The 72,089-nt window shown below is 34.0% G+C and overlaps 1 protein-coding gene and 1 pseudogene across 1 annotated transcript; both read right to left on the minus strand.

Moving 5' to 3' along the window:
* Positions 1-9,368: 9,368 nt before the first annotated feature.
* On the minus strand, positions 9,369-37,787 carry MAP9 (microtubule associated protein 9). Its single transcript, XM_036233341.1, has 14 exons — positions 37,720-37,787; positions 37,496-37,625; positions 36,891-36,975; positions 35,626-35,946; positions 29,912-30,144; positions 26,620-26,713; positions 24,360-24,607; positions 22,717-22,787; positions 21,454-21,622; positions 20,622-20,711; positions 18,851-19,012; positions 18,583-18,728; positions 18,272-18,404; positions 9,369-13,528 (listed from the first exon to the last, which is right to left on the minus strand). The coding sequence occupies exons 1-14, from the start codon at positions 37,785-37,787 to the stop codon at positions 13,406-13,408; spliced, it is 2,073 nt and encodes a 690-aa protein (XP_036089234.1). The 3' UTR covers positions 9,369-13,405.
* LOC118612753 lies at positions 25,079-25,196 on the minus strand (annotated as a pseudogene).
* Positions 37,788-72,089: the final 34,302 nt, after the last annotated feature.

The raw sequence follows: 72,089 nt of genomic DNA on the forward strand, positions 1-72,089 counted from the left end.
TTGATATCTTTATTATTTTTTAAGGTAAGTTTTTATAGCTATAAATTTCCTCCGAAAGTGCTGCTTTTGTTTCATCCTATGAGTTTTGGTATGTTGTGCTTTCATTTTCTTTCTCCTCTATTTTCTAATTTCCCGTGATTTATTCTTTGACCCATTGGTTGTTTACAAGTGTGTTGTTTAATTTCTACAATTTTGTAAAGTTTTCAGTTTTCCTTTTGTTATTAATTTCTAACTTTATCTCTTTTCAGAGATTACTTTGTATGTTGATATTTTTATATCTATTGAGACTTAATGTGTGGCCCAACATATGGTCTATCCTAGAAAATGTCCCACATGCACTTAGGAAGAATGCGTATACTGTTGTTGTGGATAGATTGTTGGGTATATTTATATGTCTAATAGATCTAGTTGGTTAATTGAGGTAAGTCCTCTATTTCTTTACCATCTTCTGTCTGGTCATTCTATCCATTATAGTCCTAGGGCATTGAAGACTCTAGCTACTATCGTAGAACTGTCTATTTCTCCCTTCAATTTTGTCAGATTTCACTTCATATATTTGGATATCCTGTCATTAGATGCATAAGTATTTATAATTGTTATATCTTCTTGTTGTATTGAAACTTTTGTTAATATATAATACCCTTCTTTGTCTCTTATAAACTTTTTCAATTTTAAGTCCATCTTGTCTGATGTTAGCTACACTTGTTCTTTTTTGGTTACAATGTATGATATATCTTTTTAAAAAATCCTTTTACTTTCAAATCGTTTGTGTCTCTGGCTCTCAAATGAGTCTCTTAAAGACAGCATCTAATTGGATCATGTGTTTTTATCCATTCTGTCAATATCTGTCTTTTGATTAGAGCTTAATCCATTTACATTGAAAGTAATTACTGATAAGATGAGACTTCTGTAATTTTGCTGTTTTCTGTTTGACATAACTTTTTTGTCCCTCATTTCCTGAATTATTGTCTTCTTTAGTGTTTAGCTTATTTTTTTGTGTGGTAAAATGTTTAAATTACTTTTTCATTTAATTTTGCATATATTCTATAGCTATTTTATTTGTGATTATCATGGAGATTACACTTAACATCCTGAAGTCGTACTACTCTAATGTGAACTTATACCAGCTTAGTTTCAACAACACACAAACTCTCTACCTTTACAGCTTTGTCCTCACTCATTTTGGTTGTTGACTCCACCAAATTACAACTTTGTACACTGAGTGCATATTATTATTATTATTAATTAATTAATAAAAATATTTATAGCAGCCTTATTTATAATTACCCCAACTGGAAACAACCAGATGTTCATCAATAGTCCAATGGATATATATTCATATAATAGAATACTAAACGGTATCCTACTTCAACAATAAAAAAATCACTAAACTGAACTTTAGTTACACATGTAACAATATAGAGTGAATCTCAACAACATTATGTTGAGTAAAAGAAGCAAGAATGAAGAACTGCATACTATATATTTTCATTTATATGTAATTCTTAAATGTCCCAAACTAACCATGATGATAAAAATTAGATTAGTAATTGCTTGGGAGGTAGAGGGAGAGTATTAGCTTGGAAAAAACACAAGAGAACTCTCTGGGATGGTGAAAATGTTCTGTGTGGGTGTCAAGAGTGTATATACTCCTCAAACTTGTTGGATGAATTTCTTAATATTGAATGTAAATGATACCTCAAAAAGAAATACTTTCTTTAAAGCTCACTAAAAATTACACGTGTAAATTTTACTTGATCTTGTTTATCGGTCAATTTCGAAAAAAAAAAAACATGTGTTTGGATGATAATCACTCATGAATCAAAACATTAAAGAAAGTAAAAGAGTCAAAGTGTGACTTTATAAGTTTGAATTCAAGTTATTCAGTATCTGTTTGACTCGGGTCACACATGTATAAAGCTGAGACACTGCTTTAGCCAAATTCATTCGGATGTCTAGAGAATAAATTAATTGAAAATCTCTAAAACACTTAGCAAATTATTCTTTGTATGTTATGCAGTTTAACTTGACATGTAAAATGAAAAGTCATAATTACTTTCCACAGTTGTTACCTTAATTTATGTTTCACATTATTTTTAGAGCATTAAAACTATGTAGGATTATGTAAAAGTGGGGACAGTTCATTGTTATTTTGCATTATTGATTTTTGGTGATCCAAGAACCCTCTTATAAGTCACCTTAAATTAATACCATAGTGTCTTTTTTATTTTAAATAGGAGACCAACTTATTGAGTTAGATGGCTTGGAGAAGGGGAGGAAAAGTACTTCATGGAGCAGGCAGCAGATTGGCATCAATTACAAGCTTGTGGAATTGTAAAGATATTTAGCCAAGTGCCGTTTCATATAGAACTAAAAGACACTACAATGCTTATCAGGACACTGAGGATATAAAGAAAATCTAGAAAGTGACAGACTGCAAAATGGTAAAGAGGATTAGGTGTCTTGTAAACCATAGAGCACATCAAGATATTGCTCAATTCCTTAAGAATTACATTAGGATAAAGAAATTTCTGAAGCTAACTGCAGAAATTATACAACTAAATATTTAGAAATAAAGATATTTTCATCTACAACAATTCTGAAAATTATTCCGATTTCTAAAAGGCCAAATTAGTTGGCAAGTTTATAAAAAATGGGACATTTTGGAGGGAGGACCTGACAGTCTATTTACAGAGGTGACATCAATACATATTATCAAACCTGTCACTGAATGTGACACCTACGGGTTTATTTTTCTTACAAGAATGTAGGTACAGAAGTAACATTGTTACTTTATTTCGACACCCAATATATCTGGGAATCTCTTGCTATTATTCCTCATGATTGCAATGTGACTGCTGCAGCTCCCGCCATCATCTCTATGTTCAAAGCAGGACAAAAGTAGAAAAACTCACTGGACCTTCCTCCTTCTATCAGAAAAGTCAAAGTTTATCTAAACTTCTCAGCAGACATTAACTCCATTCTCACTGGCTTCTACCAGTGTGTCATTTGGTCACCGCTAGTCATAGGAAGGATAGAAAGTCAGTATTTAACTGGTCATCTTGTTGCCCCAGACATAACTATGGTTTTATTATCAAAGAAGAATTGTAAAATGAATATTGATTAGGTAAGTGACAATGTCTGTAATTTCAGCTAATAATCTCTTTGTTAGTTATAAAAAAATACATTAGCTTCTTTTTCTGATTTATCTTACCAGGAGTTTCTAATATGCAGCTCTCTTATATGACTCATTAATAAACCATATACTTTCACCTAGTGAAAAACATCTGGAAGCTACCTTTATATATTATATTTATGACAGATTTTACTTGTTGTCATGACTCATAGATGATAATAATCATTTATTTGAAGGTTGACATCTTTTTTTTTTTTTGATGTGGAGTAGTTAAAGCTGAGACATTCATCAACTAACAAAAATTTTGGTGTACTATATATGAATCCATAGTATTTATATATTTTATTTTCCTTGCAAATGTTTTCTTCAACATAAAAAAATAATTGCATGTGGATATATTTATTTGATTACACATTAATATATAGTGAATTATAATTATTTAAATGAATTTCCGAATAAACATATTTGCTATTTAGAAATTTTTTTCAGAAGTCTTGCATCTTTTTTTTTGTTTATCTGTAAATAAAATTTCCAATAAACTTTTATGTTGGTTAATATAATACCTTTTTTTTAAAGATTGAGCAAAAATGTGTAACTTAGACCTGAAAGAGCCTTGATAGGCATCAAATATTCATGATATATAGATATTGCATTTTAATTTTATTACTCAAGATATTTTTTCTTATTAGATTGTGCTATTGCCTATAAATGCACATGAAGCATAATTCTTTTTTATTTTTGTTAAAATAATTAGTGTAAATAAGCCATAAATTCTCCATCTTAAAAACAAATAAACCTAGCCTTGACCCCACACCCCCTTCAGCTATAATTCCCCCTCCCACGTCTCTCTGTTCTTGGTTAAAGCAAAGCATCGAAAGAGTGGTTTACACTTCTAATTGAAATTTTTATCTTCTTTCATTGGAAATACTCTCATTAGGTCTTCATCCCACCATTCTGTCGAAATCTTATTTTTAGTTTACACTGACTTCTGTTTTACCAGATAGGCCCATCGTCAGTCTCCTGATTGATCACTTGACCTATCGGAAAAGATTGATGGTATGTGTCATTCTCCTTCTTGAAACACTTCGTTCTGTTGATTCTCCAGTGTTCGCGTTTTGGTAAATGACACTACCATTTATTGTTGCTCAACGCATCCTTGACACTTTTACTTTTCACACATTTATGCAACCCATCAGTAAATCCTGTGGCTTCTCCCTCAAAACACATCTTGAGCTTGATGACATGGCACTTCCTTCAACAGCTATCATTTTTCTTCTGAACAATTGCAATGGCTTCCTGATACTTTACTCTTGCTTCCTCAAGTCTATTGTTCACTCAACTGTCTCAGGAAATTTTCTATAAGATCTTGTGAGGTCACTGCTGTTAATTCTCCAGTTTTATATTATGATTTTTAAAATGAAACAGAAGTCTGTATCGCACCCAATGAGGCCACACAGGTCTAACTACTTTTCTCCAGGTATATACATAGTTGCTCATTCGCTCCTTTAAGGTGTTTGCTTAGTATTATTCTCTTCAGACAGAGCTCTGATAATTCTACCTAACAGCCTCTAACGCTCTATGTTATTACCCTGCTTAAGGTGATGATTGTACCTAGAACTGATGGACATTACATTATATATGTACCTGTTTGCTCATTCTGTGTTACTAGAACATAAACTTCACAAGGGCAGGAACTTTGCCTTATACATTCAGGTATATTCGGTACCTAGACCAACACCTGGCACATCCATTCCAATTATATAAAGTTGTTAACATTGGCAAAATCATTCATGTATCTCATGACACTGCTATTTTGTCTTTCTTTGGATTTTTTAAAAATTAAGCTTGTCTGCTTTACAAGGGATTAAACATCTTCTCTTTCTTCTTTTAACAAAAAAAGAGGTTACTGAAAAATTTGCCATCTCCATCTGTCTCTGTTATCAGTATGGAGAAAATGAGTCAGCTTGAACAGATCTTTGTTATGACCAGAAGACATTCATTCTTGGGTAAGGGTAGAACTGTGCTTTCCAAAATGTTTCATATGCATCAGAAAAAAATGATGTTATTGTTGATGATCGTAAGTGTGTAAGGGTGCTTCAATAGGGTTGGTTAACAAAATTAACTGTATTTTTTCTTACATAAAAATAAATATTTATACACACATGTGGATATATATAAATTAATAGAGAACAAATTAAAGAATAAATAATAAACTTGTATAATATTTCAACATAAAATAAAACTTCAAATTTAAAATAAGTAACTTGAATTTTCCTTTGTGGAGATGGCGTTTTCACCTCAGGTTTTATATTTGAGATGTCCATATGCAATCCTGACCAAGACATTTAAGGATAATCTCATCAAACACCCAATCATTCCTGTAGACAAGACATTTTTAGCATAAATAAATGATAAACTTTTTGATAAGATATTTTTATCTTACAAGTCAGTAATTGTTATTTGTACCAATTTGATTGGTACAAATCAAAACCTTACAATTGGAATTATATTTAAAGAATGGAACAGCCTTGTTTTTCCATTAAGATGAAGGGATTAAGAAGTACACATTGGCAGTCCACGGGGATGTACAGCATAGGGAATATATGTACAGCATAGAGAATATAGTCTATAATATTGAAACAAGTATGTATGATGTCAGGAGAGTACTAAACTTATCGGGGTATTGCTTCGTAAGTTATATAACCTGTCTAATCACTATGCTATACACCTGAAACAAATATAATATTGAATGTCAGCTGTAATTGAGAAAAGAAAAAAAATCATCAAGTTAAAATGGACTTCAAATTACATTGACTATTTTCATATCAAATATAGCATATCAAATAATCTCAGAATGCTGGTTTGCAGAATGGCACCTGCATAGTTAAAATTGTCAGAGCCGTCACCCTGTAACTAGCTTGGATATTACTCAAACTCACACAAACTATGAAAGGCAGTATATACTTGAAGACAGAACCCTCCAGGACACTCCATCTGACATCCAGGGACATCCAACTTCCATTGGTCCTACCTGGGCTGCCCACCATAGTTGTGCTTCTTGAGCACCTAAGAAATAAACTCTAGTAGCTCATGGACCCCTACCCATGAGAAGTAGCCTACTATGCAGGTAGCTACTGAGATAGATTTCATATGGTTGAGCATCTTAAGGTTGAGGCAAAGCAGTGACTTCCATTACCTTTCACTGTGTAGCAATCTGAAGGTTCATAGTAGTATCCCAGCAAGTCTTCTCATGGCAACCTCCTAGAAACTCATATGAAACTGTCTGCAGCTGGAGGTGACTGACCGAGCTTGAGCTCTGCCTAAAGCCTCCCTTGACTGCCCTGACAAGGAGAAACATGTCTGTAGCATTCATGACACATCAGTGTGCTTTGGTTTATTCATGTGCCTGACATATCAGTTTGGAATTTCTAGGAAACAAAACAGAAGGCAATTATTATTACATATAATATCCTTGAGGAGTGAGGGAACAGCAGGGGTGTTATCATGCAGGTACCTCATTAATCAGAAAATTTCAGATTGACTGTTTAATGGCCACCTTGCTGGGAGAGGTTGAAATAGCCATTAAGTCTTGGTTTGCTGGTGTAGGGGCAAATGACTCCATTTGGGGCCTGTTATTTCTTTTTTAACAGGTGTAACTCTGAGTTTTAGGTCTAGTAATGAGTTAAAAGTAGCTACAGAGTGACCGTGCCCTCTACTTACAAGGGCTGAGGCAGTGCTTTGGAGTCTGGCTTCAGCCTCCATACTTGGTATAGCTGAATTTCAGCTTTAGTCAAACAAAATTGTATCTAAGTTTCATCCTTTACACTGAATGAACTAGGAGCACTGGGCTTCCTTCCTCCGTCCGTCCCTCCTTTCCTTCTTTCTTTCCTCTCTCCCTTCCTTCCTTCCTTCTTTCATCAAGAAAGAAAAGAATTCTCTCGATAGGACTCAATCTACTTAATTGTAAATATTAAAATATATGTGAGCCTTTGCAACTTAAAGCAATCACACACAGTTTTTCATTTTTAACATTTTTATTTCTGTTTGGAACTGAAAAAGTAGTGTAATATTTAAAATAAAAATTTAAACTATTTGCAAATTATCATAATACTCGATTTGTAACACCATTTTAATAATATTTATAAAATTATTTACATAATTTCACCAAATAGGGTCCCTATTCATATATATATATACACACACACACACACCATATAAACAGTCATTATAAACACAAATGTACATTTTTATATTTTATTTTTAACTTGCTTTTTTTATCAGCCAAAGAATATTAATTCAGAGCCCACTGATACACTAGAAATATCAAGATTAAGTATAGTTCTTATAAAGCTCTTATTAACTTGTGGAAATACATACATATACTTAACAAAGCTTAGGCCTATAATAGTTATTTAGGGTGAGGAAGCAGTGTAGAAAATAGAGTAACTAAGTTATCCTGGGTATTAGGTGGGTAGGGATCACAGTAGACTTTCCCCAAAGGGACTCCATGAACATCACAGGGTTATTTTAAAAAGTTAAATGGATATCCATACAAAAATATAAGTGAACATTAATTACTCTAGAAAGCAACTGGTTTCAACCTTATCTTTTTCAAACCAATGGATTGTATTATGATGTCTGGTTACTGCAGTTCTACCAAGAATCATGATTTTGTTTTCGAAATTTAAAAAGAACCCTAAAGCTCACCTCAAAAAATTAAGTAGGCAAGACTATCCAAGAAAAGAAATCTGAAAGAAAGAGTTATTAGAAGGTTGAGGTGAACTGTTGCTCTGGTACTCGGCAGTCAGTCTAGGTCTGAGCCCGTCAGCATATGACATTCCCCTGGCAACGTAATTGAATCAACACTGAGTCATCTGGAATGAGCAAGTTGATGAGACAAAAAGAAGAGACATTCTATAATTAGGGGTGAAGTTTTCTCTATATCTCTCTTATAAATGGACAAGTAAGCTCTTTTTGTTTATTTGTTTTGCAGTGCAATTTTTAAAATAACTGAGGTAAAATATACATAAAAAAATTGTCAACTCTACCATTTTTATATGTACAGTTCATAGTGGTAAACACATTCACATTGCTGTGCAACCAATTCCACAACTCTTTACGATGTGCACAACTGAAATTCTATGCCCATCAAATAACTCCCATTCCACATCTTGCAGTTCTGGCAGAATGAAAGATTTCTAGTTTTATTTATGAGATCTCCTTTATTTATCCATAGCACTGATGTGACCTTACAAAGTGATCCATGACATATTTCTTATCTTGCATACACACTGCAGCAAGAAGGTTAACTCTCAGGGTGTAAATCCTCTTGAGTGATTATCTCAAAGCCTATGTTCTGTAACCTGCTGGGTTTTCTGACATTCTAACACTAGACTTAAGAGTTCTGACTACCTCTAAATATTATGATTATTTTATAGATTTAATGAGGTTCATTGTCTCTGATAAAAAGGATAGTGACTACAAGGATGTGGATTGTATTGGTACTCTAGTAAACGTTTGTGAGGAAACAAATTGCCCCAAAATGTTAAATAAAATGTAGTTGCAGCACTGAATATTACTTCGACTGCTACAGCCCTGCATTTAGAAAGGTATAATAGTGTGGAAATATTTTTATTGTATATTGTTGAGGGAAAAAATATGGTTACCAAATAGATAGTTTAAACTTATGTTTTTATTAAAGAACAAAATTACGTGTATCTGAATATACCCATGTATGTGCATGTGTATTTTATTATATATACACACATAAATGTATATACACATATAGGTAGCAGAGAGAGAGAGAGAGAGAGAGAGAGAGAGGGAGAGGGAGAGAGAGAAACAGACGACAGACAGACAGACACAGAAGGACAGGGAGAAAAATAGAAAGAAAATAAAAACTGCATCTACCTTTTTCACTCAGCTTAATTTCAGTGCAGGAGTGAAGGCACTAGAACTGAGTACATAGTATGTCAACTCTGATTGTCTTCGGGAGATGGGAATGTGGGTGATATCTACTCTTTGCATTTTCTAATTATTTGACAATTATATGATTACATCACTTTGTAATCTGTGTAGTGTTTTAATTGAAAAAGTTTTATATTCAAATTTTCAGTCATTTCTAATAAAGGGTAGATCAACATAATATAATTATTTCAATTTTAGCCCACAAATAAAACTCATATCACATTTCCTAACATTATAAAATGAAATTTGAGCACACTCACTAATATCACCTAATAAAATAAAGCTTGAATGGTTTATTTTATTTAACATTATATGAAAACGTGCTACTAAAAAGCAGATACTACATACATTTTCTCAAGTAATTCTTAAAACAACATCCTAAATTCAACACCATTTTAGTTCACCCAATGGTTAATATACCATTACATGTAACATCTGTGCTTAATCATTAAATCACATTTAATTTTAAAGTAAAAAGAACTCAGAGAAGTCTCTAGTTAAGCATTTGTATAGCATTTATTATTCTGTCAGTCAATGTAACCAGGAGACAGGAAATTGATAATATCTTCTTTTTGTGTGGAATGGATGCATATGAGTTTAAATACTTATTAATACAGCACTATTGAAATCATATCCAAGATTAAATCAGGAAAATATGGTTTCTGTATAAGTTTACCCTTAGGAACTCTTTTGACTAACATGCAATTTTCTCATTTTTGAAATTTCTTTTTTCTATTGTATCTTAACCCATGACTCATGACTTAAGAAACTTTAGTATTTCCCTACGTTTTAAGTAGTTTATGTGTCCAAACAGCTTTAATCTGGTGGGTAGTTATGAAGAATGTAGTGAAAAAATAAGAAGACATCTGAGAAGGTAAAAATCAACTACGTTAGTAATGATGACAGTTTGAAAAAGTTAGTGTGAAAATTTTATCAGATGACCAAAATCGTGGAATGGTGTGCAGAGTACGACAGGGAAACCTGATACCTGAGTTCTAAGTCCATATTTCTTGTAGTTAGTTGTGTGAGCTTGGGCAAGTCAAAGTCTTCGGGAATTGGTTTCTTCAACTTAGAAGAGAGTTTGGGCCAGGTTTATTAAATTATTAAAATCCCTTCTAGATGAACAGTTATATCACTCTAAGGTACATATACCTGTGGACACCTTACATATCAGCTACTGCTTTAGCAACGGTGAAAAATATCAGTTTTAATACTGTTTGAAACAACAAATGCACTACTGACATTTTCAAAATGTGATGCACTGGAATATTATTATCCCTGAACAGTTATTTTCTTTTATTAAGAAAATTGAAACCTGCTTCTGATCTAAAATGCCATATTGTTACTGTTTATGTAACACCACTAGTTTGTTGATTATTATGGAACTTAAATTCTGCATAAAACATTTTTTTAGTATCAATATTTAAATTTCTAGGGAAATTGGTTTCAGCTTTAAAATATTCATTAAATTCCTATTTACTTTGAAGTGTCAGCATTTCAAGTGATAATACAATTTGTAAAACTGGAAGCTTAATCTGTAATCTATAAACAGGCTTTCAGTGTCCTTAATTTAAATTAAAATTCCCTGATATTATAAATTAATAAAAACTTAATGAGCAAATACCTATATTGATATTTGATACTTTTAAAGAAATATGGGAAATCTATACCCCTTAAATAGGTAAATGTATTTAAGAGATTATTACTGAGCTTGATTCTTCCCTTTGGATCTTAGAAAGTAAATAGTACTGTATTTTCACTTAGCTCGCAAATATCAGCTTTATTTCTCCTACAGAAGAAGAAGTGATTTCATCAGTTAACTGAATCAGCACAGGTTGCTGTAAACAGGAAATAACATGTATTCTTTTATCAGAGTAAAATAAAAATTCCTATTTGAAGGAAATGACTTGGGTCTTAGCAAATATTTTAATTCCCTTTTCATCCTACCTCACAAGCAACGCTAAGAAATTAGTATTTAGATTTTTTTTAGGAGGTCCCTAATACAGGTCACCTCCATATCCTCTTTTGAATGCTATACCCTAGGCTGGCCTGGGAAGCAGAGCTTTCTCGTGCGCTAAAATGGGTAATGTCAAATAACCATTATCAACCTCATTTACGTTAACCTTCTCAGACACATGAAATGGGGATATGTAGGGTCCGAGATGGTAAATAAATGAAAACAGAGAGAATTTATTAAGTTCTTATTATGTGCTATACGTGCTACATTAACTAATTTCATTCAATTCTCACAACTAAACAGTGATAAAGGTAACTTATTAAATGTGGTAAAATAGAAGAAAATGATCAAGAAGTTTAAGTAAATATTTAATGTGACATCTATGACACACATGTTTATGATCTCACAGCCCTAAAAGTATCTGTACTTTTTCCTATTTTCTCTTTTACTTCCCTGGAATTTGCAAATATCTTTTTAGTTCTAAACAGCAAATTCGACACAATAGGCACTTAATGATCTATTGTGCTGGGCATTTTGTTTGGTACTATGGGGAGCAAATGGATGAATGAGAGAGGCCCTCAATCCCATGTTGGTGATACACATTGCTAGTAATAATGTCAGTCCTGAAGTATTCTCCTAGTTCAGGCAGTATAAAAAGGCTTCTAGTTTTATTTATGAAATCTCTTTTATTTATCCATAGCACTGATGTGATCTTACAAAGTAATCCATGACATTTTTTTATCTTGCACAAACAACGCAGCAAAAAGGTTAGTTTGCAGAGCGTAAACCTCCTAAGTGACTATCTCGAAGCCTATGTTCCATAATCTGCTGGGATTTCTAACATTCCGATACTAGATACAAAGCATTTCACTAGTTCCTTAAATATTATAAATTATTTTTTTAATTTATAGATCTAATGAGGTCTACTATCTCTACTAACGAACAGTCATTTCTTAAGGGAAAGATAATCTCTGGATAACAATACATGATTGTAGGATCTGAGAGGTAAAATGTGTTCTCAAGATTAACATAATACAGAGGTCTTGACAGGCCACATGAAAGACCACACAAGAGCATGAAACAAGCATGTGGATTCTGGAGGGAGGTCGCCTTAATCAGCTCCATCTAATCTCAACTCAGTCACATGCTAAATGTGTGGCAAGTTATTTAATTTTTCTGAGCCTCAGTATTTTTATCTGCAAAATGAGGCTAATAACACCTACTCTGAATAGTGTAAAGATGAGAAATAACATCTATAAGGATCCAGAAGAGAGGATACTATAGGTGCTTAATAAGTAGTAACTGTTTATTCTCATCCACCATTGCATTGTGTCATTGGCTAAAGCAGCACTTCAACTCTGAGAGCATATGCTTGGCCAGTTCAAGTATGAGTCCAATTAATACAAGGATATGCAGAGATCTAAATAAATACTCTACGGACATTTTCTACAAATTATCTTCCCATACAGCCCTCTTCCAAATACAAGCTCTAAGGCTCTGAATTAGTTAAGAGGATAAAAATTGCTTTTATCACATTTATGGCTTTAGTCTGGAAAACAATAATAGGGATAATGATCTTAAACTATTGTAAAATTTCCAGGACTAATGCGTAAATATATCACTACCATTAAATGGACATCTTTTGGTATCACTGAAATAATAAAGTCAGATAGAATTTAGAAAGACGAATTTCAGAGGTCTGCTCATTATAAAGTGCCTATGATTGTCATGTAAGTCTGGGATAAAGTACATTCATATTAAAACACAAGGCAAACTTTTTAATTAAAATGCCTCTATGATTGGAGTTCTATTGAATTGCTGCCTCGGTTGACCAAAATTCTAGCTTGCACAGTGCAAATGCAACTGCTTTGAGCTAAAGATCAATTTTAGAAGAAATAATATATGCATACTCTCCAGTAATCATTCATTTAAATACCTGAATCTGGATGCACAATCATTTACAAATTCAATTATTCCTATAATTATTGTACCTGGGTGGTTTCCTTTTTATTTTTGAGAATAAATACACTTAAATAATGTGCACAGCTTAGGGAAAGTGATAATGGATCACCTCACTGTATGATTATCAGGACATGTTGAAGGGTTATGTATTTTAAAGGTAAGAGCAATGTGATGATTAGCTTTTCATCTGAGGCAGTTTACAGTTCAAAAAATGCTTTCAAGTCTTTCACCAATTAAGCTCCAAAGCATCTTTTTCAGTATCAGTAGAAGTGACTAGCATTTAATTAAAATACTCTTCTAACTATAAATAATTGAATAAATAGTCTCAAACCCATGAATAACATTGTTGAGTTAATAACTGAATAATGTAAGAAATAGAATTATCAAAACACTTTTGAGAACGCAGTTCTGCTTGGAGGGCTCCACGGAGGAAGTGCCTCATTTTCAAGAAAGGAATGCGGTTTCTTTTGTTTTCGTTCAATTCTTTCCTGCCTTTCTTTCTTTTCCTAAAGAGAAAATAGAAAACTCCAAATTTATATACATATATAGATAGATGAACAAAATAATCCAATAAGATATTTAAAAGTCATTTCCTAGTTTAATTGGTTATAAAGCAGCACCTGGGGAATATTACAAATTTATAAGTATACTACTAACAGGTATTAATGTACCACTTAATTTTTTAATACTAAAAGTAATATTTAAGAAGAATTATGTAAAACGGAAAAAAAAGGCCTATAATCGCATAACTCCAAGACAATAATTATCAGTAATGATGACTTTGAGAGCAGATTCTCAGAAGTAAATTTACTGGGAACAAAGGTTGAATATGCCACTGCAGCATGGAAGATTCGAAATTTTTCACAAATAATTGAAAGTTGAGCCTCATGTTTCTTTGGTTATTATTGAGCTTGAGCACATTTTCATTTCTTAAGCCCTTTTGTAAATTTTTGGCTCAATAATTTGGCTCAACTAACTGTATGGGTATATGTGCTTTTAATTCTTAGCAATTTGCACAGTTTCATGTGATAAATATTATCTTTGCAGTATTTTGTCAACATTACTTTTAGTCCTTAATTTTTACCAAAAAAAAATGAGATATTTCAGCCATAGACAACAGTTTAAAGAGTAATATAATCAAAAGCTGTGTAGCCACTATCTGCCCTGTGAAGTCAAACACGACCAGCACTTTTGAAGCTCCCTCTGCTGACCCCCCCATCACACTCTCCTGTCTCTCCGCCCCACTGAAGTAATGCTTATCATTGCAGTGCATCTCTTAATACTTCTATTACACATCCATTTATCCTCAGAACCACATAATTTTGTTTTTCAGGTTTCTAGAATTTACACTGAAAGGTATCATGCTATATTTTCTATTGCAACTTGCTATTTAAAATTCATCATCATATTTCTAAGATCCATCTGTATGGAACTGTAGCTCTAGTTTATAGATGTACAGAATTCCAACATATCAACATATTACAATTTATTAATCTATTTTTTTGTTGAAGATATGATGTTCTCATTTTTTATTTGCATGCCAAGACAATGTTGCAAAAAAAAAAAAAATCCCTATTTGATTCCTTGTGCATAGAAGCCAAGATTTTTCTCTCCATGTGTGTGCCTAGGAGTGAAATTTCTGGTTTGTAGGGTATGACTATGTTAGACTTTGTTGGACAATGATGATTTATTCTCCAAAGTGTCTGTAAGAATTCACGCTCCAACTAGCGCCTATGCTGAGTTTTTGTTTTGATATTTAATGATTTTAAATTCAATATCTGTTCATGTTTGTTTTGTTATTTCTTATAGCACTTTTACATTTTAAAAAGCATCTTATTATGAGATTTGATGCATACTGTTTTCTTTCTGTTTTATTGTTTGCCATTTTATATTTAACTTTAAATTCTTTTGGAGTTTCTAGTGCTATAAGGTAATTCTATTAGGTGGTTTATGTCCAAATGTCACACAAATAATCCTAGTTATATTCTTGCATCAATTAAATTGTGTTACTCTATTATATATGTAGCACATCCTTACATTTAATAGGTTCTGAGGTGTCCTGTGTGCAGTTCAGATTGTTTCTCCATTTCTCCAGCATTCTAACACTGTAAAGATTGGTGGTTTCCTGAAAGAGCAGCAGTGTTGGGAAACCCTTGGATAATCCTGCTTCTTTTATCAATACATGTATGGAATGCATAAATATCAGGAGGATACGATAATGCAAAGTTCCATTAGCATACAATTATTCACATACAACAAAAGGAGTGAAGAGAGGTATGAGATTTTTTTCTATCTGACTTAACATCTTGCTGTATGACGTCAGAATGTTTGTACACTCGCTACTCCTGGTAAAGCTAAGAGGAAATCTCCTTTTAGAATCTTAATTGAGAAAAAAAAACCAAAAAACTTTAATTGGATTACTGTCAATAATTTTAGGATTTTAGAGAGGCCGACCCACCAGCTTGGTGGGGAAAAAGCAAAGACCAGGCTGTGTCCACAGAAACTGAATGAATCTCTTTACGTCTGTTTCATTTAGCGTGGGAAGAAAGAGAGAAACTTGAAACGAATTTGGTTTTACGAGCAGGCACTAAAAAGTCAGGACAGGAAATAAGCAATTAATTATCAATCTTAATATCAATTAATGTGGATCAATAATGTTATCTTGAGTGATAGTTTTATAAACCTTGTTTAAAAGTCCTTCTGACTGCTTGTTAGAGGCTGAAACCTTTATTCATTTTCTTATTACAGGTAACTATGAATTAATCTTGGAACCAGCATGAATAAGAGAGTCTTACCTGATCTTTGGCTACAACTTTCCCCTAAAACGATAACTCATCAAGTGCTCACTACTCAAGCTAGGTTGTACATCAATATTTTGAGATGTTACTTTAATGAAAACTGAAGTCATTAAACTTCCATATAGGGGTATTTTTCCATTCTATCTGCAAACAAATTTCAATAAAAAATTGGTAAGATGGGGAGTAAATATATAACATTTTGTCTATGGATGATTTTATAGGTAGCACTATATTTGTAAAGGTTTTATTACATAGCAAAACAAGTTATTTTCACCTTAGATCTTTGATTGATGAGTTTTTGTTTTCCAGAGGACTGATCAGAATGAGAAAATGACTAAGTACTACAATAAAACATAATGTACCTAACTGTGACTTAGTCATCAAGGAAATTCAAAAGTATGTGAAAATAAAACTGAGAACTTAAACATTTACAATTAATTACTCTACGTGATACTAGCAGAGTCAGTCAATATATGTCTCCTTAATATAAGACTTTTAATTATTTTTAGAACAAAGCTTTATTTACGAGTTTAATCAAAGGAAACCATAAAACACTGCCTCCCTCATTTAAACCATTTAAACAATTTCGATCACCTTATTTTATTACTATATTTCTGCCTGGAATTAGCATATTATAGCACTAAGACAACACATAAATACCAATAAATTCTGTTGGTATTTTATTAGGATTACATTAAATTTGTGAATTACTTCAGGGAGAATTGACGTCTTTACATTATTATAAAATTGAGTGTTTTTATTCCAGGGTAGTTTTGATTCATTTTGTCAGGTCTTCATTTGTGTCCCTCAGGAGTGTCCTAAAGTTTCCTTCATTTTAATCTTGTGCATTTCTTAAGTTTATTCCTAAGTATTTCATCTTTTTCCTACCTTTAAACATTCTGCTTTGGGTCCTATGCGACTCTCTAGCTACTTAGTTCTAAAGTTTATGTGAAAAAAGAAACGATAATAGTCAGAAAAAAACCCTGAAAGAAGATCTATGAAAGAAGATTAATTCAAACAGATACTAAGACATATAAAGCCCTGATAATGAATCTGTGGTACTGGGATATGAACAGTAAGACTGACCAGTGAAACAGAAAGTCAAGAAACAGACCTCCATATCTGGGAATGTATCACATAATAAAGGCAGAACCTTAAATCAGATGGGTGTTCAGGAAAAATAAAGTTGGAATCATTTTTCCACCATACATCAGGATAAATTCCAAGTAGATCAAATGTTAAAATGTTAAGATATTAAAATCATAAAGTTATTAGAATTAAAACGGGCACTTTGTTTAACCTCAAGTTATGAAGAAAGTCTTTTCAACTACACCTGAAAATCAGAACCCAGAAGAAAAGATCGGTACATTTGACACCAGAAAATAAAAATCTTTAGGGAACAAAATACTATATACAAAGTCGAGAGACCAACAAAACAATGAAAAAATACTTGTAATTCATAGCAGAAATGACAGGTGAATTTCTCTAATACATAAAAACAGCTTCTAGAGACCAATAAGAAAAAGATCAATAGAAAAATGTGCAAAGTCTATGATTTGATAGTTTTCAGAAAAACATACGGATGATCTGCATAAAAATAAAAAGATGCTCAAGCTCAATTTTGACCAGAGAAATGCAACTACAAAATACCCTGGATGATATTTTTTAAGCAGAAGATTGGCATGAATTCAAAAACAGTTTGATAAGAAACTCCATTGGAAAGAAACTGTTGAATCCTTACCCCTGTGGAGAAATTTTACACTTTTGAAACATAGGTTGTATTAACTACTCATACGAATGTGTCGGCTATGCACATAAAGTATGTAGTCATATGAATGTATTGTTTATTAAAAATTAATAAAATGCATATTTATATTGATATTTTAAGACAGAAATCAGTTATTTGTTTGATATTGATGAAAAGTAACAGTAAACATAAGTACACTACAATAAACAACAACAAAAAGTCCAGATATTTTCATCCCAAACTTCATTTGCTTTCTTTCATTAAAAAACACCTAAATAAGACTTTCTTTTTGAGGTCATCAGAAAAATCAAAGAGAATAAGAAATGGAATAACTTCTTACCATTAAACTCAGCGTTACCGTGTGTCACGACTAAGTTCTACCTAAAATAATCTGGTATACCTTCAGTAGTACACCTGTCAAGTTTCTCTGATTTTAGATATTAGATATTGGGGGGATGCAGGCAGGGAAGACTATTATAATGGAAGTTTTAAGCCTGAGTGCTTTAGAGAATAGTGGAAGTGTTAATAGAAATGAGTAAATCAAAAACATATGATACATGCAGGAGGAGAGAATAAATTTGGCAGGACAGCTTTCAAATAGAAATGGTCAGTAGGCAGGGACAAATAGAACTGAAATTAGGAACAGAAAAGTCACAAAAAAAGTACATTTAAAAAATACAAGTATATTAACAAACAATACCTACCAGCCATTTTTCATATTCATCAATAGCTTGTTTAACTTTATCTTTTTTCTCAGCTCTTTTCAGTTCTTCTTTTCTTCTCTCATTTATTTTTTCTTTTTCCTTTTCTTTGAAAAAAGCTTCTTTTTTTTCATTCCTATGTAAGATAGTATAAAATATTGGAAAGTTATGTATTCATATAATAAAGATTTCCCGGTATACCTTTGCAATAATGAGAATGAGATGCATTAGTGAATTTTGAGTGAATAAATTTTAGAAAAGATTAAAGTGTTCTTAACTTAAAATCTATCAAAATATTTATTATTTTGGATTACCATTTTTCCACAGCAGTCAGGTTATCTTTCCTTTTCTCAGCAACAGTTTCCTCCTCTTTCTGTTTCTTGGCTTTTTCATATTCTTTCTCCTTTCTGTTTTTCTCTTTAAGATATTCCATTTTTTTCTCTTTCCATCTTTCGAAAGCCTAAAAAAGTTTGGAATGATTTTACTTACTGTGAATGTTGTAAAATAAGTAAAAACACAGTTAATCACTAATTTAGATTTCAAATATTTTAAAATAATTAAAATTCCAAAGCTGTTGAATACTTGTTGTGCTTCTTCTTTTCTCGCAGCATTTTCTTCTTCAGTTTTCTTCTTGTTTTTGTCCTCGAGCCTTTTTTTTGCAGCTATTTTCTTTGCTTCCTTTTCTTTCATAGCCTTCCAGGCCTCAAATGATGCTAAGGCTTCTTCTCTCTTAGCAGCTCTTTTCTATTTTCAGAAAAATAATAGACAGTTATATACATATGCACAAATAGCTAGACAAATATAGACAGATACAAATATACACATACGTATTTATTTTAATTCCCTCGATATTCATTATATGTAAAAATTCTGTTTTAAAGCAGATAATTTATTCAGAATAGTTAGACAATTTATGAAAAATATATTCTGAAGTATTCACTGCATTTTAGAATGTCATTTTCTAAAAAAAAACATTTATCAGATATTCATCTACTACTATTCTTGAGAAGGAAGCTGACTTTTTTTTTTTGCAAGTGTACTAAACAAACGTCACCAAAATAAACTATAACAGGAGCAGTGGGTACTGTAAAATGTTCATAATAAAATATCTCAGTAAAAGAAAAACATAAAGAAAGTTCTAGGCTTATTAAGTATGTCCGAGTAAGGTAAATTGGCAAAGTCACACAGTAATCTGCTGATCTTTACTTTGAACTGAATTTTGACTATTATCAAAACATAAAGTTCTTACTACGTAAACATATCCCAAATGCTAGAAATGTATGCCAGACTGGAAAATATGTAGGTGAATGTACAGCAAGGATGTCATTATTTTACTTATTTCGATCTAATCTCATAATACCCTGTGTTTGCCTTAAAATGGTTTAACATTAAATGATATAAAGCCTCACTGTGGAGCTAACACCATTCAGAAGTAAAAGTATTATGTACCTCACTGAGCTGTGAAGATCAAGTGAGATGTGTCTGGCCCTGACCACAGCAGTACAGTGCTGCAAACGAGGTGACAGGCCAACAGACATGTCCCTTGAAGGGCTGCTCCATAAAGTACTGTGCATTTGGGACATATGTTTCTTTCTAAATTTATCTTAGTATTAAACACTACAATGAAGAAGTATTTTTTTTCAGGGCTTTATTTTAGAAGGTGGGAAAGAACTGAACGTGTTGTAAGTTATCAGGCAGGAGTCAGGGTCCATCTTCAGTGGATGGGAAGGAAGCTTGTCAAGAGCTTAGGTATGGATTGGTCATATAGACACATATTAAGTTCAAGGTAGAAAAGAGGAAAACTGAAGGTTAATGTTTGATAATCTTTTATATTCTTGGCTAAATTGTGAGATTGAAGCCAATTTTTAAAATTAAATTTATTGGGGCAACACTGGGTAATAAAATTATATTGGTTTCAAGTGTAAAATTCAGTAATACTTCATATATATGATGCATTGTGTGTTCACCACCCAAAGTCAAATTTCCGTCTCTGAAGTGTCTTTCAATAGATGACCGGATGAAGAAGATGTGGTACATAGAAACAACAATGCCAGTTTGAAAGAGTGAAGTAGGCAGGTGATCGCGAGCAATAGTAAGTTCATAATCAGTAGTACCAGAACTATTTCACACATGTGAAAAATAAAAATCTCTGTGTATCTGTTTTCATATAAAATGGTTATAGTTTATCAAACTAAAAATGTATACAGTACCAGAGAAATAAAATCAGAAATAATTCCTTTATATATGTTATTTCGCCACTTAAAAAACAGTTGATTTAGAAATGTTACATATTCAGAGATATTTTACTGACTTAAAAATCCGGAATATTTTTAACTTCCATATTTCAGAATACCTGTTCATTTTGGATCCTTAAGTTTTCACTTTCAATCCTTTTAATTCTGTGCTTTTCATGTAAATATATATTTTTCTTTTCTAACCACTCCTGTGAGAACAAGAAAAAAAGCTATATGATATTTAAAGTTTCTCAAAATGAATTTTGAATTCTTACCCAATTCTTAAATGTTTGATTAAAACTTTTAAAAAGCAGACCACAAAGTTTATAAAATCTATATAAGCTTGTATCATTTTTTCTTTTTTTTGGTAGTACTCTAATATATAAATATGAGCATGAATTCAGAAAATTATATGTGTTATCTTTCTTAGTATTAACAACAGACTTCAAAGATTGAATATAATGGCTACATATATTAATATTTTGCTCCAAAATTCACATTTTGCTTCACAATTTTCTGAAGTATATTATTCTGCATAACAGATAAGACAAAAAAAGTGACCTCTTTTGGAATTGTGAAAAAATTAGAAAAGTCTTTTTCTATGTAAGCCTGATTCAAATATAAAATCTCAGGAAAGAAAATATTTAAAACTCTTTTTATTCATAACAATATAAACTTTAAGATAAAAAGTATAAAAACATATATAGACCTTAACAGTATTTTTGTTTTTGCTATATTTTTATAAATTGCAATAGCATATTCTCTTAAAAAAAAAAAACCTGCTATGATCAATTAAGCAAAGCTTGGAAGAAAATAATTTAGTAAAATAAAGGTATTAAATCGTTTCCAGTATTAAATCATCATTTGAAAGAGTTATTTTATTCCTTAATAAACAGGTAATCTTATGTGATTAATTCTTCTAATTTAAAAAAATACATTTTTCCTTTTTACCTGATAAACAGCTGCCCTTATGGTATCTGCTCTGTCAGCTTCTATATTCTGTTTCTGTGAAGGCTTTTGGTCCAATATTTTCAAAGTCCCTAAATAGTGAGAAGAGGTAGTTTTCGATGGAGTTCTCCTTACAGAACCAGAATTCTTTAAAAACTCAGAGGTCATTAATCTGAAAAGATTCAAATGAATCAAGATAAAATATTACAATTGTACTTGGTAGGAGAGAGAGTCATTAGAATTTGCAACTACTATATATTTGAAAACTACATTATAATTAATAAATATAATTACTTTGAAAATGATGCAAAGCTTTTTTTTTTTTTTAATTTACAAAAAGCCCCATTCAACATAATTTAAAATTTATAAGTTTAAGTTACATAGCTTCAAAGTGGTTGCTCTGTTTAGGTATTTTTAATTAGAATGTTTTTAAGAAACATAGACTATATCTCCAATTACATGGAAAAATATTAATAAAGTAGGTTTAAACAGTTTCTTGTATTATTTTGTTACATAAACCATTCTAAATATAAAGTTAGAGCGGTACCCTCTATTTCAGGAGTTGGCAGAAAAAATGTGGCGCATCATTTGTTTTGGTAAATAAAAGTTTACTGCGTCACTTACATCTTAAGTACGGCTGTGTTCTCACCAGGACAACACAACTGAGTAGTTACAACAGACTGGGTGGCCTACGAAGTTTAGCGAATGTACTGATTGGTGACTTACAGAGGCAGCTTGCTGAGCCCTGTTGTAGCTGATTAATGATCATTCAGTTAATGATATTTAAAAGATTCGGAAGGTTTGATTTAGCATTTATGAGTTAATATTCATTATTCTCATTCTCATCAGTGCAAATGGAGCTATATAGATTCTTTTCATTTTAATAAACCAGTTTAGTCCACAGAACCTCAAGGCTATAAGTACAATTTTTCATGTGTTAGACAAAGACACTTAGGAGAGAAGTATAATGCTGGCCTCAGCTTTATTACCACTTTATATCTACTGTCTCGGGAAAAATAGGAGAAAGAAACTCTATCCCAGAAGTATTGTAGGGTATAGAAAATCCTTAATCAATTTCTTTTTTTATAAAGAATATAATGAACTAAGAAGGGTTTCGTCATGAAGAAACTACTCCATTCATCTCATGAGATGGAAATTAAAAGAAAATTGAGTAACACTAAATGCAATTTACTTTACAGAAGTTAACTTGAAACTAGCTTTGTGGAATGTAAACTCATAAATAAGAGCTAATAAGAACTTTATTACCTGCTTGATGCACTGGATGCTCTGTTATTTGTTGATTTTTTATTCTTCATATTTCTATCTTCAGTTGTTTTCTATTAAATAGAAAAAGCCTTAGATAGATTACTCACCATAACTGTCACAGTTAGACTTACAGGGTAAATCAATGCTTTTTAAGCATCTACTATGAGTCAAGTACAGTGGTCACTGTAAAACAGATAAGGACAATATATTTTAGAGAGAACTGACTAATAATAAACACAAACAAATGTGACACATGAAGGAGATAAACTAGGGTCCTGTGACAGAGAGTGACAAGAGTGGAGCTGAGGGGTCACTTTAGTGAGGGTGACCAGAGGAGGCCTCCCGGAAGGCTTGACATCAGAGCTCAAGACAAAGGATGAGTAGAATGGGGCCCCATGAAGTGCCGTGGAAAGAAAGGAACAGTAAGTGAGGAGTCTCAGAGGGAAAGAGCTTGGTGATTCTGAGAAACAGAGGAAGGGGAATGATGCTGAAGGACAGTGAGCAGCAGGGAGAGTGGAGGAATCTGCAGTCAGAGAAGAAACAAGTGAGATCTTTAGGAAGTGGTAAGGAGTTTGCATTTATTCTCATGACTAGAATCCAACAAAGAGATCTTGCAGGGGAATGATTTGATTCAGACAAAAAAGATCACACAGTAGAGAGTAAGAATAAGGCCAAGAAAGGAGTCAGTCAAAAGAAATGTTATGATCTTACTTGCTATTTGAAAATTGCCTGTTCTCCTTTAGAATTACCTCTTTTACACATTTCTAAGTCTGTCTACAAAATTCCAGAGTATCCTTCTTCCTTTTAAGAAATAACTTTTCTACTTTATACAGACAGATGGGTACCAGCATTAAAGTGAGAGCACAGGTGTAAACACATCCCTAACTTGGCATCGATGTTTTTTCCTAAGGAAAGTGGTGAAGGACAGTATACTTAGAACATGGCTTAATAAATTATCTCTATACATTTTAATAAAAAAGCTGATATTCTGTATTAGAAGAATTCTGTTCGAACACAAGTTTTTAGCTAGCACTGTTATCTTTCCCAGTAATAAATACACATAGCCATCAGCTAACTACAATTATAAGAGATAAAGACTAAATATAGGCGAAATAAAGACTAAAAATGCTATGCCATAAATTTTAAAACTATAGAGCTCTGGTGCAATATAGTGTAGGGACAAATAATTCTACATGCTACAAATCTGGTTCTCAAGGTAATAATAATAATGTTTCTGATAATGACTCAGTCCATCTTTTTGACAAGCATGGATTTTAACAAATATTACTTGAAGATTTTCAGTAAAAACTTCAGAAATTGTTCCAGATAGCTGCATTTTTAAAACTTAAAGACCTATAGAAACCTATCAACAACTTATGGGTATTCACTTCTGAGCTATTTAAAAGTATACTATGATCATATATTTTTGATCATTTTTAATAAAACATGGGGTTTTGCTATATTTACTGCAAACCTGCTTTGAAGTTAAAATTCTTTTAAATTACATAAGAACCATTTGACAATATAATACCACTATCAAAAGATGAGTTTTCCACCGGTAATTCAGAAGGTATATAATGTGGAAGACAAAATATTTAAAAGTTTCAAGTTGTAATATAAAAGGTATGATTTTATATAAATACCTTTGCAGACTCAGTTGCACCAGCAGATATTAAGATACTCTGAGATTTCAGTAGTGGTGGGTCATCTGTTAAGTCATCACTCATAATGAGCTCAGCTTTCTCCTTTTCTTCTTCAAGGTTTTCAGTAGCCACTTGACTTTCTTTAGATTTCTCAAGTGCAGTGGTAACAAAGTTTATCAGAAATGAATTCTCTTCATTTTCATTTGATTTCAAGGAATTATGGTTTTCAGTGACTTCTTCATTCTGATCTATTTTGAGACAGAATAACAGAACTAAAACTCCCTTCTAAATTAATAAAGGGGTAACAGATTCATATGCTTTCCACTAAATGAGGGCTATCTATAATCTCTTTTTCTTGAAAAATAAAACATGAAGAAAACTATCATATTTAACTTGAATGAACTTTTTTTCCAAAGTGATCTACAAAAGAGAAAAAGGCTATCAATCTACTAAAGCATTTGACATGCCTGACACTTGGAAAATACATCATATTAGTAAATAGTATGGAATAACTACCTTAAACTAAAGACATACCAAAAGTGCTTGTTGATGTGTAAACCAAGTAAGTGAGGTGGCAATAACTGTTCTCTCCAAATGCCTGTTTCTTTTTTATTCTTTTTTTTTTTTTTTTTTTTTTTTTTTAGGTGAGGCAACCCTTGGTTGATCTCATAGATTGCAAGAACTTTGTCAGCTTCCAAGCCCTTATTTTTTATTTTTTATGCCTACAGCACCTGGTCTTCCTAGGTGGTCTCCCATCCAAGTACTAACCAGGCCCAACCCTGCTTAGCTTCCGAGATCAGATGGGATCGGGCTTGTTCAGGTGGCATGAATGTAGACACCTGTGTTTCTTAACTGGAATAAGAAGCTATATCAGTAGGAAGCACATATCTGTACACTACTACAGTTACTAGCAGTGTTGTTACAAATATGCATAGATGCAGAGAGAACCAAGAATTGGTATAATTTTAGAAGAGTCTATCACACAGAGAATAAAGCCATCTTCTAAACAGTTTTTTCCCCACTAAGATGCAGTGTTGCCGCTGATACCAAAGGAGCACTAAAGGCAGGCCTATTACTTATCCTCTCAGTACTCCAAGTGACAGGTACAAGCTTTGGCATGAGAGACTTCGGTTTTGCTTTTACAGAATTGCTTCTGTTATTCTCATCTAACACATTTTGGAAGAATGCTCAGCTGAAAGAAATCAGTGTTTTCTGTGTTGATTACTAACTTTCAATTCTACTAGGATCCACCTACTGGCCAAACCTTTATCTTCATTGTTAAGGTCTTTACTGCTTTCATTATAGCCATTTTCTCTGGACTTACTTTGAGGTATGCTAGATTTGAAATCACTTTATAATTACAGTTACACATTCACATTTGGAGAGCAATTATGACTCAAAATACCATTAATGGATTCTTTAGAGCTGTTAATCAATGTATTCAGTGAAAAGAATACGGACTTTGGAGCCAAAGATTCAAATTATGGCTCCATCACTGACCTTGGGTATGTTTCCCAATATCTTTGTACTTCAGTTTTCCTCAGCTGTAAAATGACAAAAATTATACTACATAGTAAGCACTTAATAAATGTTAATTACATATCTCAGTCCTAGAAACAGTGATGCCTTTAACTCTCATTAAGCTACATGTCATAGAACTAAGGAAGGAAATAACGTTAATGATTTAGTCCCATTTACTACGTGCTTACTGTGGCACTGTTCTAAGTAATTTATGCATATTATTAACTAATTTAATTCCCACAAACACCCAATGAGGTAGGCTACTTTTATTTTCCTCATTTTAAAGATCTATATACAGAATAAGAGAGGTTACTCTGCTCATGCAGTTGTGTCTGGATTTCAATTCAGTTAGTCTCTCACTGTAAAAGTCCACCTAACCATTAGGTTGTACTGTGGACTATTGCAAGAACACACACATAATAGTTTGCATTTAGTGATCATTCTAATTGTGTCAAGAACTGGGCAAGGGGTTAAAATCCATAGCATCACTTAATTTTCACATAGCCTCATGAGATTGGTCTCATTATAACTTGGGAAAATTGAGGCACTGAGAGATTAAGTTCTGCATCTCAAATCACATGGTTAGTAAATGGCATAGCCAGGATGAAAACTCAGGCAAACACAAACATTGTTCCTGTATCTATATAAAGCATCGTTTCATTTACAAATAGATTTTGTAAAATTCTAAGCAATACGGGATTCACAAATAAAATAAGATACAATAATTTGATATAACCACCTTTTATCGATGTTTTTCCCCCAGATTTTCGTGAAAAGGAATCTTCGATACTTTCTTTAAGGGATGACGATGATAGGCTTATTAACCATGAATCCTGTTTAAAAAAAAAAAATTTACTATTTAAGTTCAGTTCTCAAGAGCTGTGAAAGACAATAGTATTACTAAGACTATTTTGTACCCTGAAATCTGCATTATTAAGAGTTTGCTGCTCAAATACTAAGAGATGGTTAAACAAGTGGAGGCTGATATGCTTTACTGTTAAGCCTTGATGTCATGATCATTAAAAGGGGTCAGTCACTACGGAACTATTCTAGTTCTTTAACTGACAGCTTTACATTTGTTTTCAGCAATTTTCAAAACTCCTGCTGCTTTAAAATCAAATCTCATGAATATTTAAGGAAAAGATAAGTTAGCTCTTTCTCTAATTCTCTTTTCTAAGAAAGTACAAACACAGTAGGTAAAAACCCTTAGTTTCAAACAAATATTACTAGTCATTCAAATGAAAACAACTAGACAGCTACTTCCAAATAATTTAGATTAGAAAAATACATAGATTTCATGCATTTCATTTTTCCTTTAAATTCTAAAAATTACATCTAAAATGAAATAATTATATTTGTGTGCCTAAACAGCTCTTTATCAAACAGTAATGAGGATATTATAATGTAAATAGTTTGATTTTATTGCAAACATAATACATTTTAATTTTCTTTGCTACAGTATCTTATGGGTACAAAAAAAATTACATGTTGAAAGCGACAGATAGAAACTATCTGGGAAGATGGCAGAAGGGCCAAAACACTGGTGTCTACCTTGAGAGGCAAAGCTTTACCTGAGATTTGCAAGCTAGCAGTTTTTTGCCTGAGGGCATTCTTCCCTCTATGCTGTTCAAGTAGAAGGCTGCAGATTTACTGGGCTGGCTCCAGAGGTCAAAGGATAGAGTTTAATAATGGGAGACCATCCGGTTAAGTTTGGAGAAGAGCTAAAAAGGCATGAACCTCCAAATCTGCGTATAAAATTTATCCGAAACCCTTGGCTCATCTATTCATGGCATGGAGAAGACCTCAGAGGGTCCTGTAAAATCATAGCAGCCAGAAACTCAAAGAACTCAGCAGAGATTGTAGTCCATATTCATGACAATGACAGCATGATGGATGAGGGAGTATATGGAACTATACTGTTATGAGGTTTCTATATTAAATGTGAAATAATACAGTATCAACTCTGAGTGCGATAATTTATAGATGCATCTTGTAATCCACAGAGTAACTACTAAAAATGTAATACAAATGGGTACAGCCAAAAAGGCAACTGAGGAATAAAAATGGAAAATTAAATACAAGATTAATTCTAAAAAACAAAAGGCAGGAAAAGAATTACAAAAGAACAATGTCAATTAAAAAAAAAAAACCATAAAATCAATAGAAAACAAATAGCAATGGAATGGCCCTAAATATACTTATCTTAAAAGTAAATAGACTAAAATAAACACTCATAAGTGGTCTAATGGAATCATAAATAGACTGCCATTAAAAAGCAGATTGTCAGACTTGATAAAAAAAAAATGACACGAACTTGTTATTATAAAAGAGTCACTTAAACAAAAATACAGTTTGAAAGGAAAATGATAGAAAAAGCTTTACCATGCAATTACTAGTCACTAGAAAGCTGGAATCTCATACAAATAAAATGCAAGACAAGGAATATTAGCAAATGTAGGAACTTTTCATAATGCTAAACAGGTCAAGATATAACAATAATAAGTGTATACCGTGTGACTAATAACAGACTCATAAAATACTGGCAGAAGTAAAAGAAGTATATACAAATTCACAAACAGAACTTGAGATTTTAACAACTCTTACATGGTACTTGGTAAATCGACTAGACAAAAAAATCGGTATGAATGGAGAAGACCTAAATGATACTACTGGCCACCCTGACCAAACTAAAATTATAGGACATTATATCTAACACCTGCAGAACACTTTTTTTTTTTTGGAAAAAGTGTAAACACTTTTTTTTTGGAACTTTCACAAGATACACTTAGGCTGGCCATAAAAAAATATCAATGACTTTTTAAAAATGTGAAATCATATAAGAGATATTCTTTGATCACAATAAAACTAAATAAATAACAAATTAATATAAAAGATTTGATTAAATCTAGAGAAGATAAAATTTTTGGAAATAAAGTTATTCACCACAAAATAACCAACTGATGAGAAAAGAGATCACAAGGGAAATTAGAAAATATATTTTAAAACATGATAATGAAAGTAAAAGGCATCAAAAAATTGGGTGCTGCTGAAGCAGTACATGGAAAGCAATTTATAGCTTTCAATGCTTTTCTTAGAAAAGATGAAAGACTTAAAATCAATGGACACATTTTTCAACTAAGGGTAAGCAAATAAAACCCAAAGAAAAGAAATAATAAAGAGTGAAAATCAGTGAAACTGGAAACAAACAATAGAGAAATTTAGCAAAGCCAAATTGATTCGTTGAAAAGTTTAATAAGACTGAGCAATGCCTATTAAAATTTAACAAGAAAGACAGAAAACACAAGTTATATGTTAGAAAGAAAAGATGGAATGTCATGATGGCCAGGTACCATTTAGTTCTTTTCCCCTGATCTGTTGAAGCGCATGTGGAGGAGGAACATTCTTCTTATGCTTAATCCCTCTGAAACGTGAGGTGGAAGTTTGCTAACAACAGTGAAATGGAAAAAGAGGGCACCATGTGTTTTTCTCTAACAACAGAACAGTAAACTCCTGACGAAATCCTGAAAGATCGCGTTGACTTCCATTTCGGCATATCACATAGTGCCATGAACGTTCAATAAATAAAACCAAATGAATAAAGGGACACAAGCTATAATATCCCTAGCCATAAATGACATAATTCAAAGATATATAAGTAAAAATATAAATTCTTACGATTAAAGATATACAATACTGCATAGATTCAAAAGGGCAACACTTTCTCCCACATTTTACTTTCTCTGAGGTTAGATTCATATTATTATTGCTGATGTGTTATAGCTTAATTCGTAGAGTTTTCTTCTCTCTTGGCAGTACACAAAATAATGCTCTCTTACAATTGATAGAGTTTTAGACATTCAATGGAATATAGTATATCAAAAGCATTTAAAATTACTTCCTTATCAACTGCTGAAAAAAACATGTAACATACACACATGTGCATGTACACAAATATTTTCTCTCTCTCTCTTAATCAGATGCAAAGGTCTGAATTCAAGAACACGGTTCAGCAGTTCAACAGTAGTGCTAACCTCAGGATCAAGGTTTTCAGAGAATGCTTTTTCCTCAGCTTCCAGTTGTCGGCCATTCAGCCTTGGGAGGGACAACGGTGCACAATGCGCCTCTAATTCTTCATGGAGGGCAGTTTCTTTCTCTTCTCCTAGTGCCTCTTTCTCCTCCCTGTGGCTCTGCTTTTTCAACATGGTCCTTGGCTTAGGTGAAGGTATAAAGGGGTTGTCTGCTTCAAGGCTGCTGCTGTTTTCTGCTGAAAAATGAAATGTTTTAAGGAGGGTGTACAAAGAAAATGACCACAGCTTCAACTACACCCCAACTACCACCATCCTTTCCTCCTGCGATCATGCATCTTGGCCGTCAGTCTTACAGAATCCAGAGGAAGCCCACCACCCTTCTTTACACAGAGCTCCAGTAAGCACAAGTAAGTGACAGCTCGTAACCAAAATTTAAAAAAATCACTGCCATCCTGGAAGTAACTAGTATGTTTAGTTTTGTGAGAAGTTAACTCTTCAAGTTTATGAACTCTCATAACATTAAAAAATTTAAAAAATGAAAGAAAACCATGCCCCAGTTTCTGCCTCTATGAAATAAGGGAGTTCACCCATTAAACCTTTATTGAGTCTCTACTGCCAGGCCCTGTCCACTTAAATTCCTAGACTTCATAATCGAGACCAGACAATAGCCCTGTTCAAGGAATTTACAGGTTGGGAAGGGAGATGATCCTAAAGAAATAAATTACAAGACCAAAGAAAGTGTTACAAGTATGGAGATGGTGTCGGTACAGGGATAGAAGTGCTGACTCTCACTGGAGGAAAAATGAAGAATTATATGATTTGTGAACTGTTGTTCTTCAAGTTCATGAAGCTTTTCTAGCAGTTATTAAACTTTCTCAGTTAATATTTCCACTTCTTCTAAGTTTCAAACAACAATCTAATGCTGCTATACTTTCAGTCCTGAAAACATGATAAAAGTTTTTATATAAACTTTTTCCCTAAAAAGTTATATTCATCTCTCCATTGTTTTACCAATGCATTCTTCTGAAAATATTTTAAAACTGGACTAATTAACATCTTCCTTATTTTTACCTATAAATGGACTTATGAATGCTTCCCATTTATAAGATTCCACAGCCATACCAAGGAAGTAATAGGTATGTAAATGTTTCATTGCCAATTTTAGCTATGTCCTAAACTCTAGCCAAATTCCAATCTAAAATCCAAGAATCACCCCAGATTCATCCCTCTGTTTCCCATATCCACTATACACTGTTGATTCCTAAATCTCTCTCATTTTTCTCACTTTCTACATCCCTAATGTCAGTTCCTCACCCACTCTTTCCTAGATTACTACCTCAGTAATATGCATAAAATAAAAATCAGACCTCATCACTACTCTTCAGTTTAAGCAGAATATTATATAATGCCTGAAAGAAGCTATTAAGTCAATTATTTTTTATTGTGGTAAGGACACTTAAAATGAGATCTACCTTCTTAATAAATTTTTAAGTGTACAGTTTTGTTAACAAAAGGCACAATGTTATACACCAGATCTCTAGAACTTACTCATCTTGTATAACTGAAACTGTGTCCCTGGTGAACAGCAGCTCCCCATTTCATCCTCTCCTCAGCCCCTGGTAACTACCATTCTACTTTGTGTTTCTACAAGTTTGACTATTTTAGAATCTTCATATTCGAATCTTGGCTCTGACTCTTATTAGCATTGTAACCTTACAGAAATCATTAAGCCTCCTCAGACCTCAGATTTCCCATTGGTAAAATTAGTTAAGAATTCCTAAGGCACCTGTGGAAACTGAGTGATATGACATATATAAAGTGCATGGCACAGTGCTTGATATTTGGTAATGCTCAATGACCATTAACAATTGTGGTAAACACTTCCTTTTCCTCCCTCTCTCCCTCCCTCCCTCCCTCCCTCCCTCCCTGCTTCCTTCCTTCCTTCCTTCCTTCCTTCCTTCCTTCCTTCCTTCCTTCCTTCCTTCTTTCCTTCCTTCTTTCGTTTGCCTATCACTCCTTATTCCTTTGGAATAGTCTGTTTTCTCCATCGGTGTAACTCTGGTGAATTAACAATTATCTTCTCTGTACCTCATACCTCAAGGAGAAGGGTGGGCCCATGATACACACTCCCTCCCCTGGCTTATCACAGAAACTTCATTTCCCCCATCCATAGCAACCAGTCAGGAGGTGAGTATTTGTCTACTTGGAGCTGGAGGACATGCCTTACGATCACAGAGACAGGAAGATGCGAAGTGGAGACTGCTAGTGGCATTCTCCCTGCCAGCGAAGTGCTACCTGAGACACAGAGACCAAATGACAGAAAAACTGGACTAAGGGTTGGAGTAACTGGGGCTGTGGCAGGGACAGGAGGAGAGATGAGAGGTGCAGGGAATCAGGGAGGGAGGGCAGAAGTAAAGAGAGAGAATCTAGGTGATGCAAAAGTACTGAGTCTCTAAACTTAATCACACATAAAGCTAGGCCTCAAACATCAATGCTCAATAAAGTGATAAATCCCCGTCTCCACAGCAGTGTGCTTGAGTTGGGTCACTGGCAACCAAGACTCCTGACTTCAGGTGCTATTATTTCTTTCCATTATTGATATTATTGCCATCTTCTCCAGAAAGCCTTCCCTGATACTCTCAGGTACCCGCTGTCCTGTGTTTTTACTGTACATTTGTATACTGCGCCCCTCCTCCAAATTGTAAAGTCTTTGCTATAGTCTAAATGTTTGTGCCCCCTTCATCCTCCCCCAAACTCTTATGTTGGAATCCTAACCCCAAAGGGGATGGGCATTAGGAGGCGGGCCTCTGGATGGTGATGAGGTCATGAGAGCAAAACCTTCATGAATGGGATTTGCACCCTTATAAAAGAGGCTTCATAGAGCTCCCCTGCTCCTTCTGCCATGGAAGGGTACAAAGAGAAGTCTGTGACTCAGAAGAGGGTTCCTAACCTGACCATGCTCAGACTTCCAGCCTCCAGAACTGTGAAATACAGGTTTCTGTTGTTTATAAGCCGCCCAGTGTATAGTATTTTGTTACGGCTGCCCAAATGGACTAAGACAGTCTTGGTGGCTTGGTCCTATGTTTTTCACATGTTGTATTCGTAGTTACCATCACAGTGCTTATGACATAATGAAACATATTGTATTTGTAATAAATATGTATGCATAAATAAAATGATGTTTATGAACAAATATTATATAACTGAGTGAATAATAAAAACATTTATAGAGTGCTTAATTTACATCAAGATAGTTCTAAGCTATCAAATATACGAACTCATTTAATTGCCTCAAACACCTAATGTTGATTGAACTATTACACCCATTTTATAGATAAATAAAATGAGTAAAAGAAAGGTCCTGTGCCTATGACCACAAACTCTAATTTGTGTGATTAAGCAGAAGCACTGATTTCCAAGTTTATGACTTTAGTTATTTTAAATTAGATTAAAAACAACATATTGTATAAAAATTACTTTCTACAATTACTACCCATGTGACAGTTACTCGATAAAGTAAGAGTCTGGTTATTGTTCTTTTTACAAAAGACAAGCAAGAACAAAGGAAACCCTCAGGTCCTAATATTTTTATAAAACATTCATTGTTACTCAGAAATATCTCACTACAGTAAAAACATTAAGTTCCAAACCGTGTAATGGAAAAAAAAGTCTAAAAATTTAGAGAATGGAAAAGCTAAATGCAAGAACCACATTCTTTTCATAAATGAATCATTCAGTTATTCATTTATATATTCAAATAATATACTCTATATGGAAGACACTATTTTAGGACCACTACCTCAATTTTTTTCTTTGCTCTAAAGAACCTAGAAATAATGATTTTAATATATTTTATACCAAAATTCCACTTCCAGATGTATAGCCAAGTTTTTAGAAAGAAAAACATTTATACATTTTCAAAATGCAATGTTTTACAAATGTAAAAGATTACCTGTGTTAGTAATTATTTTTATATTACATATCCTGAACAGCAAATGGCTAATGATTGTTTAAAAATACAGTACTGTACATTTGTGCGTAGCATTTAGAGTTCGAGTGCCATCTTGTGGTTAAAATATGATATTTCTCTATTTATTTTAACTCATCAGGTTAAAAAAGTTATTAAATAGGTGGATTCTTGCCGATTATTTACCATAAAGTTTCAATTACATATTCTACCTGTTTTGAACCAATTTTTAACTTCTATATGCTCACATTTTCTTACTAGTCTAATGAAAAGTTTTTAAGAATCAGGACAAATAGGATAAATATAATACACAAAAAGAAATTTCTAAGCTCAAATAAGAATAGAAAACACTGATTACTCTGCCCTTCCTGAAGAGTCACCATGCACATTTCTTTATTAACAGCTCTAAGAAGTTCTCTCATAAAGAAATTTGAAATTTTTTATAACTTTATGTTTTCCCTATAATATCAATGAGCAACTTGTGGAAAAGACTTCGAGAAACTATTGGATTATTCACCAACTTCAATTATGTTCCCTTTCTCTACACCTTTTATTCTACTCAGTATGCTGATAAGGTACATTTTAGCAAGTTAATTGCTTCATTATGCCTTGTGCTTACATACTGTAGCATTTTAAAGTTTATAATGCATACTTTAATTTAGTCTCAAAACAATTCTGAGGGACAGGAAGACGTTAGTTTTAACCTCCTCCTCATGAGAACAGTGAGGCTTACCCTATTTTGCTGAGGCCACACATACCTAATATACAGTGGCTTTTTTTCAGTTTCCTGGACACTATTCTAATATCCCTTGCTCTGCTCATATCCTCTCCTCTTTGGAAAGTTAATGAGGGAAAATAACTAGTGGCTCCCTAAGACCTGTCCTAAATAAAGTTCTGTGATATCTAATATGAAAAGTATGTAATATTTACTTGTACAGCATTTAATGATCATATAAAGGAAAAAGATTTTTACGAAGGCTAGCATCAACTATTTTTTTCTACAGAACAGAAAAGAAAGAAAATTGGAAGAACCAAATCCTTAATCTTCCATGGCCTATGTTTCTGTGCGGTGGTGGCCCAGGGGACTTCAGAGGGGTTGGTTTCTGGGTCACAACATCTTTGCTTCACTGTGCCTAGCTCAGTTGCAATGTAGAGAAACTACTGTAATCCCAGATCACACCAGGGATTTACTCTCAGGAAACTGAGTTTTAGCGGATTTTCCTAGGGAATAGAGAAACTGAACAGAGATCCTTCTTTCTTAAGGAACGTCTGGAGGCTTAAAAAGCAACAAAACACTCTCCCTTCAAGTATACAAATGTCCAAAAAATATTCTGGTGAATGGTGGCATAGAAATGGCTGTTCTAAAGACCAGTTCCAATGCTGTTCTCTAGAGTGAGACATGAATTAGAAAGGATTCCATTGCGGTTTCATCCTTAAAAACAAAATGGAAGCTAAGAGGCCAACAAGGCTGGACCTGGGAGCTTTGGGAGCCACAGCTGTTGAAGACTGAAAATACTTCGGCCTTCTCTCAGGCATCACCATCAATGCAAGACTGGACATAACCACCGGACCTCAGAATTATGTTTTTTTTCCTATGGTTCTATTATTTTGATTTGTTCTTGTAAAACCAAAAAGTTAAGTCTGACTGTTTTCCTTAAATATTTACTAGCTATCATAGTAAGGTATTTTGTGACTGGTTATCTGAAAATAAATTTTCAAAAAATGCAGTTACAGCCATTTGACAAATTACCTGAAGATGTGCTTTTGATTGGAAGACTTCTGGGTTTAGGTTTTATTTTAATTTTTTCTCTTTCAATTTCCTGGTCTTCCCTCTGAGATTCAGATAAAGGATTTCTAATCATGTCTTCACAACCATCAGGTGCCATTTCTTCACTATTTTTGATGGAGGATACTGGCTTATCTTTCATCATACCACTATTTGATTTCTTGGTTTTCAAAAAAGACGGTTTTGGAGAATCCTTTTCTTCATCATCTGATATATGAAAATCATTAATTGTTTTCTTAACTGAATTTTCATCCACTGAGGTGTCAGAAAAATCACCTAAGGAAACTGAAAAATGAAAGAAAATGTCTTCAATAGTATATTTTAAAGTATTGAAGGTTACATTAATCAAAAGATTACCTTAGTGATTAAAAATAAATTTACAACCATGACAACTTAGAGTTTTTATTGACGTTTATGAAGTAGAAATTTCTATTTTATTAATTTATTCAAAACACACTTATCAAGTGTGAATAGTGTGCCAAGCACTGTGCCTGCTCTGAGAAAAGTTAACCAAAGAGTCCTCAAACTAACAATCAATCATGGGACACTTAGAGTTTAGACTGTAAAACTTTTATTTACAATTTCATTAGATTTTACTATGAGAAGAATAGTAAAGAATGCTAACTTAACTAGATAGCAATGATTAAACTACTACCTGATTATTTTTACAGAAAACATTAAGAGTAATTCACTGGATATTGAAGTATAAAACACTGAATTTTAAGTTTAGAATTCTGTGTGTTTATACCTAAATAATTTTTACAGAACCAAAAGAAACCAAATTAAATCATACTAGTAATGACATACTGGGTTTTTAAAACTGAGTTCCTATTACATACAAAAAAAAAATCTTATTTATAAAAAGCATTACAAAAGTGATTCTGAAGTGCAAAGTTTAGTTCTATGGACCCTAGTTATTAACTCACTGCAGGGTCTCACAGGGTTGACCTTAAAGAGAATTTGTCGTCTCCAATGTCATTTACCACTGAAAGGCATCCCTTTATTGCAAATCTACCGTCAGTCAATATTTTTACACACCTTCAGAAACAACCAAGGGCAATCATATAATTTCTTGAAAATTAAAAGTGGCTTTTTACTCACATAAAACCAGTGAATTCACAGACATTATTTTAACATAAGGGATTTTTTATTTTTTAAAGGAATGGATTAAATAAAAGTAAGGAAGCAAAAAGAAGAAAAGTGGTTTACTTTTCTGTGTTCTCACATACCAATCTCATCACTGTCAAAGTCATCAGAGTATTCAGAACTCCTTTGTCTGGCTGAGCGAGCTGTGATTGCTTTTATTAGCTCATCCTGAAATAAAATAATTAAAATCAATTTCCACCCAAAGAATGAAGGTCTCATATTTAAAATTAATTCTTTAAACAAATAATGCTGAGTTAATAACTGCTCTCAAACTTAGGCTTCATTCACCTACAATAATCACTGAAGCCAACTCTATGCTAGGCAACCACACTCTCAGACTGTTGATTTAACTTTTAAGTTAGTAAGAACCTAGCTTTGATAGTCTTAAAGACACACAGAAGAGTTTGGAAAACTATAGCCCAAACATGACCATCTGCAAAATTTCAAAAGGAATGTAAGACTTATTCTAGCTTTACATAGGACTCTTCTAAAATCAGTTCAAATCCAATGTTTCTAAGATGGTGTTTACTTGTAAAATAATTCAAAATAAAAATGCTTTGAAATACTTTACCTGGAAAGTAGTTCTTTTGGTGACTTTTGGACTTTTTGTATATGCCCGTGCACACTAGAGCGCTGTCTCCGCCCGGTTCCTCTGCGACCCTCCCCAAGTCCCGAGTTCTGTACCCACCCCTGTCACTTTTCCGGACGGGTAATCACAACCCTGAGACGGAGCGGCTGGCCTCGGGCAGGAGTCTCTCTCCTGGGATTGGGCCGGGTAACTCTCGGAGAAAAGGCACCAGACGAGCAAATGGGCGGGACTAAAAACGGAGGTGAGAGGCGGTTGCTAGGAAACGGCGTCTCTGGGAGGAAGTGACTTTCTTACTGTCAGGTCTCTCGGGTACCCAACACCACCCAATGGCCTGACGCGTCGCTAGGGCAACCACGGCGACGAAGGAAATGACATCAGCCCTCTGAGTCATGGGAGAGGGGAGCACTCTCTCTCTTGTTCTTCATTTGTTGCCCAGGAGACAAGACTGGTCCAGCTCCCATTCTCCAGCACCAAAAGCCTTGCGCTTGCGGGGAGAATGAGAGCCTCCATCCTAGCTGCTGCGTGAACTAAAACACATTCATCATTCTTCCACGGTTAGGACATGAAGTACGTGAATTGAAGTAGTGGACTGACAATAGTGTACAGACAAATAGGACAGAATAGCACGATAGTGACACTTGCAGTGTGGTGGCTGAAAAATGACTGCTAGAAATTTATTACTTGCAGGAAATTACTACTTGGCTTATTGCCCATGGGAACATAGGCTATCGCCCATAGGAACATAACATTCTAACAATAACCTTTCTGCTTCTGTACCCTTGCTTGCACAACCGGCCTGTGGGTTGACAGGTAGTGAATAAAAGAAAACTAGACCTTTGTGTTTAGACAGAATGAAGAATGGAATTTGGGGCTTAAAACCCCTGTACCTCTACATTTTGGGGCTGCTTAATTTGGCGTCTGCGTACCCTTGGCAACCTCAGCTGGCTGAATAAAGAGTGTGTTCTCTATAACTCACTGAGTTCTGGTGGTCCGTGTGTCTTTCGGGGCCTGGCGGCTATAACAGCAGAGACAGGGGTCAAACTGCACGTTTGAATTCTGGTGCCTCTTCATTGTTTGATGCCCTGCAAGGTAATACCTTGATGCCTCAGTTTCCTCTTCTGAAAAAAAGAGGAAATAATAGGCACCTTAACACATTGCTGTGCATATTAAATGAAATAATGCAAGTGGAATACTTGCAAGGGTGTATGGGATTGCGTTCAGGCGATATCAAATATGCTTTTTAAGCGACTGAGCCACAAGAAACTTGTTGACACAGGAGTCATCCCTGTTGACACAGCTGAAAACCCATTCCAAGTGTTCCTTTAATGTAAAATTTCCCCCTTGTGTATGCAATGAATAATCTGGTTAAAATCAAAGCAGTCAACAAAATAATCTAATAAGACAGAGTATGCTGCTAAGTTGACCAAAATCATCATCACTTAATAGGTAATCTTTCAACAAAGGATAAAAACACTTCTTTAAATAATACTTTAAAATAACATGGATTTCTACTATTATAATTTAAAAGAAACTTAATCCTAGGTACATTGTCTGAATCAATCTAATGCCTAGTAATTAAATTGTTCCAGGTATTTTCCCCCTTATCTCTAAAATTTATTAATTTTCACTTATTTGGGAATTACTTATAAATGAATAAAATTGAGTTACATATTTAATAAATCAATGCATTGAAAAATTAAATGTACAGAACAAGAAATATGAAATTTAGTTAAAAAAAAACCTATACCTTTAACAAATATGTGCAATGCAACTTTTAAAAAACAATTAATTATTTTATGGTGACATTGGTTAATGAAATTCAGTAAGTACACTTTAACAGTATAGCATATATATATTTACACTCCGTGTTTACCTCATAGTTAGATTTCTTTCTGTCACCACATATTTGACTCCCTTTACCCCATCTCCCTCTCTTCTTCCCCCTCCCCTCTACCCTCTGATAGCAATGCAACTTTTTAAAGATCCTGTTCAGTTTATGCTAACTTGTTTGAAAAACTAGGGTGGTCAATACTTGCTTACTTTTGATGTTTTTAAACATTTTCGAGCATCTGGATAAGAGAAAGATTTTTCATTCACCAATTACGGTTAACTTTATGATCCATATAAATTACTAATCGGTAAATATGATTCCATCATAGTATCTAAGCTTACAGCAAGAAACGGCTTCTGGATTTTCTGTATATGTGAAGTACTAATTTGCTTACCCCGAAATATTTCAGAAACGTCTGCTGTTTATTTTTAATCAATTTGGCTAATATAGTTTTCATTTAGATATAATTTAAGAAAATAAATAAAATTAAAATTAATGAAAAGAGCCTTTAAAAAATTTCCTTTTCTAGAGAACTTACCAAACTTTTATTTCCAACTTCAATCAAAATAATAAATGATATCAACCTATGCCATACAGAGCCATAGTAGACCACTAACCTAAAATGGTTAATTTCTTCACGATACCTAAAGCACAATGTCTTCTCACTATTCTCTTATCTTAAGTAGCAGAAAATTAATGCTTTATTAATATTTTCAGTTTGTTACAGTATATGTTAATGTAACATATAGTATCTGAATAGTACGATTTTATCTAACGAATAATTCGCAATAAATACATAATTGTTGAATGAACTCATGAATAAACAAACATTTTAAACTGAAAAATAATTTTTGAAATGTACCAAAAGGTCATAGACATGCACTTTATAAAAATGAAAAGACTACAACACATAAAATTTCTTATCTAATATTTTCTCTGTGTTTCATTTTCATTTCTCTAATTTATATTAGACCTCAGAAGTATTTGCCTAGCAGACATTTTTAGAGTTTAACACATTTTTTTTTTTAATTTCTGAGCCTTGCCTTCCCTTATTCATTCATCGTTCAGTAAGTATACCCATGTCAATAATCTTCTGGGTCAGATTTTGGGAATTCAAAGGTAGACCACCCTAGGTCCCTGCCTAGGGATCTTATAGACTTAGAGCTACCTGGGGGGGCTGGGTAAACACATAATGATTATGCCTTGTGATAATTTCTCCATAGGAGTACAAAGTGAGCAACTCTCAAGAGAGAGTGAACAGTTTTTCCTGGAGACTCTAGAAAGTTTTTACAGAGAAAGTGAGTTTGAGTTGATTAATGAATTGAGGATGTAAGGAAGGATCCAAAGTACATTTGAAGCAGAGGAAATGGTATATGAACGTGGAACCCACTCCACTGAGGGTTGAAGTGGTTGAGCACAGAGACAGTGTTGGTGCTCAAACTGTACTACCTATCGGGCAAGGAGGGGAGTGAGAAGATCCATTTCCTGGCAAAGAAACTACTGAGATGTGACTCTTCTTTGAAAGTTCCCTGCCCTTACCTCAGCAAGCAAATTGTTTATGTCCTGAGACTGGCAACACAAGTTAGAGACAAAGGATCTCATACTCACAGCCAAAGCTGATTGAAACAACAAAACACCTGCCTAGCTTTTTGAGACGTGTACTCCTCAGAGCAGATCTACTGGTAAAGATTGTACTTTTATTAAACGTGTCAGAGGAGCACAAGAGAGCAGGTACCAATACCAGAGTCAATTTGAGGATGAGAACAGCAGGAGCCTTATAGAAGAGAAACAGCAAAATGCTCAGGAAACACAATCATGACCAACTATACTGGTTAAAAGTGATTATCATCTTATGAGTGAGGGAAAGCTGGTCATGTTTGTCAAATATACTAGTAGGTTGTCTTTTTTATTGTTGCGTAGAGAAATATAATTCCTCATTCCTACTCAGAACTTGTCATTAGGAACAAATTATTTTTGTTATCAAAGTAATGTCCTTGGTTAAATATCTCCTATGGATATTGTTCTAGACAAAGAAACTTGACCTGGGCAGACAGTACCTCTGCTACCTGCATCTTGCTAAATGGCCTGTGCCTAGTATAACTCTGAGCACTTTTCTCGTATCACTTAATTCAGTCTTTCCAAAACTCTGTGAAATTGGTGCTTTTTATATCTACATTTCACAGGTAAAAAAAAAAAAAGGAGGTTTGGTAATATCTTGAGATGCAGTTAAGTTTGAAAAAAATATTATTTTCTCCAGTGAAATATCCTAGGCCAGACAATTTTGTTATATAAACTTTATTATGTTATTGTGGTTTTAAGAAATCTTCACTTTTAATAATGTTTCATATATGCAAAACTACATTGTTCTTACTTAAGAAGTTGGTCTAATGTTTTCTTTCTTTCCTGATCTAGTAGCTCATACTGCATAAAGTACTTCCATGTGTCATTTCCATGTGAGCTCCCCCTTTCATTTACCTGTTTTGAATTGTTCCGTGTCTTCCTGCTTTATGCACCTTCCCTTTAAGACAAATCTGGTTTTGGGATAGAAAAGAAAAAATCACCTATTTACATGTTTTTACGCAAAAACTTTATGAGTTTTTATGGAATTAAGATCCAGCATCGAAGAAAGCCCAGATGTCACTTAGTGGGAAGTTTCCTTGGAAAAAATCATTCATTACAAGATTTTCAAGGAAAGGCCAGGGTCCAATGATAGTTGGTTAGAATAAAACAAAATTTTCAACGCTATGCTACAAATTTTGGTTTAATGTTGTACTCATGTAAGAATATGATTATTCTTTTTTTTTCCTCCCTTGGGAAGTCTTTTCCAGGAGGGGAAAAAAATCCCGTGGGATACATTAGTAAACAAGTCCCAGCAGATGGCAGCAAAGGATTTAACATTCTAGAATATAGCAGAAATGTAGTCAATATTTTTTGAGATATTTTACTTTTCTTAGAGTGATTAAAAGGTATGTTAAAATAAATTAATTTTTAGACAATTTCATAAAAAATTAATAATCAAGTTTTTTACATCAAAAAGTTAGAAATTTAGTAGTTTAATGGGACAAGAAAATACTTTTTTATATAAATATTTTAGAAGACTTCATAAGCTGCCCACCTGCCAATCCAGTCCCTACTCTCTCAAGCTCAGCCTTGATCATTAATAGTTAAGATTCTTTTCCATACTATTTTTTCTATGCACATAAAAATGTTCACATTACATATATCCTTCTATAATCTGGTCTTATCACTTGATATCTTTTTACATTAATCACTCTATGATTACACAATTACATATATTTTAAAACCATTACTGATGTCCTTTTAGCTTGTTTCCAACTTTTATGAGCAACCTTGAATAAATGTTATGGCATAATTATTTATTTTGGATAAAATGCTAGGGATGGAATCATTGAGCCAAAGTATATGTACACTGCCTTTAAACTTATTGTCAAACGCCTTCCTTAAAAGTTTTCATGACATTCACTCTAATGTACATCATAAGAATAGTTTTCACCTAAATTTATTCATTAATTATTCACTTTTATTGTTGTACTCTTATAAGATGCAATTTTGTTTGATAAATATTTCTTATTTTATTCTATGCAATTTATTTATTGTCTTCTTTATAATTTCATATATTCATACAAAGTAAAAAATTAAATGTCAAATAAAAACAAATATAGATTATTTTCTATAGTTTTTAAAAGGAAACATTAAGGGTTAAAGAGAAATTATTTAAATATAATGGGAAAATGTTCTTCTGTGGGTAAAAGTAAACTTTTCAAATTTCCTTAATTATGTAAATATTATTCCTGGCATTGGGAAGGTCACAGGAACTGAAAATAACATAAATTAAAGCTCTTTACATTTAAAATAAGCAGTGATGAGTGTCAAGGCATTACTAAATATTTTATGTAACTCCAAAGGCACTGCACTTGCCCAACCATGGATTCGACTTGAGGCATTTTAAATACATGAACTATATCCAACTTAGAATAAATTGTGATAAAAACTTTCTGTTATGAAAATTTCTTAACCTTAAACTGAACTTTTGCAATTTCTAAGTAAATATCTAAGGTGATTCTTTAATTTCTTGACCTAGATTCAAATGTTGACTTTTCTAACAGCATGTTTACACAACCGGTAGCCAACTGATTTTCTTCTATTATGGAGAAAGAATAAAGAATGTACCCTGTAAAAATCTGATACAGATTTTCCCTCCTGTATTATATATCACAATGTCTCTTTTCCTTCTATAATTAAAGCGCGCAAAATTTTCCATTTAAAAAGCCAATATTATATCTGTTAGATAAGACATGTTTTCACTATTGACTACAGTGAACCTAATTTTTTCTGTCTTCGTTACGTTCATTTTGTTTTAAATTTTGGAGTGATGTGTGTCTGGGGTCAGTAGGTGTTGGGTAAAAAATTACTGATGTGTGTAAAGTTACAGATAGTACAAACTTTGTAACCTTTTCTGAGAGGGCATATATTGCAAAATCTAAGTCCTTTGAAAGTTTGGACTAACATTTTTTAAAATGAAATTTCACTTTTTTAGATAGAGTGAGAATGAAGTGATGGGGCATGATTTTGCATCTGGCTTATGAACATCAGTTATAGAATTTATATTCAAATTTGTTTTAGACTATTTTCTTTTAGATACAGCAATTAAAGAACATTATGTCTCACTTAAGAGTTCTGCTGTCTAGTTGAAAGTGAGCTACCCTTGTCAAAGTGCAGTTACAATCCTGGAATGCCATCGAGGTACTCACGTAACTCTTTTTCATGGATCCCTTTGACGATATTATAGGAAAACACCCATTTGAATAATTCCAGTATACGTAGATGAATACATTAGCATATGAAACATGAAGTCCATTGTGGGACAGCTTTAAATATCACAATTTTATCCTTCATATTTAATCAAAATATGCCCCCCCCCATTTTCTACACATTGACCTAGTTCTATTCTGCAGAATTTCAGAGAATAAATCTAATCTCCCTTTCACAGAACAAAACATCTATTTTAGAAAGATTTCGCACACTCTCCACAATTGATCATTTTCCTTTACTGCTTCCAAAGCCCATCACTATCCTGTTTGTTCTTTTCTGGACAATATAATTTGATTTTGCCTTTCAAACGTGGTGCCTGAAGGTGAACAGAGTAACCCAGATATGGTTTGGCTTGTGCAAAGGGATAATCCCTTTTTAAGGTTTGAGCACTGTTAACACAGTCCGAGACTGTTAACATTTCTCCAGGAGATGGGTTCCACTCTTAGTTCATGTAATAGACTTGTAATTAAACAAATGTGATTTTCTAGGTGCCATATAACTTGTAAGAGTCTTAGAAACTAGATGTAGAATTTGATATCTTAATGTGTTACATACCATCATCTGGTTTGGAGCATTTTTTCCCCCAATCTTTTAATCTATAGGAAACTTCTTGAGTTCTATTTTGTCATTCACTCTACTATTTCTCACTTTTGTGTTATTCTTTAATTTAACAAGTGTATGTGTGTGGCACGTGTTCATAGAAGCCACTACTAAAAGTATCATTAGGATATCTAATTTACGCATACCATGGTTGCCTTTCTAACCGGGGTCAATACAAAGTTTTGTTATTTCCCTGAGGTGGTGAGTGTAGACAGCTCTTTTAGGATAGAGAACCAGAGGAAGAAAGATAAGAATCTCCTAGGTCTTAGGAATCCTAAAAACTGATTTTTCTAAAACCTAATATGTTATCACTACTGAACGACGATTCCACTCTGTGTGACAGCTTTATAATGAGAATTAACACTCTAAGTTACTAATCTTGCAGGTGTCAATATAATTAATAGTAATATTATGTGAATAAAAGTTAAAGAAATACAGAACTCCATGACTGCACAACTGCTTCTGAGCCTGCCTTCTCACTCTATTCAGACAAAACTTATGTTTTATACACACATTATTTTGGAAATATCTTTTAGACAGAAATGTCACTTCTTCCAATCTTACCATCATTCAAAACCCTTTAATATAATTACATCCTATACAAAACCTTCCTTAATTAACTAAATACAATGTGCAATTTTTAATTATTATTATACTGGTTATGGTGATCTATAATTAGTAATCTTTAATATTACTTTTGTAATTGTTTTGGGGCGCCACAGACTGCACCTATATAAGCTAGTGAACTTAATTAATAAATATTGTGTGTTCTATCTGCTCTACTGAGTGGCCGTTCCCTCATCTGTCTCCTTGTCTTCAGGTCTCCCTAGTTCCTGAAACACAACAATGTTGAAATTAGGCCAATCTTACAATGTTCAGGTGAAAGGAAGAATCACATGTCTCTCACTTTAAATCAATAGCTGGAAATAATTAAGCTTAGTGAGGAAGGCATGTCAAACGCCGAGACAGGCTGAAAGCTAGGCTTTTGTCAAGTTAGCCAAATTATGAATGTAAAGGAAAAGTTTTTAAAGGAAATTAAAAGTGCTACCTCAGTGAGCACATGAATGATAAAAAAAAAAAGAGAGAGAGAAATAGACTTATTGCTGATGCGAAGAAAGTTTTTGTGGTCTAAATAGAAGATCAAACTAACCATAATATTCCATTAAGCCAAAGTCTAACCCAGAGCAAGGCCCTAACTCTCTTCAATTCAGTGAAGGCTGAGAGAGGTGAGGAAGCTGCCAAAGAAAAGCTTGGAGCTAGCAGAGGTTGGTTTATGAGGTTTAAGGAAAGAAATCATCTCCATAACATAAAAGTGCAAAGCTTAAGCAGCAAATGCTGATGTGGAAACTTTAGCAAGGTATCCAGAAAGTCTAGCTAGATCATTAATGAAGGTGCTATACTAAACCAGATTTTCAAAGTATAAAAAATAGCTTTTATTGGAAGGAGATGCTATCTAGGACTTTCACAGCTAGAGAGAAGTCAGTGCCTGGTTTCCAAGCTCTAAGACCAATACTCTAGTTGCAGCTGGTTACTGGAGGCCAATGCTCATTTACCATTCTGAAAATCCTGGGGCCCTTAAGAATTAGGCTCAATCTACTCTGCCTGTGCTTTATAAATGGAACCACAAAGCTTGGTGACAGCACATCTGTTTACAACATGGTTTACTGATTGTTTTAAGCCCACTGTTGAGGACTACTGCTCAGAAAAAAGATTTCTTTCAAAATGTTACTGCTCATGGACACTACACCTGGTCATCCAAAAAGGGAGATGGAGATTCATGTTGTTTTCATGCCTGCTAACATGACATCTGTGCTGCAACCCATGAGTTAAGGTGTAATGTCAACTTTCAAATCTTATTGTTTAAGAAATACGTTCTGTAAGGGGATAGTTGCCACTGATAGCGATTCCTTCAATGGATCTGGGCAAAATAAGTTAAGATCCTTTTGGATAAGATTCACCATTCTCGATGTCATTAACAGCTTTTGTGGTTAATGGGAAGAGGCTAAAATATCAACATTAACAGCAGTTTGGAAGAAGCTGATTCCAACCCCCAAGGATGACTCTGAGGGGTTCAAGACTTAAATGAAGGAACTAACTGCAGATGTGGTAGAACAAGCAAGAGAACTAGAATTAGAGGTGAAGCCTAAAGGTGTGACTGAATTGCTGCAATTCCATGACGATGCTTTAATGGAATAAAAGTTGCTTCATGTGGATGAGCAAAGAAAGTAATTTCTTGAGACAGAATCTACTCCTGGTGAGAGTGCTGTGAAAATTGTTGAAATGAAAACAAAAGATTTAGAATATCATATAAACTTAGTTGCTAAAGCAGTAGCAGAATTTGAGAGGATTAACTTCAACTTCGAAAGATAAGCTTACAGGTTACAGAGAAATTATCTGTGAAAGGAAGAGTCAATTGATGCAGCAAACTTCATTGCTGTCTTACTTTAAGAAACTGCCACAGTCGCCCCAGCCTCAGCAACCATCACCTTGAACAGTGAGCAGCCACCAACATCAAGAGAGAACCCTCCACTGCAAAAAGATTACGACTCACTGAATGCTTAGTTGGTGATCACCAGTTTTTAGCAATAAAATATTTTAAAATTAAAGTATGTCCTTTTTTTAATGTAATGCTATTGCAGACTTAATAGACTACAGAATAGTGTAAACATAACTTGTATGTTTACTGGAATAGCAAAGAACTTGTGTAACCTGCTTTCTTGTGATATTTGCTTCATTGTGTTGGTCTGGAAACAAAGCCACAACACTCAGAGATAAATATCTTGCTCACAAAGTTGCCTTAGAGTCTGCTTCTGGGGAAACTGAGCTAAGACACTGTCTTAACTGGAGCTGGTCAATCCATACTGTAATGTCCTCTATTATTATGACTTAGTTAGTTTTCTTTGATCTTCTGGCTCCAATTCTTGCTATTAATGGCATGTATCTCCAAGGCTCAATTTTTCACTTCTGTGGTGATGACTATGACCTGATCGATCCAGTTAGTCAGCATGATCACTCTGAGAAGTATTTGGATACCAAAAGATTTGTACCATGTATAGCAGATGCTCTTTCTTTGTCATAAAACAGCTTCTACTAAAAACAAAACAAAATAACAAAAATAAAAACTAATCTTTATTATTATTGTATCAACTGCTAAATATACTATGAATTAAGGAGTCTTATAAAGTGTTATCCAATAGGAATTTTTTTATATGAAAGTCATTATAGTAGATTTAAGCTAAAAGGCAAGGTAAAGAATACTGGCATAAGATAAAAGTTTTGAGAAACCCTTTCTTATTATTCCATAAAAGAATATATAATAAGAAGAAGTTAGAAGTAGCCAATGTTTCTAATAACAACATTCCATTCATTTAAGGCGTATTTTGGAACTTCAGTTTAGGCAAGCAGTTCTTTATAGTGTACAGCTTATGCATATATAAGAATTAAAGAGTTTATCTACTCGCATGCTGTTAGACAAATATACTTAAAACATTTGTGTTTTTAATGTGAGATTTTGCAGCTATGAAGCTTGATTTCTTCACAAGTTCTGCAATTAGTTTGAACTTATTTATATAAGGAACATCAAATTAGCTTGTTATACTTAGAGTCATTCAAGTATGTCCAATTTGCATTCCCATAATTTGAATCCCACACATTCAATCTAATTTTCTTTCCCTTGTGTTCTCTGGCTCCCTTCAAAAGATTAAGAGTGACATACATATTTTGGGATGTTTCCTAGCTATATTTCCCAGAAAATTTGGCTAATTCAGATTTTGTTTTTTATTTTAAACCCATTATTTTTTTTCTAGAAGATGATGAGAGTCTAAAGATGCGAACTTCTCTAAGGATTTTGCATCTATTTTGAAATTGCATGCTTATAAGAGCAACTATTACAGCGTCTACTACTTTAAGATTATACTCAGATCTTTAATATGGATATTGGAAGTACTTCGAAGGGATTTTTATATTTTTGTCCTTTTATTTGGACATCGATATGATTCCTGGATAGCTCTTCAAGTACTTCTGTAGGCAGCCCTTCATAAGGTCAAGAAAACCACTTTATTTTATTGAATAGTTGCTTAGACATTTACTCCTCTCAATAAAAGTTCTGTTAATTTTTAGCCTGAAACAACAAGATTCCTGCTGTTTAAAGAATTTTTATTTTAAAAACACTTTAACTTTTTAATTAAAAAAATCAAATAATACTGAAGAGTTTCCAATAAAATAAGCTGGTTCCTTCATTCTCTCAAATCACCACTTCTCACTCTCAGTTCTTCTAACATCGATGATGTTTAATTGAGGGTTTATTTGCAATAATTTCCCATAAAAATATCTCTAAAATATAATTCAGCCTGTACACCTTAATTTATAATTTTAAAACATTTTCTATCTCTTTTAAGGTATAGACACGATTTGGCTCAATCATGCCCTGCCACCAATATATAGTTGTATCACTTTTGGATCCTTCAGCTGGTTTCTTTCAAACCTAAAAAACAAACAAACAACAAAACAACAAAAAACTGAATTGACATTTCACTCTCTCCTTCTCTATTTTTCACTCTTTCTTTTTGTAGAAACACACATGTTGCAAAAGAAAATAGATAAAATTAGCTTGTTTACTCAAGAATGACAGCAAGGTCACCAGTAAATTTTAGGTCATTCCTGCTAAGATTTATAATATTGTAACCCTTAGCAGCATATGGTTATAGGCAACACTCCAGATATTTATGTTTTACTTTCTATCTTTATTTCTGAGGAAGATGAATACAATTAATAATAACAGGAACAATAACAGCTACCATTACAATAAACAATGTTTAGTAAGTGTGAGGCATTTTCTAAATTCCTTTTAGGTACCTTTAAATCCTTACCACATGCCTATGAGGTAAGTGTTCTTATGCCCATTTTACAGATGAGGCATCAAAACACGGAGAGATCTGTCATTTTCTGTTCTAGTTACTATTATTGGGAACTTAACCATTCCAACACTTAGTGAAGGAAAGCTCATGGATTCTCAGTCAGAAACTTGGACAGTGCCCAGCAGAGAAAGTTTGTCTCTCTCTGCTCCAAGAGACTTCTGCTGAGACTGAGTTATCCAGTTTTCCTTCTGTTACTGATTTCTAGTTTCTTTCTATTGTGTTTGGAAAAGACACTTGGTGTGATTTCAAACTTCTTAAATTTGTTAAGACTTATTTTTGACTTATCATGTAATATTCCCTGGAGAATATTCCATGTGCTCTTGAGATGAAGGTATATTCTGCTTCTGTTTTGTAGAATGTTTTGCATATGTCTTTTAAGTTTATTCGTTCCATAGCCTTTTCCAGAATATCATATAGTTGGAATAATACAGTATGCAGCCTTTTTAGATTAGCTTATTTCAGTTAGTAATATGTATTTAAGGTTTCTTTATTTCTACTCAGTGCATAATAGCTCATTTGTTTTCAGCACTAAATCATATCTCACTGTCTCTGTGTGCCATAGTTTATCCATTCACTCACTGATGGATAACTCAGTTGCTTACAAGTTTTGGCAATTATGAATAAAACTGTTATAAACATCCAGTTATTTACCTCATACAGTATAAAACCTTCTCCAATAAACTTTGCTCAAGCTCTGTGAGCTTCTCAAAACTTTCTATTAGTTTAAACTACTGTTTTTGTTCTTTGTGGCCCCCAAGTGTCTAGAGGATGCCAGGTCCTACTAAAGCTCCAAGACAGGTGAGAGGAGTTACCTTGGGCAACTCCTGGAAAAGTTGGAATACTTGACATGTGGGCCAGTTCTTTCTATCCTCAAAAAGAGGCTGGAGTTTTTTGTTTTTTGTTTTTTTTGAATGTCCCTCACTCCACTTTGAGCCACAGGGGCAAATTATAGTCCATGTACTAGTTTGAACTGTAGCTTTTCTTTCCTGCAGTCCTCGGGGTTGTGGACAGGCAAGACAGAGCCCATCCCTCAGGCAGCACCTGCAGAAGTTGAGAGTTGTGTTTGCGATCTACTCGATCCCTCTTCAGGAAGAACCTGAGAGCCGGAGGTTTCCTCCTGATTATGTAGAGCTAGCTGTGCCAGAGATGAGGATTACGATGAGAGATATTTCTGATTTTCCTACCAGATTTGATGTGGCTGGTTTTACACCTGCCTGTGGTGCAAGAGCCTCTCAACTAGCTTCTGGGTTTATCACAAAAGGAATTGATTTGTGTATTGCTGTTGAATCAGTATGTCCATGTGAGGAAGAATGGTACAGGCCTTCTAGTCTGCTATCTTGCTGTTATTTCCCAGAGCTTCTTAAAAGAAGGTGTCTGGTGTAAATATTATTAGTCGTATGTAAAAAAAGTCTCAATATTGAATAAAATAAGTCTACATTATACTTTTTAAATAAAAAACATTTATGTATTTGAAGGAATTGTACTTAATGTCTTCTGTGACCTGATTTTTCTATTGAAAAATATAACTTTCTTCTGAAAGATTTTAGGAACGATGGTTTTATTTCTGATATTCTGTAATTTATAATGATATGCATTGAGGTGTGCGTTATTTCATTTTTGTCTTGAAATTTAAATTGCTTTCAATCAAAATTCATGCCCTACAGTTTTGGAAACTATCTTTAATTATGCTTTTGATAATTTCTCCCTTTCATCTTTTATTCTTTCTTTCTAGACCTTCCTAATTAGAAATTGAAGATCATAGACTGATGTTTCAGATTTTTCTCCCCTCTCCATATGCTAATATTTTCCTGTTATTTGCTTTTCTGTTTTAGTTTTAAAAGATTTTATAAAAGCTCTTTCTCTGCTAGCCAAACTTTGTTTATTTCTGCTTACTTTCACTACCCATGTTTTTGAACTGATATATTTTTTTCCTTTCTTTGCTCTTGGTGAAATCACTAATTAACATTTGATGTAGTTCTTTTTTTAAATAACATTTTATTTTTTGATTACAGTTGACACACAATATATTAGTTTTAGGTGTACAATGTAGTGATTAGACATTTATATAACTAATGAAGGGATCATTCTAATAAACTGAGTACCCTTCTGATACCACACATAGTTATTACAATATTGTTGACTGTATTCCCTATGGTATATTTTATATCCCCATGACCATTTTGTAAATATCAATTTGTACTTCTTAATCTCTTCCTTTTTTAAAACCTATTCCTAGATCTATCGCTGTTTTTTAAATTTTTTGTATCATTTTTAGCTATGAAGATTCTTCATATGTTTAGAATTAGTGGTCTACTTCGTTCAGAAGTGAAGCGCTATAAAGTTCATTGAAAGCTCTTCAGGCATAGGCAGTGCTGGCTGACTGGCAGAGTTTATCTGTGGTGTTTTAGACAGTTTGTCAGCAATTTAATTTGGGAAACCCACAACTGACAATAAAATGCTCCAATCATCTACCTGGGAGGATAGTTGCTAATCATATTAATGTGTTTGTATATGTGTATGTGGTGTGTGTGTGTGTGCACATGTAGTAAGTATTAATCATGGACACATTTAAAATACTAGAAAAGGTCTATCACTTTTTAATGCTCATTTATGTATTTATTTTAATTAATGTGATCGATTGTTAATTATTTTTATAGAAAAATTAATTAATATAATTGTATATTTTTGCAATTAAATTTCATTGAAAAGTACTAAGCAATTAGATTTGTTTAGTTTTTAATTTGTAGGTATCTTAAACAAATTTGATTCATTGCTTTCTTATTTTTGAGGTAGAAGGGACAAAATAAGGTGAGATTATTTTCTCACGATTCTGTTAAAGAATTTTATCTCCAAATTGATATGGTGATAAAATTCCATTTCTCACATACGGACACTTGTCAAGAGGTTAATATTAAAACTAGTAAGCATGTTTTGTCTGATAAATCAAAGAAGTTAGTGAGTGATGTTTATGACTATAAATATCAAATTAGGAGTTTTTTCCTAAATAATCACAAAAGTGTAAATGATCAAAAAAGAGAAAATTAGTTAATTAGGTTCTGTTCAAAATTTTGCATTATGAAAAACATAATATATATTCCTGTGTTTATTTTTAATCATGATCTCCTTGAATTAGTCTAATCATAGGTGGAAATAATAACTTCCCATTTATAATGTTAACTTAAGGCCACTTGGAACTGATATGCCACCATTGTCATTGTCTTTGATTGTTGTTTACGGAACATCTTTCTAATAGATAACATTGGCTTAAATTTGAGCAGTCCTGGTTCCTGTCACTCAAGTGCTTTTGATCTATATTAAGAAAATGTACTACATAGGGTCAGAATAAGTACACAGAATTTGGTGGTGGACAGGTTTGCTGAATTTGTTTGTTAGGCTTTTACCATACTCTTGCTATTACAGAAATGTTCATACACTGGTTTTGACACATGGGAAGTTAGGACTAGAAGAAATTTGTAAAGTCATTTCAGACATGGGAAGGATAGTTTGAAGGAAATTTTGGAGCCATGAAAAGGAATAATCTATGCAGCAGAAACATTAACTTGATTCAAATGACACATGTTTACAGATCATCGGTAAAGTAAAAGGAGATTTTTCCATGGTTGATAGGATAGCCTGGAAAATTAACCTACAAAATGCCCTGAGAAAAGGAAATAAAACAGAATGGAAAAGCATAGATAAGAATAATTGGCATAGAAGTATGAGTTAGAGAGATGAATTCTCTTAGCCAGCATCTAAAAAATGAGGATAAAAGACACATTCATGAAACACACACACACACACACACACACACACACACACACACACACACACACTAAAAGTCCACTGTAATTAGAGAAAGAAAGAGGAAATTATATACAAAAGTAGAAAGAAGCTGTATCTCCACATCTAATATTTTTAGAGGAAGCTTTTCATGGAAAACATCAGAAAATGGTTTCAAGTTCAAAGTGATTGAAGGCAGAGATGAGCTTGTGTAATGTGCATTGAACGGTTTGGCATAAATTTACATGTTTCCATTGGCAAATCCATAAAAGGGATTTTACTGAGAGGTTGCATTGGCAGAATTGGTAAGAGTTCAGACAGTGGAGCCGGATTGCTTGGGTTGGAATTCGACTTCCCAGATTTTAGGTATTTAACCCTGGGCAAATTGCTTTACCTTTGTGTGCTTCAGCATCATATCTAACTCGCATGCGGTTTTGAGGATTAATGGAGTAAATATATACAAAACTCTAGAGCCTCATCTGGTTCGTAGCTCAAACAGTTGTTATTATTACAATTATTGTCATTAATCTTTCTTTTTTCCAATACACGTAAGGCAATATTATATATACTTGGATATCTATTTTTTTTGACTTGGCTTTATTTATTCACTTAACAGGTCAAGAATTCTACTAAATGTCTAGCTCTGGGAATATGTCAGACATCTAAATCAGTGCTTATGAAAAGTTATATTTCATTAGTGAAAAAAGACATACTAGTGGGATAAAATTTTTATTTTAAATTATATGGTTTTCAATGCCTTTTACATCTATTCCCTCCCCTATCATTCAAGCCTCATTGATGACTTTTTGTGTGGACTGCCTTCAGTGTAGGTCTGTTAGTTCATAAATAAAGAACAACAACAACAAAAGGTTGATATTCAACTTTGAACTTGAAATCTTAGCTAAGTCTGAAGGATTCAGAGGGTAGATTTTAACCAGTAAACTACAGAGTGGAAAAGAACATAGGGTAAAGTAAGGTATTTTTATTTTCACTATGTTAACAGAAAAGGCCATTTTTATAACATGGAGGATAGAAATTGGCCTTGGTACAGAAAAACAAATGAGATTGAAGATTAATGAGAAGTGCCTCCCATTGTCCTCTTTCTTCTAGGGCCATATCCTATGCCCTGGAGGGAAATGGTAGAACAGCAGACATTTTTTTTTTTTTTTTTTTTTTTAGAGGGGATCTCTGAGCATAGAAGATTGGTGTCTTTTTTCTAGTACCTGGTCAAAGGGCACTGTATCATTTTAGAGAGATTCAGCGTAGAGCAGGAGTACAGATTAGCGAGCAAGGCAAGGCGGGACTAGTGAAAAGGGAGTCTGAGATGACCTCCCACACTCTCAAAACCGAGAGAAGTTTGAGAGAATTTTCAAAAGTTTTTTTTGTGCCCCCAAGAAAGGTCCAGAAATGAGAGAAAGAGCCAGAGAATTAAACAAGTTTTTGTCGTTTGAATGAGGACCTGGGTATGTCAATTAAAAACAAAGGACTTGGCTGTTGGCTATGCATATTGTGGTGAAAAAGGCCAATAGTGACAACTGGCTGACTTATTATATATTGCTGGGGAAACTTATGAGAACAGATGAAGGCTACACACCAAGGGAGCTGCTCTCCTCTGCACCCCTGTTCTGCCTCTATTTCTATGGTATTATCTGAGTGTCTCCCCAAACCTGATATTACCCAGAGAGAAGGGAAGAGGAAGTAAAGGAAAAAAAACTCAAACAGGTGGATTTAATCTGAAATTGCCAATTTTTCTAAATTTGCAAGATTAAATAAGTTTTATTTTGTTTTGCTACTAAGAGGAAATGAAAAACCAAGAGTAGCACAGGTTTCAGTTGTAGAAAATTATCAATGCATCTTTTTACATCCAATTTTTGCCTGTAACTATCAGCCCAGCTACATTTAAACACTCCCACGGTGAAGCAAGTAGTATGATTAGGTCTCAGGATCAGCAACGGAGAAACAGGCTGTTTGGGGAAGGACAACATGAGCCAGAACGATCAAGGAAAGTGTGAAGGAGATTGCAAGGCACGGCATGTGAATTTTAAATAGACAGGGACAGAAGAAAATGGTATTTTTGGGTTGAATCAAGGCTTATACGTAAAGTGTAGATATGTGTTAGGTGGTGTGATGAAGTCAACTCTGGCCAAAGAAAAAAACTTTGGAAGTAGTGAAAAAAGTCATTGGGAACTAAATTTTGGATGTGACCACAACTGAGAAAAAATGTTAAGGGACAATTGATAGATTTTTTTGCTCAAAATATAATTTTATTTTATATAAAAACTGTCATTTTTCAGAGAGGTGACCCAAACCCCACATTTACTCTTCTGTGTTGGAACTGGGTTCAGCCACTAACTGGCTATGCAACAGTGGACCCTTGACCTAAGCACACAAGCATTATCTATTACCAGTATATTATTTGTTTTAAATAAACTTTAGTACCCTTGAGAAAACTTAGTACCAAATATTCTAGTACATCCAGATTTCTGGGTTTAGTAGAGGACACTGAAACATGATTCAAGGTCTAGGGTAACTGAGGTTATGTGAATAGGAGATTGGAAGACTATCTGTATAACTCCAGCTTGCAATTATAAATAACATTTTCACTGCTTTCCCTTCTCTGTTACAAATAAGGATTGCGTTTGGCAGTTTTGCTTTTCCCAGGAGTTTTCTATTTTGAGGTTTTTCCCCCCCCTTGGGATCTTGTCCCCTTCTGAGTCTCTTTTGAGAAATGTTTTTTCAGACAAGGGTTTCTTATTGTATAGGCTTTTTTCACTCATTGAAGGATTGTCTGGCAACTAAGCTTTTAGAAACGTGTTCAAAATGCTGGCAACCACATGATTATACTGTTTGTTCTTTAGAATTCATGTGTTTAGAGTCCTTTACATTTTAATTATTAAAAATTTTTTTAAAGTAGCAGAATGTTCAGCAGAAGACTTGGAAACGCATTATGAATTCCCAGAGACCGTGTTGGTTGTCATCCTCATTTTACTATTAGCTCCCTGCTGCGAAATCTAGAACTGAGCTCAGCACAGCGCCTGGCTCACAGTAGGCATTCAGTAAGTGGCACATTCTTTTTCTCTTTCCTTTCTTAATGATGACCTATTGATGATGACTATTGAATTGGTTTTTGTGAAGAAATTCTATTGACTCTGCTTCCAGAATCTGGCCATGTTTCACCTTTCCCACTGCCTCCACTGCAGCCCAAGCCACTGTCATATCTCACGTGGATAATTGTACCAGTCTTCTGAATGACCTCTCAATCACCCTGCTCCAGTGTGCTGGCCTTCTTGCATTCTCTGACTGTGCCAAGTATCTAGCTTTCTTCGATTCTCTGCACTGGGCATTCTCTCTTTCATAAATACTCTTCCTCCAGTTATCCACACAACTTGCTTCCTCACTTTCTTCATGTCCTTAATCAATTTTCATCTTCTCAACAAAGTTGGCTCTGATTGTCTTATTTTGAATTATCAGCAGATACTCTCCACATCCATAGCTCATTCCTCTTATAGTGTTCTACATTTTTTCCATAAGAGATTTGTCTTTGAACATACTACATAATTTATTAGATTTATTGTTAATTGTCTATTTCCCTCTCCCCCAACAAAAATAAAAATCCTTTTCTTCTTTTTATTCCTTCAATGTATCCCATGGGACTAGAACACTACCCAGGGACATAATAATATCTGAGTAAGTGTACAGAATGAAAGACAAATAGATGTCTGCTGTATTGAAAGAGATATGAAGAGGCAATTTCAGTTTTTGGATATATAAAATTGGTATCCTTTTTTATTATCACATTATGATTAAGAGAGCATATTGCTTAGTTCTATATTAGAATTAAATTATGTGCTATTGTTTTTGAATTTCTACTAGTGGGGTAACTGGTACAGAATGTTGTGATCACACTCAGTTTCATTATGTTTCCCTTAACTAGGTTCCCTTCTTTATCAGCCTCTCTTCCTAGGGTTAATATAATTCTGTGTGTGGGCTATAACAAAACCTATTCATTCCACTCAGATATAAAATTGATCTTGGTGGTCTGATGAAGTTTGTAAATCAGACGTGGTTTGTAAATCAGTAAAAATGAACCTAAAAAAATGACAACTCCTAAAGCATTTATCACATAGTCAGACAAGAGTCTATTTCATGTGAATTAAAGTTCTATTGAATTTTACTTTTATTTGCTGCACATAAAATATAATTTAAAGATAAAGTGTATCTTAGACATAGAAATGTTTGAATATGGGAAATAAAACCATTCTGTAAGATTTTCCAAATAAGCTTAAGTTTGATAGGAGGAGAGAATGACCATTTGGTAAAAATTGTGAAATTCTAAAAATATGAGGATGGGTGGATTTGGGAGAGATTTGGCTGACTAATCCAGGAGCTCTTCGAAATAAATCTACCTTAAACATGAAGGCTCTTGAATATTTGCCATGTGACAATATTTGCTTCATTTGGGAAAGATAGATTTAGCAAACTCTTACTATTGCTTCTTGGCATGGTATGTAAGACCTCAAGGTTATATTCCATTGAGAAAACATATCCAATTTACAAAGTAAGGAAATGGAAGTTTGAAATAATCTAAAAATTTCTTCTTTGTGAAAAATATACATGACATTTACTTATTAATATTTTTTTTAAATAGGAGAAGATTGTCACCAAATTTCCCCCTTCCCTAAATAAGACAAGTTATAATTAGAAGTCTTCCTGTTTAGGTGATAGAACACGGGGAAATGTTCAAGTCTCTGCCTCACTTTAAGGAAGTGTTACCATGTCTTTTAAATGAAAGTTAGCCATGGACAAGTTAGCCATGTTTTTCTTCCACCAACTCTAAGATAAGAATACCTTATCCATTCAGAATTTTGAGATGAAATTAAAAAGTTTCACCAGAAAATGACTGAGAAATTTGTGAGTAATATATCATTATCACATGATGCATAAATTTAGTAGAAATTGAGGGGCAAAAATTACAGCTTGATTGAATTCTTCTTTTTGAATTTTCAATATTTATTTTACTGCTTGAAAAGATTCAATTAATTAACAAGGTAAAAAAAGTTTTCTTAATTTTGGCAAAGATTTCCAAAGAGAAACTTTATTATATAAACATTTGGATAATGTGGGCATGTTATAAATAACATCTGATTGATTTATAATGGGTTTTAAATATATAGTTTGCTAGAATAACCAAGAATTAAAAGTGAGAAGTCTGAAGACCAGCTATCTAATATGTAGGTTTATTTACATAGTCTTTTCTTTGGTGGAGACTTAATATGTGATACATCATCAGGTACCTTCCTTATTGGTGTCTATTATATTCAATCTATATTCTGGTGATTATGTTCTAGGAGGCATGCAATGAGACATCTGAGAATTATAAAGGCAGTTGGCATGAGAGGAAACATATGTTGTTTAAAAAGTTATATTCAACTCTAGAATCTTATATATGTTGAATGGGGGGAAAGCTACCTATTTAATAATATGAATTACAAAAGAGAAACTAGCTTGATAACAGTTTAGGTAGTAGAAATATGCAGATGATCAAGTCACAAACGTTTGAGGTGAGCCATGCACATATTTGTTACTTAATATTTCTTTGTGTGCATATAAGGTATGATTTTTATAGTGAGTTCAATTATATATCACAACTATCAGTCAGAATATAATTTCAAATCTTTATAAGAGTTTGCAATATCCTGCATGATCTGGCCTTGGGCTACCTGTCTTACTAATCTGTCCATTTTCCACTTCTCTCCACAGCTTCACTAGCTTTTACATTTCAGCCTCCAGCCTGAAATGTTCTGGTATCTCATGGCTTGCTACTTACTCACTTCATTCAGATTTCTGCTCGAAAGTCACTCATCAGAGAGGCCAACATGACAGCCCCTCCACCCCAACTTTTCTTATAGGTATCTTATTCCTTTACCCTAGTTTATTTTTCTTTATGCACTCATTATGGTAGCATATTATATATTTAGTAGATTTTAAAAAATCTTCTTACTCCATCAACATAATATGAAAGATTAGGGGCATTGTCTTGTTCAGTGTTTTACCAGAGCTATAAGAGTTCCTGGTCAGGGTCTGCACTCGATAGATAATTGTTGAATAGATGAGTAGATAAAGGAGTAAATGAAGAGCCTCTGGCATTATGGGATACCTTGAAGTGAGCACTTGCAATACCATCATTCAGATTATCTGATTATACCCTTTCTCTTTTCTTTACTTTATTATTTTAAGTTTTTCTTTAGATAGCTGAATTTAGCAACCAAAACAAAACAAAGAAATAAATCAAACAAATTCTCAAAATATTTTATGAGAGATAAGCTGAGTTCAGACTTATACGTATTGCAAAGAATGACATCCAAGTTAACTTGTGCGTTCTATGTCAAAAATGCAGAGGTAACTCTCATATTTGAACAGATTTAAGTTAAAAACAGGACGCATTATTTTTTTAAAGCAAGATGTTTTCTAAAGTTGTTATTTGTTTTTCATGAGTTTGGCTACCTTGAGATGTATAATCAAGACTCTTCAAGGGATGAAAAAAAATATTCATAGAGAATAAAAAAGATCTCAAATACTCGAGAAAATTTTTTTAAATACATTTCTCTTAAGAATATTTGTTATTTATTTCTGTTAGACAGTTAACTGATAAATTAGCTGACAATACCCAATTTTAATTTTGCAGATGCTCATCACCTTCTTTTGTTCTTAGTTCTGATGAAAGAGGTTGTGCCTAGCTATTTATTTAGTAACTATAGAATAATTTGTTCTCTTGAGTATTGGGGTTGAAATGTTCCTAGTGAAGTGAGCTAAATGAAAAAAAAAAAATGCATAAAGTAAGCCTCTGAAGTTCAGGAAATGTTGCTCTCCCATTAAGACTTATAGCAAATTAAGCTAAATTATCTTTAGAATACCAGAGGAAAGAACAGCTACATGAAACTTTAAAAATACAACAACTATCAGCAGAGATGTGCCGGAGCCAGCCGGCTGAGATGGAACGGCACCTGAAAGAGGGGGGCGAAGCCTAAGGGAAAAAAGAGAAGACAGAAAAGATCTTTTGGGAAGGGCATACAGTCAGAGCTGCAGCCCCAAGTTTATTTAGCACAGCCTATTTATGTGATTATTGAATACCATAATCAATCACTACGTTACCATAGCAAAGCACACCATACGTATCTATAACAATGCTTGTCAATTACATATGATCATACATAGCCCTGTTTCTAAGGTTGTAAAACATTCTGTTACCTTAAAAGGTGAGTTTACGAGGCTCATCAAGGTAACTCAACTTCTTGTTTCCTAGAACCATTGTTTAAGCAAACTCAGTAGCCATGTTATGGCTTCTAGCTACGCGACTTCTTCAGTGCCTCATAATGGCTTCCATCATGTCTCAAAATGAATCCCGACAGAGATGAATATATTTAACATTTAGATTGAGTACTTTTCAAGGCATTGAACCTGAGATGCCATAAAAAAACTCCAATTCATTGCTTGCCCATGCTCTACCTCAAGCAGCTATAGCTGAAGAAAAGAAAGGCTCTTTTCTTTTTAAAAAAAAAAAAAGAAAAAAAAAAAGGCTCTTTCTTTTCAACTGACTATAGCTTTGAAAGATAAACCTCTTAAAAATTTTTTGAAGAAAATAATTAAATCTATATGTCAAATTAAAGTTATTTTATAACTAATATTACTAATTAGAAGCTCGTGAATTTCCCTTTGAAAAACCTATTCACTTTTTTCGATGAGAAGACCTCCGAAAAGAGTTTTGTAATTTAATAAAATTTTTTGGTGACTAAAGTAATATTCAGAAAATTACTTTGGAAAATGTTAGCATAAAATTTATCTCGGTTTATTCTAAAATAGGAAAATGTATTAGACATCACATTTTTCCATTTTTACCAATATTTATTTGTACATTTTGTTTCTCTGCACTTTTGGCTGTGAAAATATAACAGGGCAACAAATATAAAGGTAAAAATTTAATCTGTCTTCAAATGTACTTATAATTTAAAATATAACAAGCAACTGATTCAAATTTATGATAGCTATTTTTCTGATTGGAGTAAAAATAAAATGCTTCTTTAATATTAAAATAATGATTCTCTTTTATAATTATTGTTGCTCCATGTTTAGGTTTTTATGAAATTTTAAATATCATTAAGGAGGGCAGGAATTTATTTTATTATACTAAATAATTATTAAAAAGTTAGAAAAAAATGACATACGAAAGGACCACTGAGAACTCAAATTCTTCTTGCATCACTTGCCACTGAGAGTAAATGCATCATCATATTTACAGCAGAACCTCAAATGTAGAGGTGCTCCGAGTCACTATAAGTTTGGTATGCAGAAAGTTTAGTCTTCCGTTTTGTGGGATCCTCTCCATTCTTCACTGTTCATCCTGTCTGTAGTTCTGGGGAGGGGTGTCACTCACACGTAATCAATAAATGTGAGGGTCTGTCTGAAGCTTTTTACTTCCTCTGGTGGGTTATGCATGGCTTTCGCCATCCCCTGGGGCTGATCTCTACCTCCCACTGGCCACTTGCCCTTTGGCTATGCCCTTCAGGGATTTTCTTTCTGTCTTGCAGAATAACTCATTCTGCTTCTCTTCCACCAGTTCTTAGATAGAAATCCCACAGCAGCTGTTGGATTTATAATGCCGCTATCTCCTCCCAGAGCATGCAGATCTGGGAGGCAGGGGGGCCACGGATGCTGAGGTGAGACAGGGAGAGGCTGGATAGTGTGTTGGCTAGGCTGGGCAGGCTCAGTCTAACTGTACCTGAAAGAAGTTCCCTTCTCCCCTCCCCGCCCCCACAATATCCATGCCTTGTCTTTCAGACTGGCCACTTTATACTGTAATTTTTCCATTTCTTTCTCCCTTTCTCACCTTCCCTTCTTTCCAATACATTCTAAGCTTCTATATGCCAGGCATTATGTGAAACCTTTTATAGACTCTACTACTGCGAGTGATCCCCAATTTAAACATATCTACCCAGTATTTGTGTTCTTTTTCATAAGATTTCTGCATCATTCAGAGCTCTAAACTCACTCTAAAGTTTAGGAGGAGGAAACCTCACATTCTCTCAACAAACATCAAGAATTTCCATGCTCCCATGCTTTCTCCTATTGCCATCCCAACTGGACTTGAAAACAAGAAAACAAATCTTCCAAATCAAGAGATGTGTGTCTGCAAATGTTTCAACGTGTCTGAAACGCAGGGAACCTTTTCTTTCAATGACCTGATGCATCTGCGCAGTGCCACAGAAGATCCCTAGGGGGCAGTATGGCTCAATGCTGCCGCTCTTAAGGATGTGGAACATTCAAAATCTTACGTTGAGTTGTACATTGGTTTATCTCTACCTGGTTAATGAACCATTTCTAAGGAAAAGATTACTAAAGCAAGTTGTGTCATTTTATCATTCCCTCTTTGTCCTGTTTTCCCAGCATATGATAAAAAGACGGCCCTTAGGACACAGAGTTCTACTTAGTTTGGGGAATAGAGGGAAAATAGCATTTAGGACTGAAGCAGAGGATGTTTGATTCAAAGGACATGCTTTAATCGAGAGATTTGTTTCCTTGTTTTTCAGTATCATTGGGGGAAGCAAGAGGACAAGCAATGGGAATTCCTGGTATTGGTTGAGATGTTGGTTGACTCCTTTCTCCTGGATTTTGAAGTGGGTTTAGAGCATGACATGACTTAGAAAGGTTCTTAGGTATATGAGTATTTTCTGTGAGGCATTAGCACACCGACCTTGAAGAAAAAGGACCGGGTGGAGGGCAGGAGAATCCGAAGCAGGACCAGACTAGGGTCACTGCCGAGACTCAGCACACAAAGATCTGGCCCCTGTGATTCTCTCCATGGAAATTCAAACACTATGGGGTATTGTCAGACTATTATTCTAGTTATTATTACTATTATTATTATAATGTGAATATTGTAGATCACAAAATTTCAGTTGATATTGTATTCTTTAAAACATCTTAAAAGAGGTTTTAGAAATGAAAAACCATGAAGTATGGACAATTTAGAGATGACAATACAGGGATTCTCATGCCATCAGTTTATTTAACTAAAGGTTATATTGGCATTTACTGAATAAGATTTTTTAAAATGTAAGAATAAAAGAACCTGGATTTATTCCTGACTGTAAAGGTAGATGCAAAATTGTGCAAAAACTTAAATATGACACAAGTGTTTTCTTGCTTCTTTAATACCTCTATGAACAACTTGGTGTGGCAGTTCTTCTCCATACAGGGACCCAGGCTAATGGACCTTCTGACACACTCAATATGGCTCCTAAGGCAAGGTGGGGTCATCATCATTCTAGGCAGTCAGAAGAAGGAACATGTGCAGGGGAGGGTTTTGCAGGCCAGCCTGGGGAGCGACGCCCTTCACGTTTGTTCGCATTCCATTGGGTCAGTCATATGACATACCCAAATTTAAGTGAGGCAGAGAGATCTTATCCAGAGGGCTGCTCAGGAAGGAGTGAAGATGGATTTTGGATAAACCTCTGCAACAAATTCATTTAATGTTTTTCATGGTTAGATATAGTTTCTGCGGATGTGCTTTTTTGTGTTTTACTGAAGTATGAAAAAAAACTTACAAAAATGTATGGAATGAGATTTAAAATCTCACTCTAGCACTATGTTTACCTAGCAATTGTCTATAAAATACACATCAACTTATGCTTATGTGCAATCTAATGTTGATGAGCAATTAAGTCTTCTAAATAGGAGTTGTCTATTCTAGACTTTAGAATCTAAAGAAATTGCTCACCGTGTGTCCAGGAAACGGGAAGATCAGGGGACTCCCATCTTCTTTAGTGATCGAAGGCAGGTGAATACCCGGAACAATAGCAGCAACATGGTTACTTTTAATAACCCACATACTACCAAGCCGTGGAAAAAAAACCTCTGAGATGGAAATTAATTGTGTGATACCTTTTAATATGTTTGCTAATGTGAATGAGCAGATATCACAAGGATTGATGCTATGTGTGGTGAAGTCATCTCAAAAGGCATGGGATCTTGGAATACACAGGAAATCCTGTTAGTAAAGAAAGTGATTTTCAAAGTGAATCCTGAAGTTCCTAAAATGAGAATTGTAGTGTTTAACATATCAACAATTATGTGAATCAGTTTAAATGAAATAATGTATGTAGATGGCTTCTGCTGATTATAAAGCACTGTAGAAATACAGGACACTCTTATTGCTGTTTTAAGTACAGTTTTAAAATTTCTCGATGACCTCCTCCTAATCTAAACAGTATATGATAGATGCCCAAAATGTATTTATTTGGAAAACACTTATAACTCTAGATCTTTTTTCTCTTTTGCAGCGATAAGCTTCTAAGAATTATAATTGACAATGGAAAGTATGATCTAATATATATTTGCTTTACACATGACTTTCCAGAAAAGTAGTTAATGCTTAAGAGTAAAGCAAATCGAGATTGGAAGCTATATTTACTCTTGAGGTTTAAAGTACTTCTTGTACTTCAAGTTGTTTTTTTCTTTCCCCTTTAAAAATTCTCATCAAAATCAGTGATAAAACATTATAAATCAGTCTAGTTTCCATTTTCACTGGTGTAAATTGTCTACTAAAAAATGTAAGTAATCCTTAAATGTTTTTATTACCATAGCCTGAAAGAATGTTCAGAACTATAAAAGACAGAAAATAATATAAAAATTTAAATGAGAAATAATAAATTATCAGATACTCAAAGCAGCAAATATAAAAAGAAGCTTAACAATTACAAAATTGTTACTAAGAATTTTATGTATTGATATAAAGAAGCTAATAAAATGCTATAATAAGATACGTTGATTATATATTTTGATCGTTAGTTACTGCTTGGGTTAAGGTGATAATATATGGTCAGTGTAGCTTAGAGATGATTTCCTTTCTAGCTGATTCTTGCTTCAGATTAATTTAAAAATTTATCTATAAAATGCAAGCATTAACTAAGAAGCAGTAGTTATTGGATATTTTCAAGTGTTCAGATATATTAGGAAGTTTTGGAATTAGGAAAATTCCAAATTTATTTTTTAGAAGCTTGTATATATTTAAAACTATATTTACATAATGTTTCAGAAACTATTGCACCATATATATGAAAATGAAAAGAGAATTAAAGAAATATTTTTAGTGCATAAAATCTCCATCTTTGAGGTCCAGGAGGTGGTAGGAAAGTCATTAAATAATAAAAGCCACAAGAAGAAAACAAAGTTACTAGATAACAACCACTGAGTAAGTAGTGAGGACAGCAGCTGCTATACGAATAGGAAGACGCTACTGTGCGGAGGTGTGGTAGGGTGGGGGCTTCCCGGAGGAGGTGGACTTTGTGCTGGCTTTGATGTACCAACCAACTTTGCTTCAGTATAAAGAGGAGCAGCACAGGAGTTTCACAAGTAAGGCTCAGAAAAGCAATAAAGGTTCAAAAATAGAAATCATTAATTATTTTTAAAGGTGAGTGAAAGAGTCCTCTTAGAACAATGAGAAGATACAATATATAAACCGAGCCACACTGGAATGTCAGACACAGCAAGGTGGACTTTATTCCTTAAAAATGTGGAGTTGGACTTCTGCTTCTATGAAGATGAGATAAACATCTTTTTTTCCCTGATTCCTCCCATTATATGTAAAACTAAAAACTCTGTACATTTATATATGTCAAACATAAGAAGACTCTGAAAAATGGCGAGAAGAAGGCAGGTCATGCACAGACCTAAGGACCCAAGGAACAACATGGCCATGAGTCACCTGGGCTTTCATTATCTCAGACTTGAGCTGAAAAAGCCTGCAACTCAGAAAGCCTACAGGCAATAAACAAACAAACAAACAAACAAACAAATAAATCTGCAACAGGCCTGCTCTCTGCAGCCGAAGGACCACGAGAGAAGAAGCTTAACAAGACAGAAAACTTGTAGAGACTAACAGTTCTACTCTAGCTAGTCACAGAGAAAAAATACCGACTCTGTCCCTTTTTATTCTCTTTGTTGGCATAAAAAGGGACAGAGTCATACTGTGACAAAGTACCCAGCTCCCTTGTCAGACTGTGACAAAGTACCCAACTCTCCTTCCAGGGTGCTGTCAGAGAAAACTGGGTTGGGACCTGAGACTTTCATCCCACGAGGTGGTAATGAGTCATATGGTGTTAGTGCTGTTGGTAGAGCTGTTAATAGAGGCCACACAACGAGCAATAACAAGACACCCTTATCAGCCACAGCCAGGGAGCCACCAAAGGAAGCCTAGTGGGGAGCTGGAACTCCCTCCCCCACCAAGCAGGTGCAGACACCTTTCCCCAACTTTGGAGTTAGTGGAGGCCAAGAGGAAGACCTGGCCTCCTGAGCCTTTATTCCAGAGAAATAAAAACTGAACATTCACCCTAGAATCTTTACACAAATATTTAGAGTAGCTTTATTTGAAATAGCTAACAACTAAAAACAACCCAGATGTCTTTTAATAGGTGAATGGTTAAACAAACTGACACATTCTTTCCTTGAAATATTACTTAGCTTGAGCACTGCCGATAGCCAATTGCCCCAGTTTTAATTGCTAACACCATATCTACATATATATTAAACATAAACAGAAGTACTTGGGTTCCTCAGAAATGTTTAAGAATATAAAAGTGTCCTGAGATCAAAAATTATTTTTTAAAAATTCATATAGCATATTTGGTCTCACAGGTAGCACTTGTATTTTTACTGATTTTTTCACATTTTTTAAAAACCCAAATAAAGAATTTTAGCAGTCTTTGAACTGTCACTGAGAACATGAGGGAAACATAATGAAAACATTTTTTTTTTAAGGAAAATTTTAGTGCCTCTCTGAAGCATTTTTTTTTTCTACAGAAGCATAAAATGATTTTTTTGTGAGTGTGTGTGACAAGAAGCCTCTTCTCCTAGAACTAAACCACAAGTGGGTAAAGAATCTTAACAGAATTTGCCTGTCCCTCTTATAGCTCCCCAAAAGAGACAATAGAAAAGCTAAAACTAAACTTATGCTAACAAATAAAAATGCTACTGATGGAAAGAGACTTATTAGATACCCAGTCCAACTCACTTGCTAGATAAATAGGGGAGCCAAAGCCAGAAATGCTGTGACTGCTTTAAAGTCACACAAGTTGGCACATCTCATATTAGAACCTAGTTTCCCTGACCCCTTGTCTCTTCTTATTGTAGTGTATATCTCAAAAATAACTTTGTTTTAAAATTGTATTTTTGCTTTCTGACACTGTGGTGTAGTTGAACTTAATCTCATCTCAATCTAATGACTTCATCTTTCACATGATTTCTTGCGGGTAGAATTAATGATACACAATTACTTATAGTACGGCATAGATTCCAAAGCTATCATTAACTTGAAAAGAGTAACTAAGTGCTGGGTGACCTTTGCTGATCAAGTAAAGAAGCGGAAGTTCCCCAGACTGTGGGGAGTGAGAAGTTGTTCAGTGTATCATGCATGTGCGTGTGGGTCTGCTGCTGCCTGTGACCTCCACAAGCTGTGGGGATCACTGTGAGTTCATATCATTTGGCTTGACTCTTAACTATTACATTTCCTTCCTTATTTTTCTTCCATAATATAATTGAGACTAAAACATATTTTCCTAGCAGAAGCTATTTAGTATAAATAAAGCATATTACTCTTTGAAAGTCGTGTGTTCTTTATTGCTGAGAATTTTTAATGTGTTGAAAAATAAACTAATTTAATTTTTTAAAAAAGGATAATCACTCCAGTTGAAGATTCTTTCCAATAGCAATCACTTATTTTTTGCTGTCTTGTGATCATATACTGGATATCTAACGTAGAAAAAATTCCCACAGAGGCATGCAATTGATCATAAAGTAAACAAAAAAATAAGTGTAAACAAGGTGGAGTATATATATTACCACAAATGGGAAAAAAAAACTCTCTTGGAAATATATCTCTCAGTGTTCATGTGTGTGTGACGGAGAGTGACCACGAGGGAGATGGGGATGCAGCACTCCACGACGTGGAACTCTAACCGTCATCTTTTGGTTTTATTAGTGGTGACTGTCCAATAATGTAACTTAGAAGACATGTTTACTTTGAAAATTAAAATTTCCAGTATCTGGTATGCGTGTGTGTGTGGTGGCGTTGGTGGCAGTGGGATATGTGATGTGTATACTGGAAAACTGCGAGCATTTCACCATACGTTCTCAGAACTCAGCTATTTGAAAAGTTGAAAAAAAAATCCTGGAATCTTAAAGTAGTCAAATGATCTTTTAATATTGCATCTGCAATATCATTTGGTGCTATTGTGGGCCTACTGTATAAAAATAACTGACGCTCCTCCTACTTTCCCTTGCCAACACACAAATACCATAGAAACTCAGTATTATCCTAGGACGAAAACCAACACATTTTCTCCAAGATATTTGTATTACTTATGTGGCCAAAATTTATTTTTTTTGATAAATATCCTTGGTTATTTTTAGTGATCAACAAGCTCATTCTGTTCTCTACAGGAATTCTCTCTTCAGAGCTCTGTTATCTCTGATGGATTCCTCGCATGTTGGAATGGGGCAGTCACACTTTTTCCCCAAAGTGGAGTTTGATATAAAGTTACTGTATTACAGATGGATCAATTACCCAAATGACAAATAAAACTTTTTATAAGGTAACATCCTCCACAGAGATATCACTAAAGATAGAATTATAGAGAAGTTTGAGTATCAGTTATTAATGTGTTTCTTTCTGCCTTTGAAAATTTTAGAATTTTTAAAGCCATAGGGTTTCTATGAAGACATTTTAAAAAATGATTTAGGACAAAGATGATAAACAGAAAAGCTTACTGTGAAAATAGCATCTGTCCATGTTTAGTTACTGCAACATCTCAATAGCATTGCCAATAATTGTGTATGTTTATATTTGACATTAATGACGGCATGTGATGTATGCGAGGAGCAGAAAATGATGTTGCTGCTTCACTGGGCTGCTGTTTCCAAGACCACATTCTTTCAACCAATCATATTATTGTCTCGGTCTTTAAAATTCTCAAACACTTAATAAACTTGAAGGTAACAACATTAAAACGAACCATACAACTTTTATTCATTTCATTCACTCATTTGAGTATTTATTGCTCACTTATTTGGGGGTAATTTCTTTCTCTTTTAGACACTGGTGATCAAATGTAGATTTAAAAAAAGATGTGGTGTCTGCCCTCAAGGAGGTCACAGTCCAATAAAATCCAGAGACTGTTATCATTAGGGATTTAGCTTGCAGGACTGTTTTTGAAGCTTCTCAGTTTATGTCACTGAGAATTGTACTTTGACTGTGTCAAGGCTTAGTTGGGAGTATTTGTTTGAAGGAAATGTAAAAAGGACTGAATATAGTACATTTATTTCACAAGTTCTGTCCCTTGGTAATATTCTCTTTAACATCTTTGGCCTAAAGTTGATCAGAAGAAACCAAAAAACAAAGAACGAAAGTATTTTTTTAAAAATTCTAGCACAGTTGCTAGAGGATATGTTGCTTGAGTACAGTTGTGAGAGGACACACTCTCAGTATTAAAACTATTGCCTTCAGAAAAGCAAGACAACACACCCATTACAGACAAAAAAAATTTAAGTTTTTTGAGGACTTCAGTTTGATGGTCTCTGATATTTTGGTTTACTTTTTGAAAGTTGTTTTATCAGTTCCAAGCAAGTCCCAAAAGTAAGGGTATGAGGACTTAGGTATGACAATTGCTAAAGCAAAGAGATGTGTGAAAACCATTCACAGAACGAGGTCTAGCTCTGAGCCTGTGGCGCACTGCAGCCTCTAGAACTGTATTCATGGCTTCCCTCCCCAATCCTTGCCCTTCCTCATGCCTCTCAGTCATCTTAATGCAAGAGTTTAGGTAAAATGGGCTGCTGTGAAGCACTATATGTTGTTTATAGCTCTTTCTCGTCAGAAAGGGGCAAAGGATTCTGGATGTAATAATATCTCTGCTTGAATAGGTGTTGATCTTGGAAAAAAACAGTGGACTTCTGAGGTGAAATCTCTCACGTGTATATGCTGAAATCTTGGTGCAATTACAATATAAGGCAAGAAGCATGTTAACAGCAAGGCCTCTATTAAACTTCTAGTTCTTGCTTAAAATGATGATGGTAGTGGCCAAGAAGAAGTGTAAGGGAGAGTAAGCATTGGAAAGTGTTTAAAAAAGAAGAAAAAGTTTCATGGAGAACACGTTTATTCTAGGGGAAATCAGTTTTCAATTTAAATTCCAAGCAAAACATTTCTTATCTCTCTGTAAGATTGTGGAATAATCCTAAACACCCCTATTCTCTTACTCGGTCACAATGCAGAAACCCTGTTTTTAGGGTCCTGGGAAGTTTACAACCTAGATTCACAATTATTGGGCTCCAGGGAATACAGTATCACTTGAAATGATCACCAGAATATTGTGTGTGTAAATGTACACTTTCTACTAAAAAAGTTTATAGCTTTTATTAACTTCTCATGGGACCCTTACTCCAAAATGTTTAAAACCACTATTGCTGATAAAACACAATCTGAAAACACAGATATAAAACAAAGGATTTTTATATAGATCAAGAGTGTTACAATATCACCCAACCTGATTGTTTCAGAATATAATTTCCACAGAAATGTTTGGATGAAGAGAAATTGCCTAGAAGCTGTCCTGTGAACAATACAAAAACAACTCCTTACACTCCACAAGAAGAGCTCCCAAGTGTGAGCAATGGGCATGAGACCAGAGCCATTTGGAACCTACAAAGTTAGATAAAAGATGATCATCTCAGGTTCTTCTTTAGCCACATTATATTTTGGGGTTTTAAGCTATGATTTACTGGTTACCTATTATGTGACAGTTACTGAGCTAGACTGTACACATTAATTTGCACATGTAATTTTCATATATAATAACATGTTCAATAATTTTCTTCTTGCTGTTTGAATGTTTTTCATGGATCTCTGACATGTGTTTCTGAGGAGTAGACTATACATACAATAATACTGTATTAATGTGCTCAGGCTGCCACAACAAATACCACAGATGGATGGCCCTAAAAGCCAAGGAAAATGAACAGTTGATGGCAAGCACTTCCATAATCCAAAGCAGAGTACTGAATCATTTATACAAGACAGACTATGAAATAGTCAAACCAAGCCTGCCAACATTAGCCAGTCACTCACCTACAATGTAAGGAAGGGAGCTAAAGAGACCAGTGGCATCAGTGGATTATTTTGGAGAGAGCTGCTGATGCATGGTGGACTTCCTTGCCTGTAGAGGAGAGTGTTGGAGTGCTTCACTCTCACTCTTAGCAAATGAGCGAGAGAAGCTTCCAAAATGTTCCATGTGTTCCCTAGAGCTAGAGAGATTCATGCTGAGACTGTCTTTGCTGGGAGAAATATCTTAGTTAAGAGGCTGCTTGGAGCTGGAAGTCCAAGAGAATGCTGTATGGAAGGCAAGCTACACTTCTATTCCTGGAAGAACAAAATCGGGTCTTTGTCATGGACCAACTATGGACTTTGTGGAAGAGACATACGCTGAGGTTGGACTATCTGGAGGTATAATGGATCCTACAAAGGGAAGAACCAGCAGAAGGTCAAGTACTGAGAGGAGAATTATAAATTCCCTGATGGAAAAGAGGCGTGGCCTGCCACACTAGAACCAGTCTTCAGCCTCCAGTGTGGAATCAAAAAAGTCATCTTTGGATCTCTGCTTTGCCTAAAGAGCACCAACACTGTATCATAACT

This window comes from Rousettus aegyptiacus, unplaced genomic scaffold (assembly GCF_014176215.1).
Source record: "Rousettus aegyptiacus isolate mRouAeg1 unplaced genomic scaffold, mRouAeg1.p scaffold_m13_p_16, whole genome shotgun sequence".
Lineage (NCBI taxonomy): Eukaryota > Metazoa > Chordata > Mammalia > Chiroptera > Pteropodidae > Rousettus > Rousettus aegyptiacus.

Coding starts and splice junctions, on each gene's coding strand:
- MAP9 (XM_036233341.1), bottom strand. CDS start 37,787: ATGACTCAGAGGGCTGATGTCATTTCCTTCGTCGCCGTGGTTGCCCTA. Junction 35,947..36,890: donor CTTTGACAGTGATGAGATTG/GTATGTGAGAAC, acceptor TTCATTTTTCAG/TTTCCTTAGGTGATTTTTCT. Junction 19,013..20,621: donor TAAGGATCCAAAATGAACAG/GTATTCTGAAAT, acceptor TTCTGAAAATAG/AAAAGAGCTGCTAAGAGAGA.